This window comes from Gekko japonicus, unplaced genomic scaffold (assembly GCF_001447785.1).
Source record: "Gekko japonicus isolate JY-2015 unplaced genomic scaffold, Gekko_japonicus_V1.1 scaffold992, whole genome shotgun sequence".
NCBI classification, from domain to species: Eukaryota; Metazoa; Chordata; class Lepidosauria; order Squamata; family Gekkonidae; genus Gekko; species Gekko japonicus.
Window position 1 is genome coordinate 25742 of NW_015173704.1, and position 70223 is coordinate 95964.

General features: G+C 49.2%; 3 protein-coding genes across 3 annotated transcripts in view; all 3 read left to right on the forward strand.

Annotated features, from left to right (window-relative positions):
• The window catches only part of CTSK (cathepsin K), a 15693-nt gene extending 12020 nt beyond the window's left edge, over window positions 1-3673 (forward strand). Inside the window, exons 7-8 of the mRNA XM_015423269.1 lie at window positions 1529-1634; window positions 3540-3673. Coding sequence (XP_015278755.1) covers window positions 1529-1634; window positions 3540-3639 — 206 coding nt within the window. The 3' untranslated portion in view covers window positions 3640-3673. The remainder of the gene's footprint in view (window positions 1-1528; window positions 1635-3539) is intronic.
• Window positions 3674-25273: 21600 nt separating this feature from the next.
• CTSS (cathepsin S) lies at window positions 25274-48111 on the forward strand. Its single transcript, XM_015423270.1, has 8 exons — window positions 25274-25410; window positions 28450-28596; window positions 30140-30262; window positions 31958-32116; window positions 33769-33993; window positions 40770-40935; window positions 44468-44570; window positions 47518-48111. The coding sequence occupies exons 2-8, from the start codon at window positions 28468-28470 to the stop codon at window positions 47615-47617; spliced, it is 1005 nt and encodes a 334-aa protein (XP_015278756.1). The 5' UTR covers window positions 25274-25410; window positions 28450-28467; the 3' UTR covers window positions 47618-48111.
• Window positions 48112-54583: 6472 nt separating this feature from the next.
• The window catches only part of HORMAD1 (HORMA domain containing 1), a 52464-nt gene continuing 36824 nt past the window's right edge, over window positions 54584-70223 (forward strand). The window contains exons 1-9 of the mRNA XM_015423264.1: window positions 54584-54616; window positions 56476-56620; window positions 57449-57512; window positions 57882-57918; window positions 58056-58076; window positions 58179-58205; window positions 63542-63609; window positions 66507-66658; window positions 69601-69845. Coding sequence (XP_015278750.1) covers window positions 54584-54616; window positions 56476-56620; window positions 57449-57512; window positions 57882-57918; window positions 58056-58076; window positions 58179-58205; window positions 63542-63609; window positions 66507-66658; window positions 69601-69845 — 792 coding nt within the window. The remainder of the gene's footprint in view (window positions 54617-56475; window positions 56621-57448; window positions 57513-57881; window positions 57919-58055; window positions 58077-58178; window positions 58206-63541; window positions 63610-66506; window positions 66659-69600; window positions 69846-70223) is intronic.

A 70223-nucleotide genomic window follows, 5' to 3' on the forward strand; every position in this document is an offset into this window, starting at 1 on the left:
TATTGGAATGTGTTTTGTAATTTGTTGTTGTTCAGTCGCACAGTCGAGTCAGACTCTTTGCGACCCAATGGACCAGATCTCGCCAGGCCCTCCTGTCTTCCGCCGTCCTCTGAAGTTGGCTCAATTTCATGTTCATTGCATCTATGACACTGTCCAACCATCTCATCCTTTGCCGTCCCCGTCTTCTTTGACCTTCAATCTTTCCCAGCATCAGGGTCTTCTCCAGTGAGTGCTCCCTTCTCATTTGGTGGCCAAAGTCTTTGAGCTTCAGTTTCATTATCTGGCCTTCCAGGGAACAGTCAGGGTTGATTTCTTTTAGGATTGACTGATTTGATCTCCTTGCAGTCCAAGGGACTCTCAAGAGTCTTCTCCAGCACCACAGTTCAAAAGAATCTATTCTTCGGCGCTCGGCCTTCCCTACAGTCCAACTCTCACAGCCATACATGACTACTGGGAATACCATTGCTTTGACCATGCGGACTTTTGTGGGCAGGGTGATGTCTCTACTTTTTGTCATGCTGTTTAGGTTTGCCATCGCTTTCCTCCCAAGGAGCAGGCGTCTTTTAATTTCATGGCTGCTGTCACAGTCTGCGGTGATCTGGGATCCCAGGAATGTGAAGTCTGTCACTACTTCCACGACTTCCCCTTCTATTTGCCAAGGAGTGATGGGGCCGGATGCCATGATCTTAGTTTTTTTGATGTTGAGCTTCAAGCCCACTTTTGCGCTCTCCTCTTTTACCCTGAGCAAGAGGCTCTTGAGGTCCTCTTCACTTTCTGCCATTAGAGTGGTATCGTCTGCATATCTGAGGTTGTTGATCTTTTCCCCGGCAATCTTAATTTGTACCGTAATGTAAATGCTTGGTAATAATGATTGAATAATGATATCACGGCTGTTTTTTTGTTCATTTGACGACCTATCCCGTGATCGCACGTTTGCATAAGCTTTACTTGATTGGCGCTGGGAACAAAGTCAGGAGAGAGTCCCAGGCGACAGAGATCACGGAAGGCAACCCTTGAAAAACCCATCTCCTTGCTCAGGAGCCCCGCGCTTCCTTCGGGTCTCCATTTGCCTGCTTGCGGTGGGAGACCTTCAGCCAATTGCCGCCTGCACCTGCTGACACTCGGCTAATCGGTGGGCAGAAATGGTGGCCCAAGGGAGGGGGGAATTGTCCTAGAGAGACAAAATTAAAAAGAATAAATATGGCCTCGTCTATTTACAGGAAGTTCGGACCGTAGAGTTCCTGCCAATTCCTAGAGCGACCTGGATGTGATTGCTAGAGTCACCCTCGTCACTTCCGGGTAGCTCTAGGCATTGCTAGGGACTCTGTGATCGAAACGTATTTCCCAGATCACTATGGTAAAATCCACAGAGATCTGGGGGATTCCTAGAGCAGCGCAAAGCATTGTGATGTCACCAACACCAGTTTTCAAAATCTGGCTTCATTTTGCTGCCGGGGATTTGCCAGGCAGGGGCTATCAGCCCTATGTTCCCAGGCACCTGGAGTGACAGACTCTCTTGCTTTCTCAGGTGTGTATTATGATGAGAACTGCAACGGCAGCAACGTCAACCATGCGGTCCTGGCTGTGGGCTATGGCACCCAGAAAGGCACCAAACATTGGATCATCAAAAACAGGTGACCTCTGGCATTTTCTAGCTTTATGTTTGTTTGTTTACATCATCCATCCATCCATCCATCCATCCATCCATCCATCCATCCATCCATCCATCCATCCATCCATCCATCCATCCATCCATCCATCCATCCATCCATCCATCCATCCATCCATCCATCCATCCATCCATCCATCCATCCATCCATCCATCCATCCATCCATCCATCCATCCATCCATCCATCCATCCATCCATCCATCCATCCATCCATCCATCCATCCATCCATCCATCCATCCATCCATCCATCCATCCATCCATCCATCCATCCATCCATCCATCCATCCATCCATCCATCCATCCATCCATCCATCCATCCATCCATCCATCCATCCATCCATCCATCCATCCATCCATCCATCCATCCATCCATCCATCCATCCATCCATCCATCCATCCATCCATCCATCCATCCATCCATCCATCCATCCATCCATCCATCCATCCATCCATCCATCCATCCATCCATCCATCCATCCATCCATCCATCCATCCATCCATCCATCCATCCATCCATCCATCCATCCATCCATCCATCCATCCATCCATCCATCCATCCATCCATCCATCCATCCATCCATCCATCCATCCATCCATCCATCCATCCATCCATCCATCCATCCATCCATCCATCCATCCATCCATCCATCCATCCATCCATCCATCCATCCATCCATCCATCCATCCATCCATCCATCCATCCATCCATCCATCCATCCATCCATCCATCCATCCATCCATCCATATCTATCTATCTATCTATCATCTATCTTCACCTCACCCATCTGAGCCCTGTGAATTACATTGTCCAGAGTTCCTTGGCTGTCAACAAGTCTGAAAGTGTTTCAAATATATAGTGTAGATGTGATTTGATATCTTTTGTTTATTAAAATAACAAACTTTTTTTGTAGAAAAAGCCCAGCAGGAACTCATTAGCATAATAGGACACACCCAACCACAGAAACTCATTAGCCTATTAGGCCACACCCCTGACAACACAGCTCATTAGCCTATTAGGCCGCACCCCCATGTTACTGGAAGTGTGGTCATCCAGACACACCCACCTTTTGCTTCTTATTCTGTTTACCTTGTTTGTTGTCAAAACCCAGGGCCTTTTTTTGGAGCAGGAACTCCTTTGCATGTTAGGCCACACACCCCTAATGTAGCCAATCCTAATGAGTTCCTGCTGTTGCGTGTGCCCTATTATGCTAATGAACTCCTGCTGGGCGTGGCCAACTTGGGAGCCAGCCGGAACTCCGTTCCTGTGCGTTCCTGCCCAAAAATAGCCCTGATAACAAATATATATAGACAACATCCGGGTGGGTAGCCATGCTGGCCTGAAGCAACAGAACAGACTTTTGAGCCCAGTGGGGCACCTTTAAGACCCACAAAGTTTAATTCTGGGTGTAAGCTTTCATGTGCAAACACGTCCCACCACCATGTATCTCTTTATCAGCCTGAGTAGTCCAGACTAGCCCAGTCTCAACAGATCTCAGAAGCTAAGATGGGTCGGCCTCAGTTATTACTTGAAGGGGAGACCACCAAGGAAGTCCCAGGGTTGCTACGCAGAGGCAGGCGACGGCAGACACCACCTCTGTTCATCTCTTCCCTTGACCTGGGTGGCCTTGGCTAATCCACTCTCATCAGATCTCGGAAGCTAAGCAGGGTCGGCCCTGGTTAGTCCTTAGATGGGAGACCACCAAGGAAGTCCAGGGTTGCCACGCAGAGGTAGGCAACGGCACAACTACCTCTGCTCATCTCTTGCCCTGAAAACCCTACGGGGTCACGGTTAAGTCAGCTGCAATCTGACGGAACGTTCCACCACTAACTAACGCCACCACTAACCTTTCTCGCGTTTCGCCCCACAGCTGGGGAGAGGACTGGGGCGACAAGGGTTATGTCCTGATGGCCCGGAACATGGACAACGCCTGCGGCATCGCCAACCTGGCCAGCTTCCCCAAGATGTGACCTGCCGCCTCCTCCTCCTGCCGCCGCCCCCCCCCCCCCCCCCCCCCCCCCCCTTCCCGAGCTGGCATCTTGGAGCTTCAGCGCAAGAATGAAGGACTTGAGCGGCAGCCGTTTTGCTTCCTGGGCCGGTCTGAGAACACCTATTAAAAAGGCGTTTTGTAATAAAAAAAAAAATCAACAGTGTTGTATTTCTCCTTTCCCTCTCCACCCCCCACCCCCCAAATTTGCAAAGACAGAGACATTTATAAAAATAAAAAGGCGTCTCCGCGTAAACGCCACCCGTCCCCCATGGTTGTCAGCTCTGGGCTGGGAAATACTTGCAGAGTTGGGGGGCGGAGCCTCAGAAGGGCGGGGTTTGGGGAAGAGAGGGACTTAGAGATGTAAAATTTCCGGAAATTTTGAAGCTCGGAAAAAAAACCTGGTTTTTTTCGGGGGGAAACGGAAATTTTCGGAAAAATTGAAAAAAATGCTACATTAACATTTCTTTTGTCTTTTCTAGATTGAAAGTCATTTTGTTACTTTAAGAACATAACATATGACTACGGACATTTTTACTTGGCATGAAATTATCACAACTAGCATATTAAAAATATAGTGCATCTAAACAATCATTACAAACAGAATACCCGCCCACATGCAAAAACAAAACTGAAACCTTTTTCTTTTCTTGTGACAACAGCACCTCCTAAAGGAAGAAATGCATCTTGTTCTTGCATTGGAGGGTTCAGTTTGTAACCTAGGACTTGCTTGTCCTCAGTGCACAGAAATTAGATCAATCTGATACCATATCTATCTATCTATCTATCTATCTATCTATCTATCTATCTATCTATCTATCTATCTATCTATCTATCTCTATCTATCTATCTATCTATCTATCTATCTATCTATCTATCTATTAGAAATGATTTGGAAAATATTTGAACACCTTGTCTTAAAATATTTTATTCATCATGTTAAAATAAAACGTTCCATATTCATATATTTTTTTTTCCAATTTTTCCAATTTTTTGGGGGAAAAAACACAAAGCTTCAGGGGAAAAAAACGGTTTTTTTCCCAAATTTTTCCGGGTTTTTTCCGGGCCTTCACATCTCTAGAGGGACTTCAACAGGATTGAATGCCACAGAGTCCACCTTCCAAAGCAGCCATTTTCTCCAAAGGGACTGATTTCTGTCACCTGGGAGTCAGTTGTAATCCCAGGAAATCTCCATCAGGGTCAGTATTGCCTACTCAGACCGGCAGCCGATCTCCAGGGTCTCAGGCAGAGGCCTTTCCCATCACCTCCTGCCTGGTCCTTTGGACTGGAGATGCCGGGGATTGAACCTGGGACCTCCTGCATGCTGAGCAGATGCTCTTCCACTGAGCCACAGCCCCTCTTTACAGCTCTCCAGGGTCTCAGGCGGAGGTCTTTCCCATCACCTGCTGCCTGGTCCTTTTACCTGGAGATGCCGGGGATTGAACCTGGGACCTCCTGTGTGCCAAGCAGAGGCTCTTCCACTGAGCCACAGCCCCTCTTTACAGCTCTCCAGGGTCTCAGGCGGAGGTCTTTCCCATCCCCTCCTGCCTGGTCCTTTTACCTGGAGATGCCGGGGATTCAACCTGGGACCTCCTGCATGCCGAGCAGAGGCTCTTCCACTGAGCCACAGCTCCTCTTTACAGCTCTCCAGGGTCTCAGGCGGAGGTCTTTCCCATCGCTTCCTGCCTGGTCCTTTTAACTGGAGATGCCGGGGATTGAACCTGGGACCTCCTGTGTGCCAAGCAGAGGCTCTTCCACTGAGCCACAGCCCCTCTTTACAGCTCTCCAGGGACTCAGACAGAGGTCTTTCCCATCACCTCCTGCCTGGTCCTTTTAACTGGAGATGCCGGGGATGGAACCTAGGACCTCCTGCATGCCAAGCAGAGGCTCTTCCACTGAGCCACAGCCCCTACTGCCAATCTGATCAGGGATACCAAAGGAAATTCCCCACCCAGATTATGGGAAATAACAAAAACCCGTCCATGAGTTCTTTCATGAGTGAAAGGGAACAATCCTCGCAAATAATAAAGAAGGCCAATGCTATGCTGGGGATTTATTAGGAAGGGTATTGTAAACAGATCAGCCAATATCGTAATGCCCCTGTATAAATGAATGGTGCGACCTCATCTGGAATACTGTGCACAGTTCTGGTCACCACACCTTAAAAAGGATATTCTAGCTTGGAAAAACTGCAGAAAAGGGCAACTCAAATGATAAAAGGGTTGGAACACTTTCCCTATGAAGAAAGGTTAAGGCGCTTGGGGCTCTTTAGCTTGGAGAAACGACGACTGAGGGGTGACACGATTGAGGTTTATAAGATTATGCATGGGGTAGAGCAGGTCGAGAAAGAGGTACTTTTCTCCCTTCCTCACAATACAAGAACTCGTGGGCACTCCATGAAATTGCTGAGCGGTCGGGTTAGAACGGATAAAAGAAAGTCCTTCTTCACCCAAAGAGTGATTAATGCATGGAATTCACTGCCACAGGAGGTGGTGGCGGCTACAAGCATGGACAGCTTCAAGAGGTGTTTAGATAAACATATGGAGCAGAGGTCCATCAGGGGCTCTTAGCCACATAGTACAGATAGGAACTCTTCATCTGGGGCAAGGGATGCTCTGTCTTCATGGTGCTTGGGGCGGGGGCAACAGTGGGAGGGCTTCTAGTGTCCTGGCCCCACTGGTGGACCTCCTGAGGGCCCCTGGTATTTTTGGCCACTGTGCGACACAGAGTGTTGGACTGGATGGCCCATTGGCTTGATCCAACATGGGCTTCTCTTATGTTCTTATGTTAAGAGCTGAGGTCCCTCAGGGGCTGTTAGCCACAAGGTATAGAGAGGAACTCTCGGTCTGGGGCAAGTGATGCTCTGTCTTCTTGGTGCTGGGGGGGGGCAACAGTGGGAGGGCTTCTGGTGTCCTGGCCCCACTGCTGGACCTCCTGAGGGCATCTGGTGTTTTTGGCCACTGTGTGACAGACAGAGTGTTGGACTGGATGGGCCGTTGGCCTGATCCAACATTGGCTTCTCTTACGTTCTTATGTCTGGGGCAAGGGGTGCTCTGTCTTCTTGGTGCTTGGGGGGGCAAGAGTGGGAGGGCTTCTTGTGTCCTGGCCCCACTGCTGGACCTCCTGAGGGCACCTGGTCTTTTTGGCCACTGTGTGACAGAGAGTGTTGGACTGGATGGGCCGTTGGCCTGATCCAACCTTGGCTTCCCTTATGTTCTTAGCAAGGATTGGGAGTGGTGGGGAATGGAATTTGTGGTCTCAGTTGCACAGATGAAGAAATAAAATGCCAGGGTTTCCAGCTCCAACTTGGGAAATACCTGGAGACTGGGGGGTGGAGCCTGAAGTGGGCGTGGTTTGGGGAGGGGAGGGGCCACCTTCCAGAGCGGCCATTTTCTCTAGAGGAACTGATCTCTGTCGCCAGGAGTTCTCTAGCTAACCACCCTGAGGCTAGCAGCCTTAATGCGTGCCCACATTTTAGTTCTCAGGATTTATTCTGAGGGCAGAATTCCCGGCTGCCGGATTTCGACTGCTGGCGGGGAAACGCTGCCTGGATGGCCCAGCAATTTCTTGTCTGTTTAAAATAATACAAACCACCAGGGCTGTTTTTGGGTTCCGGCTGGCTTCCCAGTTGGCCATGCCCAGCAGGAACTCATTAGCATAATAGGCCACACCCAACAGCAGAAACTCGTTAGGATTGGCTACATTAGGGGTGTGTGGCCTAACATGCAAAGGAGTTCCTGCTACAAAAAAGGCCCTGGTTTGGCAACAAACAAGGTAAACAGACTAATAAGCCAAAGGTGGGTGTGGCTGGATGAGCACACTTCTGGTAACATGGGGGTGCGGCCTAATATGCTAATGAGCTGTGATGTCAGGGATGTGGCCTAATATGCTAATGAGTTCCTGCTGTTGGTGTGGCCTATTATGGTAATGAGTTCCTGCTGGGCTTTTTCTACAAAAAGAGCCCTGCAAACCACCCTTGCAATTGGCAAGCGGTATCAAAGGAGGCACAAATGAAACACGGGTGTGCCAAATGATGGAAGGGCAGCGTTGCCCTGGATTGTGGAACTTTGAGAAAGAAGGAACAGTGAGCGCTGGGTGATTATTCGGTGCCCCCGCCCCAGGTGCTGAGTGTTACATCTGGCAGCTGCTGCAACTGCGGGGGAAGATGGAGGGTTAGGAGAGGGGATTTCAGTGCCGCTTAGGAAGCCCACCAAAACCACTTCTGCAAAGTTTTGCAGATTTATGTGGGTAGCCGTGTTGGTCTGAAGCAGCAGGACAAAGTTTGATCCCAGTGGCACCTTTAAGGCCAGCAGAATTTAATCCTGGGTCGAAGCTTTCATGGGCAGGCACACTTCTCCAGATACATGCATGCACAGGAAAGCTTATACCCAGATTTAAACTTTGTTGGTCTTAAACGTGCCACTGGACTCAAACTCCGTTCTGCAAATTCTTACGGTAGCTGCAAAACTCTGTCGGGAACTGTTGCCGAAGAAAAGCACCAAAAATCATGTCCAAAGCAGCTGAATTCTTCATCCTACGATCGCGGGAGATGGCAAAGGCAGGGTCACAAAAAAGTTACCGTCTCTAAGCCTCTTGGAGGGCCAGTTTGGCGTAGTGGTTAAGTGTGCGGACTCTAATCTGGGAGAACCGGGTTTGATTCCCCACTCCTCCACTTGCACCTGCTGGTGTGACCTTGGGTCGGTCACAAGTTCTCTCAAGGGCAGTTCTCGAGAGAGCTCTCTCAGCCACACCTACTTCACAGGGTCTCTGTTGTGGGGAGAGGAAGGGAAGGAGATTGTAAACTGCTCTGCGAGCCAGTTTGGTGTAGTGGTTAAGTGCGCGGACTCTAATCTGGGAGAACCGGGTTTGATTCCCCACTCCTCCACTTGCACCTGGCTGGTGTTACCTTGGGTCAGTCACAAGCTCTGGCACAGCTGTCCTTGAAAAAGAGCCGTTTCTGTCAGAGCTCTCTCAGCCCCACCCACCTCACAGGGTGTCTGTTGTGGGGAGGGGAAGGGAAAGGAGTTTGTGAGCCCCTCTGAGACTCCAAGTGAAGGGTGGGGTATAAATCCAATCTCTTCTTCTTCTTCTTCTTCTTCTTCTTCTTCTTCTTCTTCTTCTTCTTCTTCTTCTTCTTCTTCTTCTTCTTCTTCTTCTTCTTCTTCTTCTTCTTCTTCTTCTGTATTTCTCATAGATGCACAGCTCGCCCCGTGTGCCGCTCACCCCACAAACATGCACAGCTCAGTGTTTCCTTCCTGGCAGACATTCTGCCCACTTTCTCAGTAGCTAGCTTAGGGGCTGCTTCGAACCCGTTCGCTCTAGTTTGCTCACCCGGGTGTTGTCTCTTCAAGTTCCCCTTTTTCACCTACGTGACCTCACCATCATCCGGCCTTAATGCAGACTTCAGCAGACTTAACAGGCCTGAAGTTGGGCTGAGACACATTTTCTTTCACTCTGTGTACTGGGACACAACCGTTGCGGTGTTAGAATCAGAAGGACCTCCAGGGTCATCTAGTCCAACCTCCTGCACAAGGCAGGGAATTCACAAATGCCTCCCCCTCCACACCCGCTGTGACCCCTGCACCATGCCCAGAAGATGAAAAAAAAACCCCAGGGTCCCCAGCCAAACTGGCCTGGAGAAAATTTGTTTCCTGACCCCAAAGTGGGGACCGTTGTTCCCTCTAAGCTGTGGAGTCCTGTGAGCGAAAATTCTACTTTGTGAGCTACTGGCATTGAAGTTGTGAGCGAGCGATTTGGCTGCTGTATAAATTAGTTTGCTCTGGAGCCCGCCTTCCTGAGCGGAGACTAAAATGTGTGAGCCGGAGGCTAAAAACCTGTGAGCTAGCTCACGCTCACTCAGCTTAGATGGAACACTGGTGGCGATCAGCATTTCCCTGGGCGTGTGAGAAAGGGCCACGAGAACTAAGCGCTGAGGCAACCCTTCCTGCCCTCCCCTCTTGTGAACTGCCTGAGTTCACAGAATCCGCATTGTAGTCAGAGGGCTGTCCAGCCTCTGCTTTTAAAACCTCCAAAGGAGGAGAGCCCACCACCTCCGGAGGAAGCCTGTCCCACCGACTGTCAGGAAGTTCTTCCTCATGTTTAGTCGGAAATCCTTCTGATTTAATTTCAACCTGTCGATTCTGGTCCAACCTAGTGTTGAGAGAACGGACAGCGTACCTTGCGATCGTCAGAACCTGAGATGGGCCTGCTGCCCCAGACCGAGGCCCAGTGAATCTAAACATCCAGTTCCCGGCTGTGGGCAGCCCACGTGCTTCCAGGAAACCCACAAACGTGGCAGGGTCAGGCTTGGCCCCACAGAAGGTGGCGATCTTTCCGGGCTAGGTCCAGTGAATGCTTTGATGGGAGACCTCAGGGTTAACAGCAGAATGAATTAAAGCAGCATACATTTCTTGGGTTTTTCATTTGGTTTGGGTCCCTTGCATGTGGAGCTCGGAGCCGCGGTGGCTCAAAGGTTAAGACGCTGAACTGCAGACCGGAAGGTCCGTAGTTCGGCAGTTCGAGACCCGAGTGCCGCATGATGGAGTGAGCTCCCGTCTCTGGTCCCAGCTCCTGCCAACCTATTTTTTTTATTATTATTTATTTGAGATTTATATCCCACCCTTCCAAGCGGCTCAGGGCGCCTAACGAAAGCTCAGGGCGGCTAACAAGCCTAGCAGTCTGAAAGCAAGAAATTGCAAGTAGATGAATAGGTACCGCTTTGAAGAGGAGAAGAAGAGATTGGATTCATACCCCGCCCTTCACTACCCAAAGGTGTCTCAGAGCGGCTTACAAACTCCTTTCCCTTCCCCTCCCCACAACAGACACACCCTGTGAGGTAGGTGGGGCTGAGAGAGCTCTCTCGAGGACTGCTCTTGACAGAACAGCTCTGTCAGAGCTATGGCTTGCGCAAGGTCATCCAGCCAGGTGCAAGTGGCGGAGTGCGGAATCAAACTCGGTTCTCCCAGAATAAAGTCCATGCACTTAACCACTACACCAGGTAACAGTGTTCCATGCGCCTTGGTGTTTACCGTATATACTCGAGTATAAGCCGACTTTTTCAGCACATTTTTTGTGCTGAAAAAGCACCCCCTCGGCTTATACTCGAGTGAGAAAAAAAATGACCCCAGAAAATGCCGCCGCTCCGCAGCCAGATATCAGCCTGTAGTCACTGCAGCCCGCCCGCCTAAACTGATCTAGTCACTGCAGCCCGCCCGCCTAAACTGGTTGCTAGATCGCCTCCCGACTGGCGTCTAGCAACCAGTGACGTAAGAGAGAGGAGAGCGGAGACTGACGTGCCAATAATAACAGCGGAGTTAAAAGACCTCCTCCGCTCAGCAGAACACTAGAAGCCGCCGCTGCCCGCCCCGCCTCCACTGGTTGCTAGATCGCCTGCTGATTGGCGTCTAGCAACCAGTGACGTCAGAGAGAGGAGACCGAGGCAGACGTCCTCCTCCGCGCCTTTTCCGTGCCGTACTGGGCAAGAACTTGCCCACATCTGTGTGCTAGTTCGTGGGGTGCATCGCATACAGTTACCAGTAGCTGCTGCATTTCGCATTTCCCACCCTAGGCTTATACTCGAGTCAATACTTTTTCCCAGTTTTTTGTGGTAAAATTAGGAGTCTCGGCTTATACTTGGGTCGGCTTATACTCGAGTGTATACGGTAGTCATGCCGTCACATGACCACGGAGAAGTCTTCGGACAGCGCTGGCTCTTCGGCTTGGAAACGGAGATGAGCACCGCCCCCTAGAGTCGATTCGACTGTTTTTTGAGCAAGGGAAACCTTTACCTTTACTATGTGGTGCTCACAGGTAGTTTGCTTCTGTACATGGAGGCTCTAGTAGTTAGCACTGCTAATAGCAGGAGATAAATCCCCACAAATATGTCCAGCCCCTTTGTTAACAAACTAACTTCACCACAGGGAAATTTACAATCTGATTATACGCCATGCTGTGACCCACCACTTTCTTTTCTCTGTCCTGGACTGACTGCCGATCAGCATGGGGGGTGCAGCCACAAAATGGCTGCCACGGGGAGGTCCGTGTGCCGTGGTGGCAGCTGCTGCCAAGGCAACGTTTTTATAAACGTGCACAGCCTATCAAATCTCCCAATGGCCAATCCTTTCCCTTCCCCCTCCCCACAACAGACACCCTGTGAGGTCAGTGGGGCTGAGAGAGCTCTGAGAGAACTGCCCGTGAGAGAACAGCTCTGAAAGAGCTTCTAGTGTCCTGCCCCCACTGATGGACCTCCTGATGGCCCCTGGTATTTCTGGCCACTGTGTGACACAGAGTGTTGGACTGGATGGGCCTTTGGCCTGATCCAACATTGGCGTCTCTTATGTTCTCTTATGTTCTTATGATCTTATGACTGACCCAAGGTCACACCAGCAGCTGCAAGGGGAGGAGTGGGGGAATCAAACCCGGTTCTCCCAGATTAGAGCCCACGCTCCTAACCACTACACCAAACTGGCTCTCTCAGTACCTTCCCTGGTGCCAGCCAAGTGTTTTTAGAAAGTGGATGAGACCAGGTGGTGCTTCTTTCCCAGCAAACCACCTCTGTACATAAAAACAGAAGAGAAGCCCATGTTGGATCCGGCCAGTGGCCCATCCAGTCCAACACTCTGTGTCACACAGTGGCCAGAAATACCAGGTGCCCTCACTGGTGGGGCCAGAACTCCAGAAGCCCTCCCACTCTTGCCCCCCCAAGCACCAAGACAAAGCATTCCTTGCCCCAGACATAGGAATGAAAGAGAAGTCAATGTTGGATCAGGCCAATGGCCCATCCAGTCCTACACTCTGTGTCACACGGTGGCCGAAACCCAGGGGCCATCAGGAGGTCCAGCAGTGGGGCCGGGATACTAGAAGCCCTCCCACTGTTGTCCCCCCCAAGAGCCAAGAAGACAGAGCATCACTGCCCCAGACATAAGAACATAAGAGAAGCCAATGTTGGATCAGGCCGATGGCCCATCCAGTCCAGCACTCTGTGTCACACAGTGGCCAAAAATACCAGGTGCCATCAGGAGGTCCAGCAGTGGGGCCAGAACTCCAGAAGCCCTCCCACTCTTGCCCCCCCCAAGCACCAAGAAGACAGAGCATCCCTTGCCCCATCTCTCCTTATATATAATTGAATAGTGGGTGCCAAAGTTCTAATTCTAAAATGCACTCCCTTAGTGTATGGCTGATGGCACTGCTCCTCAGCATATATCGCCACCAATCAGAAGGCAAAGCCCGGGTCCCGCCCACACCACAACTGCGGCGACAACCTGGTCTTTTGCATATGGAAGCTGATTGGACTTCAGTCCATTCCACACCTCAAACCCCCCCCCCCCCTCCGCAAGGCAGTTGGAATGTCAGTTGCATATGGAACCTGCTGTATTCTGGTGGTGTGCAGGTCCCAGGTTCATGTTTTAAAAGCAGACTGACACTGTTTGCCCAAAGCCAGAGCACTCTCCCAGAGCCTCTTTCTAGATCCCAGTGTATTTATTTCCGCAACGGGCATTATTTCTAGTAATAACATAACAAAGAAGCCAATGTTGGATCAGGCCAATCGCCCATCCAGGCCAACACTCTGTGTCACACAGTGGCCAGAAATACCAGGTGCCATCAAGAGGTCCAGCAGTGGGGCCAGGACACAAGAAGCCCTCCCACTGTTGCCCCCCACCCCCAAGCATTGAGAATACAAAGCATCACTTGCCCCAGACCGGGAGTTCCTATCTATATCTTGTGGCTAATAGCCACTGATGGACTTCTGCTCCATATGCTTATCTAATTCCCTCTTAAAGACATCCATGATTGTAGCCACCGCCACCTCCTGTGGCAGTGAATTCCACATGTTAATCACCCTTTGGGTGAAGAAGGACTTCCTTTTATCCGTTCTAACCCGACCGCTCAGCAATTTCATGGAGTGCCCACGAGTTTTTGTCTTGTGAGAAAGGGAGAAAGGGTCGTCTTTCTCCACCTGCTCTATCCACCACATAATCTTAGACACCTCGATCACGTCACCCCCTCAGTCGTCTTTTCTCCAAGCTAAAGAGCCCCAAGCGCCTTAACCTTTCCTCATAGGGAAAGTGTTCCAACCCTTTTATCATCCTAGTTGCCCTTTTCTGCACTTTTTCCAAAGCTATAATATCCTTTTTGAGGTGTGGTGACCAGAACTGTCCACAGTATTCCAAGTGAGGCTGCACCATCGATTTATACAGGGGCATTATGATACAGGCTGATTTGTTTTCAGTGCCCTTCCTAAATATCCCCAGCATAGTGTTGGCCTTTTTTGCTGCAGTCGCACGCTGTCTTGACATTTTCAGTGACTTATCTACTACGACGACTCCAAGATCTCTCTCTTGCCTTGATGTGGATGGCCCGGGCCAACTCAATCTCGTCAGATCTGGGAAGCTCAGCAGGGTCAGCCCTGGTTATTACTCGGGTGGGAAACCACCAAGGAAGCCTGGGGTAGCTATGCAGAGGCAGGCAAGGGCAAACCACCACAATCCAGTCTTGGAAGCTAAGCAGGGCTGGTGCTGGGTAGTACTCATGTGTGAGACGGACCACCACGGAAGTCCAAGGTTGCTACGCAGAGGCAGGCAATGGGAAGCCACCTCTGAACGTTTGGGGTAGTGGTTAAGTGTGCGGACTCTAATCTGGGAGAACCGGGTTTGATTCCCCCACTCCTCCACTTGCACCTGGCTGGCGTGACCTTGGGTCAGTCACAAGCTCTGGCAGAGCTGTCCTTGAAAAAGAGCAGTTTGTGTCAGAGCTCTCTCAGCTCCACCCGCCTCACAGGGTGTCTGTTGTGGGGAGGGGGAGAGAAAGGTGTTTGTAAGCCGTTCTGAGACTCCCTTGGGTATTCTTCTTCTTCTTCTTCTTCTTCTTCTTCTTCTTCTTCTTCTTCTTCTTCTTCCTTCAATCTTCCCCAGCATCAGGGTCTTCTCCAGTGAGGGCTCCCTTCTCATTGGGTGGCCAAAGTATTTGAGCTTCAGCTTCAGTATCTGGCCTTCCATGGAACAGTCAGGGTTGATTTCCTTTGTTGTTGTTGTTGTTCAGTCGCACAGTCGAGTTCGACTCTTTGCGACCCCGTGGACCACATCACACCAGGCCCTCCTGTCCTCCGTTTTCCTCCGGAGTTGGCTCAATTTCATGTTCGTTGCATCGATGACACTGTCTAACCCTCTCATCCTTTGCCGTCCCCGTCTTCTCTGACCTTCAATCTTTCCCAGCATCAGGGTCTTCTTCTCCAGTGAGGGCTCCCTTCTCATTGGGTGGCCAAAGTATTTGAGCTTCAGTTTCAGTATCTGGCCTTCCAGGGAACAGTCAGGGTTGATTTCTTTTAGGATTGACTGATTTGATCTCCTTGCAGTCCAAGGGACTCTCAAGAGTCTTCTCCAGCACCACAGTTCAAAAGGTAATCTATTCTTCGGCGCTCGGCCTTCCTTATAGTCCAACTCTCGCAGCCATACATGACTACTGGGAAGACCATTGCTCTGACCATGCGGACTTTTGTTGGCAGGGTGAAAGCTCTACAGGGTCACCAAAGGCCAGCTACAACTAGATGGCACCTTCCCTCACCACCGCGTGGCCTTGTGACCGGCCTTCTCGTCTTTTCTCAGCATCCCTGTCAGCAATGCAATGTCCTGGATGTCGACGGCCTCGTCACGACTCGTAGGAGTCGGAAGCTCACGGCGAGGGCGCCCTTCGGTCTGCAGAGCCTCTCTCGGCTGAGTCGGAAGCTGCTTTTTGCAGCCCACGGAGATCTAGCCACGTGTCCTGTCCTCCCCCCCCCCGTCCCCTGGGGTTTGATGTTGCAACACTGGAGGGAAGGAATACGTGAGCAGGGGGAATGGTGGCCAGTTACTAAATTTGCTTCTCGTGTTAGTTCTTCTTTCGGGGGGTGTGGGGGGGAGGCGGGCAAGATGAAAAATCAGCTGAACGCGCTTTGCCCCGAATAAGACAAGCTGTTCGGACAAACAAGCTCATGTGGTGTGTCAGAGAGACACTTTTGCTGAGGCAGAAATCCTCACTTCCTTCCACCCACAATCCACAGTCACTGCAGTGCTTTCAATGTAAGCTTTGGGTTCTTCTTGGGACCGGAGACCCTGGGGTGCTGCTGCCAGTCTGACTAGACGAGACTGACCACGGTGGGCCCCATTGTCAGACTCAGCAGGCAGCTTCATGAATTCATGTGTAGAACATCCTGGGTCCAGTCCCTGGAATCCCCAGGTCAAAGGACCAGGGAGCAAGTGATAACCAAGACCCGAGCCAGTTTGGTGCAGGGGTTAAGATCACGTACTCTAGTCCGGGAGAACAGGGGTTTGATTCCCCACTCCTCCACATGCAGCCAGCTGGGTGGCCTTGGGCCAGGTGCAGTTCTCCCAGAGCTGTTCTCTCAAGGGCAGTTCTCTCAAAGCTCTCTCAGCCCCAACTACCTTACAGGGTGTCTGTTGTGGGGAGAGGAAGGGAAGGAGATTGTATGCTGCCCTGAGACTCCAGTGAAGGGCAGGGTATAAATCCAATCTCCAACATGCTGTGTCATACCAAGAAGACAGAACATCACTGCCCCAAACATAAAAACATAACAGAAGCCATGTTGGATCAGGCCAGTGGCCCCTCCAGTCCAACACTCTGTGTCACACAGTGGTCAAAACCAAGAGGCCATCAGGAGGTCCAGCAGTGGGGCCAGGACACCAGAAGCCCTCCCACTGTTGACCCCCCCCCCCCAAGCACCAAGAAGACAGAGCATCCCTTGCCTCAGACCAAGAGTTCCTATCTATACCTTGTGGCTAGGAGCCACACACAGAACTCTGCTCCATATGTTCATCCAATCCCCACTTGAAGCTGTCTGTGTCTGCAGTCTCCGCCACTTCCTGCAGCAGTGAATTCCACATGTTAATGACTCTTTGAGTGAAGAGGTCTTTCACATCACCTACTGCCAGGTCTTTTAACTGGGGATGCCAGGGATTGAACCTGGGACCTTCTGCATGCCAAGCAGAGGCTCTTCCACTGAGCTCTTTACAGCTCTCCAGGGTCTCGGGCAGAGGTCTTTCCCATCACCTCCTGCCTGGTCCTTTTTAACTGGTGGTGCCGGGGATTGAACCTGGGGCCTTCTGCATGCCAAGCAGAGGCTTTTGCCACTGAGCCATGCCCCTTCTTTACAGCTCTCCAGGGTCTCAGGTGGAGGTCTTTCCCATCTCCTACTGCCTGGCCCTTTTTAACTGGAGATGCCGGGGAATGAACCTGCGACCTTCTGCCTGCCAGGCAGAGGCTCTTCCACTGAGCCACGGCCCCTCTTTACAGCTCTCCAGGGTCTCAGGCAGAGGTCTTTCCCATCACCTACTACCTGGACCTTTTTAACTGGTGGTGTTGGGGATTGAACCTGGGACCCTTTGCATGCCAAGCAGAGGCTCTTCCACTGAGCCACGGCTCCTCTTGACAGCTCTCTAGGGTCTCAGACAGAGGTCTTTCCCTTCACCTCCTGCCTGGCCCTTTTTAACTGGAGATGCCGGGGATTGAACCTGGGACCTTCTGCATGCCGAGCCACAGGCCCTCTTTACAGCTCTCCATGCTCTCAAGCTGAGGGCTTTCCCATCACCTCCTGATATTTGAAAAAAAATCCACAGGTCCTAATGCAGTCTGTGTGCAAAGAGTGGGGCATGCTTCTTCTTGCTTCTTTGCAGATTTTTTTTTTTATTAATGTTCAGACCTTTTTCTTTTTCTTTTGGAAAGAGAGGTGCCAGAACCCTCAAGAGGGAAACGAAGTTTTCATTCGGTATACTGAAAACTCATGAACTTTTCAACATTTTAAAAATAATTTTCTTGAAGAAGTTCCGGAACTCTGTTCTGCCATATTCCCCCAGGGGAAAAACCCCTGAAAATGTTTAATTAAATATTTCCCGCCCACTTTTCCGAAAAATTTGATCAATGCAGCTTGCTAAATAAACAAGCTACGAATCATAATATAAATCTCAAAAGCGATAAAAGGAAAACCAAAGACCATCGTGCTCAGCTGCAGAGCGGCTGTCGGCTAGAACAACGCGGCTAATCGGAACAGAACCAGCATCAGGGGTCATTTCCTGCAGGAGGGCACAGGAGCAGAGCTCCGGCAGTAAAGAGCCCAGGGGGCGGGCACATGCAACAAGCCCCACCCCCTGCTCCCAGCAGCCCTCAGTCAGAGCAAGAAGCAGCCAGGTAAGTTGCAGAGCTCCCCCCGCCCCAAAACTGTCCACTGGCACCTTTAAGACCAAGTTTCATTCAGGTACAAGCTCTCCCTCCTCTGTGAGGACAGATCTGCTTGTTTCCCCCCCCCCCAATAGCTAGCAATCCAAAACAGTCCAGTGGAGCCTGAGCGGTGGGTGTTGCCTTCTGACACACTCACGGTGATGTCAGTGGGCGTGGCATATGCACATAAGTTATGCTAAATGAGTTATGCTAATGAGCTCCAGCACCTCTTTTTCTATGAAATGACCCCTGTCCGGCATGACTGAGAAGTCACACGAAAGTTTCAAAAGGAGGGCTTTCTGCAGTGTCTAAATACCAGTAATGAAAGGACAGGGCAGACATCTCTTGGAGGGAATTCCAGATTTGCTTCGGGCATATATGAAATAGTTCTATGCCTCATTATCCCAAGCTCAAAACAGCTAACAAAGAGCATTAAAAAAGCAGATTATAAAACCATCCACTTTAAAAAAAAAAACACCACTTTAAACTTGACTCATCTAGAAGGCAGTAAGAGTACCAAAAACTCTGATGAGTACAGAAATTGGACAGGCAAAACGAAATACTGTTTGGATTCACTGCCGGAGGACAGAGTGGTGGCCACAGGAATAAACAGCTTTAAAGGGGGATTAAATAGATTCATGGAAGATAACTAGGGTTGCTGAAAAGTATGCAGATGGGGAGTGATTTTCAGCTAAGCATACCTTTATTTAGTTCAGAACAAAGACAACTGATCGGCTCGCAGGCCGGTTTATATTCATTCAGAAAACCCGCCACCAAGCTCACCTAAACACACCCCCTACTCCCGATAGGCTATTTACAGTAACCGAGAGACCCATTGGCCTCCCGGCCGGGGACCTAGCCCTTTCATTGGGCCGGCTAGGATCCTACGGACCCATTGTGTTTAGACTCGAAGCTAGCAAGGAATTGTGCCTGGTCAGCCCGGGCAAGTCCGGGCATGTCAGGCTGAATACATTACAGTTGCCAAGTCCCCCCGGGGGGCCGGGGAAACCCCCGCTCGAGAGGCCTGTTTCCCACCGGCTCGGATTGGGCCACCGGGGGGAACCCCGCCCCCAAAGTGCCAGACATACTTGGCATGATGACGCCACCTGGAGGTGACATCATTGCATTGGGCACGTTGCGGGGGGACGCTCTGTCATTCAAGGGGAAACTCTTTAGCTTGGAGAAACGATGGCTGAGGGGTGACAGTAGCACATGTGAAAGGGATCTAGGTGTTCTGGTTGATCACAAGCTAAACATGAGCCTGCAGTACAGTGCAACTGCGAAGAAAGCTAATGCAGTCTTAGGATGCATGAACAGAAAAGCCTTGTGTCCAGATCACGGGAGGTGGCCGTTCCGCTCTGTTCTGCTATGGTCAGACCTCACCTGGAGTCCTGTGTCCAGTTTTGGGCACCACATTTTAGGAAGGACATTGACAAGCTCGAGCGTGCCCAGAAGAGGGCAACCAGGATGGTGAGAGGGTTGGAATTCAAGCCTGAGGAGGAAAGGCTGAAAGAGTCGGGGCTGTTTATCCCGGGAAAGAGGAGGCTTAGAGGGGACACGCATGGAGTGAGGGGACACGATTGCAGTCTTCAAATATGTGAAGGGCTGTCATGTAGAAGATGGAGTGGATCTATTCTCTCTCGCTCCGGATTGCAAGACTAGATCTAATGGGTGGGAATTACAAGGGAGTCGTTACCGGCTAAATATCAGGAGAAGCTTCCTAACTGTCAGAGTGGTTGAGCAGTGGAACAGTCTGCCTCGGAGGTGGTGGAGGCTCCTTCACTGGATGTTTCCAAGCGGAGGCTGGACGACCATCTTTTGGGTATGTCGTAGGGCTGTCTTTCGGCTGTGCTCCTACAGAGTGCAGGGGGTTGGACTAGATGACCCGCAAGGTCCCTTCCAACACTAACATTCTATGATTCTATGATTCTATGATGTTCTTATGAAGGCCTCGGCCTCCCTGCTCTGTTGTTGGCCCTCCAGAGGAACTGGTTGGCCCCTGTGTGAGACAGGATGCTGGACTAGATGAACCCTCACTGGTCTGACCCAGCAGTCTTCGGTTCTTAACTCTTATGCCCTTCTAAAAAAGCTGGGGAAAGATGTAGCATTTTGTAGTCCTTCCAAAAGATGATTCCGGAGACCAGAGGCCAACAGTAAAAAAGCCTGCCCCTCTTATCCCGAACGAAACTTTTTAATGTTTAAAACCAACACATTGACTTGACTCCAGAAGCAAAGTGACAACTTGTGCAATTAGGGCAGAACGTGTTAATAACATTCAAATTCTGGAGACACAGAGTGCAAACTCCACAGTTCCTTTGAGATGAGAAATGACAAATGCTATAGAACAAAGTTTGAGTCCAATGACACCTTTAAGACCAACAATGTTTTACTCAAGGTGTGAGCTTTTGTGTGCAGGCACACTTCATCAGACAATAAAATGGGATTACAGATTATAGTTGTATATATAGGGGTGTCGTGTTAAATTAGCATGCAAAATAGCAGGGGTCATTTCGTAGAAAAAGAGGTGCAGGAGCTCATTAGCATAACTCATTAGCATAGCTTATTTGCATATGCCACAGCCCCTGACATCACCGGAAGTGTGTCAGAAGGCGACACCCACCGCTCAGGCTCCACTGGACTGTTTTGAATTGCTAGCTATTGGAGGGGGGGAATGTGCAGATCTGACCTCACAGAGGAGGGAGAGCTTCTACCTGAATAAAACTTGGTCTTAAAGGTGCCACTGATTGCTAGCTATGGGGGCGGGGGGAGACGCACAGATCTGCCCGCACAGAGGAGGAAGAATTTGTACTTGAAGGTGGGCCGGGGGGGGGGGGGGGCTGTGGACCTGGCTCCTCACTGCTGGAGCGCCGTTCCTGTGCGCTCCTGCAGGAAATGCCCCCCGCAAAATAGTAAAGATATTTTTTAACAGATCAAAAGAGTGACAAGCTTGGTTTCTGGTTATCATGTTTGGATTCAACTGGGGGGACGGGGGGGACGACCCAACCAGGATGTAGAAACCTGTGAACGGTTCTTAGTTCTAATAAGGAACCTCTATATTCAGAAGCATTATACCCCAGAGCTTTTCAACAATTACAATTGTCATTTGCATGTCCACAACCTGCGTGCATTGACCAAAGTTTTCAGAATAGCGGGCTGGAAATGTTCCTGTTGGCAGCAGGGGAGAGGACTGTATATTAGGAAACATTTTTTACAGTAAGAGTAACTGAACAGTGGAATGGGTGGTGAGCTCCCCCTCCCTGGCAGTCTTGAAGCAGCGGCTGGACAAACCCTTGTCAGGGATGCTCTAGGCCAGTGGTGGCGAACCTATGGCACGGGGGCCAGAGGTGGCACTCAGAGCCCTCTCTGTGGGCACGCGTGCCATCGCCCCAGCCAGGCCCAGACCGTCATTAAAGTGTCGAATTCTCCCTGCCAAATAATTTTAAGTAAATGAAAGAATTTGGGATTGCTTTCCTGACTTTGTTTGGATCATCTTAAGTTACATGTAGGAGTTGTTTTTTCTACAGTAAAACCTCAGTATTCAGGTTAAATGGCCGTGTTGGCAGTTTGCGATAAAGAAGTGGGTTTTGGGTCGCAGTTTGGGCACTCGGTCTCTAAAAGGTTCACCGTCACTGCTCTAGGCTGATCCTACATTGAGCCAGGGGGTTGGGCTAGATGTCCTTTATGGTACCCTTCCAACTCGATGATTCTGTGATTTCCACACAGGCTTTCTTGCCTTGTCCTCAGAACAGAGCTTCTGACATCGCTCAATTCTCTCAGGAGCAGTCCTCGAGAGAGCTCTCTCAGCCCCACCGACCTCACAGGGTGTCTGTTGCGAGGAGAGGAAGGGAAAGGAGATTGTAAGCTGCTCTGAGACCCCCTTGGGTAGTGAAGGGTGGGGTATAAATCCAATCTCCTCCTCCTCTCCTTCTCCACTCCTCCACATGCAGCTGCTGGATGACCTTGGGTAACCCATAGTTCCGTCAGGGCTGTTCTCTCAAGGACAGTTTCTGTCAAGAGCTCTCTCAGCCCCACCGACCTCACAGGGTGTTTGTTGTGGGGAGGGGAAGGGAAAGGAGTTTGTAAGCCGCTCTGAGACTCCCTCGGGTAGTGAAGGGCGGGGGATAAACCCAGTCTCCTCTTCTTATCTGTCCAGTTCTCTTTGCAGCTATGAATGCAACAGTATAAGCGACCAAATAAGCGCTGTGTGTACTTAGAGCGATAAGCAGAAAATTATCAGCCAGTGCCAGTAACAACTACGCATACATGTTTATCCATACATTATGGACTTCTGTCTTGAAATAACAGCGTTAACGGTCGTGCCGCAATATTGGTGGCGTTTCCTTGTTCTGTGACTTCTTCGCAGCACTGCTTTTGGATGCATTTAAGTTGCCTACGTCGGAATTAATTGTGTTTATGCAAAACTTGCTCCGAAACGCTCACATGTATGGATAAACGTGTCTGTGTCGTCGTTACTGGCGCTGACTGATTATTGTGTGCTTATCACTTTAAGTACACACAGCGCTCCTTTGGTTGCTGATAGCCTTGCACTGCGTTCCTGTCCTCGCTTTGTTATGAATGCAACGGAGGCGACGGAGCATCCGCAAAGCCCTTTCCTTCCCTCACCTTCCCCCCCCCCCCCCCCCCCCCCGCCCTGCGATTTGTATCCTCTCCCAGTGGAGGGCTTTTTCAATTCAGTACCTGACAGATTGGAGCTGCGGTGGCTCAAGTGGTGAAGACGCTAAACTGCAGGCTGTGGAAGGTCGGTAGTTCAGCCATTTGAGACCCGAGTGTGCCGCATGATGGAGTGAGCTCCCGTCTCTAGTTCCCGCTCCTGCCAACCTAGCAGTTCGAAAGCAAGGAATTGCAAGTAGATAAATAGGTACCGCTTCGGTGGGAAGGTAACAGCGTTCCGTGCGCCTTGGAGTTTAGTCATGCCGGCCACATGACCACGGAAACGTCTTCGGACAGCGCTGGCTCTTCGGCTTGGAAACGGAGATGAGCACCGCAACCATAGAGTCGGATTCGACTGGCTTTTGAGCAAGGGAACCTTTACCTTTACCTTTACCTGACAGATCGCTATAGTCCAACAACATTATAAATAACAATTGTAACTGTGGCAGAGCAGGCCCTGTTCCGTTCTGCAGGCCCGGTTCCACCCTGCCTTCCAAGGTTTCCCCAATGCCTGGAGAGGCTTTTCTCCCTCTCTCCGGTAACTCACCACCAGTGTTCCCTCTAAGCTGAGTTAGCGTGAGCCAGCTCACAGTTTTTTAGCCTCCGGCTCACACCTTTGTCTTGGCTCAAGAAGGAGGGCTCCAGAGCAAAGTAATTTATGCAGGAGCCAAACGGCTTGCTCCCAACTTTAATGCCGGTAGCTCACAAGGTAGAATTTTGGCTCACGGGACTCCACATCTTAGAGTCACCACCGTCACCTGACCATTGTAGGAATTGCTCGCTGGGAAGGTCTGGACCCCAGCTTCCTTTCCAAGATCTGAATCCTTGCCTTCTAGGGCAACTAGAATAATAAAAGGGCTGGGACACCTTTCCCTGCGAAGAAAGGTTAAAGGGCTCGGGGCTCTTTAGCTTGGATAAACGACGGCTGAGGGGTGACATGATCAAGGTTTATAAGATTATGAGTGGGATGGAGCAGGTCAAGAAAGAAGTACTTTTCTCCCTTTCTCACAATATAAGGACTTGTGGGCACTCCATGAAATTGCTGAGCAGTCGGGTTAGAACAGATAGAAGGAAATCCTTCTTCACCCAAGGAGTGATTCACACATGGAATTCACTGCCACAGGAAGTGGCGGCAGCTACAAGCATGGACGGCCTCCAGAGGGAATTGGATAAACAGAGGTCCATCAGTGGCTATTAGCCACAAGGCATAGACAGGAATTCGCAGTCTGGGGCAGGTGATGCTCTGTATTCCTGGTCCTTGGGGGGGCAACAGTGGGAAGGCTTCTAGTGTCCTGGCCCCTCTGCTGGACCTCCTGATAGCACCTGGTATTTTTGGCCACTGTGTGACACAGAGTGTTGGACTGGATGGGCCAGTTGGATGGATCCAACATTGTTTGGTGTAGTGGTTAAGTTCCCCCTTCTCCCTCCCCATGAAGCCTGCTGGGTGACCTTGGGCCAGTCACGGTTCTCTCTGAACTCTCTCAGCCTTGCCTACCTCACAAGGTGCCTGTTGTGGGGAGGGGAAGGGGAAGGCAATTGTAAGCCTCTCTGAGACTCCTTCGGGTAGAGAAAAACGGGATATAAAAACCAACTCTTCTCCTCTTCTTATGGTGACCCCAGAAACGGGCTTTCAAGGCAAAGGAGAAGCAGAGGTGGTTGGCCATTGCCAGAGCCTTCCTTGGTGGTCTCCCTTCCAAGTACTGACTCTGCTTAGCTTCCAACTTACGAGACCATAGCAAAGGGCTTTGAAGGCAAGGGAGAAACGGAGGTGGTTTGCCATTGCCGTCCTCTGCAGAGCCTTCCTTGGTGGTCTCCCTTCCAAGTACTGACTCTGCTTAGCTTCCAACTTACGAGACCATAGCAAAGGGCTTTGAAGGCAAGGGAGAAACGGAGGTGGTTTGCCATTGCCGTCCTCTGCAGAGCCTTCCTTGGTGGTCTCCCTTCCAAGTACTGACTCTGCTTAGCTTCCAACTTACGAGACCATAGCAAAGGGCTTTGAAGGCAAGGGAGAAACGGAGGTGGTTTGCCATTGCCGTCCTCTGCAGAGCCTTCCTTGGTGGTCTCCCTTCCAAGTACCGACCTTTCATGCTAATAATCTACCTTTTGCATGACATGAATTCTTCAACAGCACCAATGGTGGACTAGATGGATCTTCACTGTGATGTACTCTCAAACTTGTTTCAGCCCAGTTTATATATACTGGGCAGACATGCGTCCAGAGAAAGGCAAATCACGATACTAACCTAAAGCAACAGGTGGGAAAAGACAAGTAGCCAATGTTAACTGTTGGTTCTGAAAGGAAAGAAAACGGTACAAAAGAAAGGGCAGACCAGTGTTCCCTCTAAGCTGAGTCAGTGTGAGCTGGCGGACAGTTTTTTAGCCTCTGGCTCACACATTTTTGTCTCAGCTCAGGAAGGGTGGCTCCAGAGAAAACCAATTGATGCAGGAGCCCAGTCGCTCGGTCACACCTTTAATGCCAGGAGCTCACAAAGCAGAATTTTTGCTCACAAGACTCCGCAGCTTAGAGGGAGCATGGCTGCAGACCCAAGCGATGGTTTCTCGTGGGCCTCTTACGCCACCCCTAATGTTCAAAAGGGGAGGTGATCTCTTTGCAGCCTTATCGAATGCTCCATTTGGCTATGGACACACTGAAAGTGAAAACGACAGCCAGTTTCCTTGTTGTGAGCGGGCTCATGTGATACGACTGAGAAATTGAAACAATCCTCTCTGGTCAGTACAGCAGGCACGGTGCGCGAGGAGTTCAGTCGAGCGACGGCAAACGGCAAGGCAGGGGAGAAAGATCCCTTGGGAATTTGTGCTCTTGGGAGAGCTGGAATAGAAGAATCTCCCAGGCCTCACTTTCTGAGAGACGCTGAAGGTAGGTACGACCTAATCTTTTCGCCACGTTTCTCTCTTTTCAGGGCCCTGCCAAAGAGGAAGTGATTTCTTCTTTTGGCAACAGATGTCAGAGAACAATCGTGTCGCTTTTTTAATCTGAATAATCAAGGAAATCACAACATTCACTGAAAATAAGAGAGAGGCAATCTCAAACTCTGCCGTTTTGGTGTAGTGTCGTGGTTAAGTGCGCGGATTCTAATCTGGGAGACCCGGGTTTGATTCCCCACTCCTCCACTTGCACCTGCTGGATGACTTTGGGCAAGCCGTAGTTCTGATAAGAGCTGTCCTTGAAAAAAGAGCAGTTCCTGTCAGAACTCTCTCTCAGCCCCACCTGCCTCACCGGGTGTCTGTTGTGGGGAGGGGAAGGGAGAGGAGTTTGTAAGCCGCTCTGAGACACCTTCGGGTGGTGAAGAGTGGGGTATAAATCCAATCTCTTCTTCTCTTCTTCTTCTTCTGCTTGTATAAAATCAAAGCGTTACAGCCCACCCTTCACTATCGGAAGGAGTCTCAGAGCAGCTTACCGTCTCCTTTCCCTTCCCCTCCCCACAATAGATAGACACCCTGTGAGCAATGCTCCCTCTAAGCTGTAGAGTCTTGTGAGCAAAAATTCTACTTTGTGAGCTACTGGCATTAAAGTCGTGAGCGAGCAATTTGGCTGCTGCATAAATTAGTTTGCTCTGAAGCCCTCCTTCCTGAGCTAAGACAAAAATGTGTGAGCTGGAGGCTAAAAACATGTGAGCTAGCTCACACTAACTAAGCTTAGAGGGAACACTGCCTGTGAGGTAGGTGGGGCTGAGAGAGCCAGTTTGCGGTGGTTGAGTGCGCGGACTCTAATCTGGGAGAACCGGGTTTGATTCCCCACTCCTCCACTTGCAGCTGCTGGATGACCTTGGGCAAGCCTAACCAATGCTCCCTCTAAGCTGTGGAGTCCTGTGAGCAAAAATTCTACTTTGTGAGCTACTGGCATTAAAGTTGTGAGTGAGCAATATGGCTACTGCATGAATTAGTTTGCTCTGGAGCCATCCTTCCTAAGCTAAGACAAAAAAAATGTGTGAACCGGAGGTTAAAAAACTGTGAGCTAGCTCACACTAACTCAGTTTAGAGGGAACATTGGTCCTAACAGTCTCCAAAGGATAGTCTTTAAAAAACACACCTGTAAATAAACCCCCCCCAAAAAAAGCAGGAAAGAGAGGTTTGTTGGTCTTTCTGTCTGCTGTTGCTGCTTTTATATTTACCACTGAACAAGACAGGACCACACAATTGCCAAAGGAATAACAGAAAGAAAGATCAGATTTAAGAAAAGTCCGCTCACAAGAAGAGAAGAAGAGATTGGATTTATACCCCGCCCTTCACTACCTGAAGGAGTCTCAGAGCGGCTGACAAACTCCTTCCCCTTCCCCTCCCCACAACAGACACCCGGTGAGGCAGGTGGGGCTGAGAGAGCCAGTTTGGTGTCGTGGTGAAGTGTGCGGACTCTAATCTGGGAGAACCGGGTTTGATTCCCCACTCCTCCACTTGCAGCTGCTGGATGACCTTGGGCAAGCCATAGTTCTGGCACAGCTGTTCTTGAAAAAGAGCAGTTTCTGTCAAGAGCTCTCTTTACAGGTGTGTAACCACGACACCGAACCGGAAGGCACCGGAAACGGAATTCCAGACCCTCTCTGACAGAATCCTTTTTAAAATCTTTAAGAGTTCACGAGTTTTCAGTGTACGGATTGAGAGTTCCGGACCTGTTTTCAAAATAAAAGCCCTGAGCAAAGCTGTATGTTTGAACGTTTGAAACTCACTCCTGTTGCAGAAGAAATGTTCCTACATATGTAACTAAACCTTGGCCTTTGAAGGAAGTGAACAAAAACAAAAATCCCCGCTTGCTGCCCACGGTTTTTCTTCGTAGCTGAGTAAGCAATACCATGAAAGCATTTCCTTCTTTCACAAACGCTGAATGCTGTGCCTTAGCATGTGAAAGAATAACTCCAGGATGGCGGCACAGACAATACAGTTTGGACCTGGGTTCATATCAGTCAAGGGCGTTGGCGGTTTCGAGAAAGTAACCGTATCTCAGATTTCAGTGTCTCCTGTTTATAATAAACGATCCTCCAGGGCGTGCACAAGCAGGGTACTTTAATAATAACGGAGTCATATCAGCGCAGGACATGTTTTGCATTCCAGGGGTCATTTTGTAGAAAAAGAGGTGCAGGACCTCATTAGCATAACTTATTTGCATAGGCCACACCCCCTGCCATCACCGGAAGTGTGTCAGAAGGCAACACCCACCGCTCAGGCTCCACTGGACTGTTTTGGATTGCTAGCTGTTGGGGGGGGGGACGTGCAGATCTGTCCTCGCAGAGGAGGGAGAGCTTGTACCTGAATAAAACTTGGTCTTGAAGGTGCCACTGGACTGTTTTGGATTGCTAGCTATTGAGAGGGGGGGATGTGCAAATCTGTCCTCGCAGAGGAGGGAGAGCTTGTACCTGAACAGATACTACACTTGATCTTAGCCAAAAGGCCGAGAAGCTTGTACCTGAATAAAACTTGGTCTTAAAGGTGCCACTGGACTGTTTTGGATTGCTAGCTATTGAGGGGGGGGGGAACGTGCAGATCTGTCCTCGCAGAGGAGGGAGAGCTTGTACCTGAATAAAACTTGGTCTTAAAGGTGCCACTGGACTGTTTTGGATTGCTAGCTATTGAGGGGGGGGAACGTGCAGATCTGTCCTCACAGAGGAGGGAGAGCTTGTACCTGAATAAAACTTGGTCTTAAAGGTGCCACTGGACTGGTTTGGACTGAGGGGCTGGGGGGGGGCTCTGCAGCTTACCTGGCTGCTTCTTGCTCTGACTGAGGGCTGCTAGGAGCAGGGGGCGGGGTTTGTTGCATGTGCCCGCCGCCTGGGCTCTTTGCTGCCGGAGCTCCGCTCCTGTGCGCTCCGTCAGGAAATGACCCCGAGTTAATGTAAATGTTGTGCATCCCAAGTGTAATATCCTAGACTCCCTGTAGCCTGTGCTCTCTCTCTCTCCTCTAAAGGAAGCGCGTCTCCGCAAGATGGAATTGGGGCTTTGGGTCGTCCTGGCATATGCTGCGTTGGCATCGGCGAGCTGGCAGAAGGACACCATGCTGGACCACCACTGGGAGCTTTGGAAGAAAAAACACAGCAAGGAATACCGGAACGAGGTGAGGGCGCCGCAGGCCGTAGTCCTCGGGCTTCGGAGAAGTTTTTTCTCCATCACCCCAAAGACTAGAACAAATTCTCCCAGAGAGGTTTTGCCCACAAACCGGAGTGTCGCCCCCCACGTGCCTACGTCACTTCTAGTTCACTTGAGAGCAAGTAGTGGTTAAGTGTGCGAACTCTAATCTGGGAGAACCGGGGTTGATTCCCCACTCCTCCACTTGCACCTGCTGGATGACCTTGGGCAAGCCGTAGTTCTGTCAGAGCTGCTTCTTGAAAAAAAGAGCAGTTTCTGTCAGAGCTCTCTCAGCCCCACCTGCCTCATCGGGTGTCTGTTGTGGGGAGGGGAAGGGAAAGGAGTTTGTAAGCCACTCTGAGACACCTTTGGGTAGTGAAGGGCGGGGTATAAATCCAATCTCTTCTCTTCTTCTTCTTCGGGTAGTGAAGGGCAGGCTATCAATTCAATCTCTTCTTCTTCTTCTTCTCTAATCTGGGAGAGCCGGGTTTGATTCCCCACTCCTCCACTTGCACCTGCTGGATGACCTTGGGCAAGCCACAGTTCTGACAAGAGCTCTCAAGGGAAGTTCTCGAGAGAGCTCTCTCGGCCCCGCCTACCTCACAGGGTGTCTGTTGTGGGGAGGGGAAGGGAAAGGAGTTTGTAAGCCGCTCTGAGACTTCTTTGGGTAGTGAAGGGCGGGGTGTAAATCCAATCTCCTCCTCCTCCTCCTCCTCCTTCTTCTGTTGTGTTTATTTCCGGCTTCTTCCCTCCCTCCTCCCAATCAGTTCACCCTCATCCAATGGACCTGGCAACCAATGTTCCCTCTAAGCTGACTTAGTGTGAGCTAGCTCACAGTTTTTTAGCCTCCGGCTCACAAATCTGTGTCTTAGCTCCGGAAGGAGGGCTCCAGAGCAAACTCATTTGTGCAGCAGCCAAATCATTCGCTCACAACTCTAATGCCAGTAGCTCACAAAGTAGAATTTTTGCTCACAAGACTCCACAGCTTAGAGGGAGTATTAGCAGCCAGGTTGTGTAAGAAGTGCAGAGTATAGATGGAACACCTTATCTGGGGCATCGATGCTCTGTCTTCTTGGTGCTTGGGGGGGCAAGAGTGGGAGGGCTTCTGGAGTTCTGGCCCTGCTGGTGGACCTCCTGAGGGCACCCGGTATTTTTGGCCACTGTGTGACAGACAGAGTGTTGGACTGGAGGGGCCACTGGCCTGATCCAACATGGCTTCTCTTGTGTTCTTATGTCTGGGGCAGTGATGCTCTGTCTTCTTGGTGCTTGGGGGGGGGCTTCCGTGGGAGGGCTTCTGGAGCTCTGGCCCCACTGGTGGACCTCCTGATGGCACCTGGTATTTTTGGCCACTGTGTGACACAGAGTGTTGGACTGGATGGGCCACTGGCCTGATCCAACATGGCTTCTCTTATGTTCTTATGACCAAAAAAAAGTTCAAGATTTCTGGAGGATTAAGACTGAAACATAAATGGTTTCCATAACATTTTCTTCTGGTTTATGTGGTAAACGGGGGCTTCTGCTTTGATTTCTAGAAAGAGGAAGATAATCGCCGGATGACTTGGGAGAAGAACTTGAAATTCATCACGCTGCATAATCTCGAACACTCTCTGGGGCTGCATTCCTACGACCTGGGCATGAACCATCTTGGTGATATGGTTAGTAAAGACCAGGGCTTCTTTTGTAGAAAAAGCCCAGCAGGAACTCATTAGCATAACAGGCCACACCCAACAGCAGAAACTCATTAGCATTTTAGGCCACACCCCTTACAGCACAGCTCATTAGCTTATTAGGCCACACCCCCATGCATTCCCTTGGCTGCGGGGAGCCCGGGCAAGCCAGCCCTTAGAGGGGAGGGGAGACAGTTTAAACTGCCTTCCCTTGGCTTGCCCTTGGACAGGCCGGGGAAGGCACTGGAGGCATTTAAATGTCTCCCCAATCCTTCCAGGGCCCCCCTGGCCCGCCCATCTCAGAGTTGCCAGGGTGGTCGCTCTCCAGGCCTTCCCTCTGTAGCCAGGCACGCAGAGGTTTTGGCGTGGCCAACTCTGAAGCCAGCCGGAACTCCGTTCCTGTGCGTTCCTGCCCAAAAAGACTTATTATGTAGAGGGCCCCCAAAAGTACTCTTCTACAGGTTGGGAAATACCTGGAGATTTTGAAGAAGAAGAAGAGAAGAGAGAAGAGATTGGATTTATACCCCACCCTTCACTACCCAGAGGAGTCTCAGAGCGGCTTACAAACTCCTTTCCCTTCCCCTCCCCACAACAGACAGAAACTGCCCTTTTTCAAGGACAGCTCTGACAGAGCTACGGCTTGCCCAAGGTCATCCAGCAGGTGCAAGGGGAGGAGTGGGGAACCAAACCCGGTCCTCCCAGATTAGAGTCTGCGCACTTAACCACTACACCAAAGTTAAGTCTTCCTCCCTCTCCCCATCTCTTTGCCCTCTTTCTTTCCCTCCTTTCCGTCTCACCCCTGCTCTTTCTTTTCCTTCTTTCCTTTATCTCCTTTTCCCCTTCTCTCCCTCCTTTCGTTCTCTCCTTTTCGTCTTTCCCTCCTTTCTTCCCTTCTCTTTCTTTCTTTCCCTCCTTCTTTCCTTCTCTTTCTTTCCCTCTTTCCTTCTCTCTACTCTCTCTCTTTCCTTCCCTCTTCCCTCTTTCCTCCTTCTGCGGCCCAACTCTAGTGAGAAGGGGTTTAAACTTTAAACCATTTCTCTCTTCGCTCCCCCCCACCCCCGCAGGCTGGCTGGGGAAGGGAAGGGGAGGTTTTTGAAGATGCCTCCCCCCCTTTTGCTTCCCCTTCTGACATCACGTCCGGTGATGTCAGGGGGTGTGGCATATGCTAATAGCCTAGTAGCTCATTAGCATACCATATGCTAATGAGTTCCTCCAGCTCTTTTTCCATGAAATGACCCCTGAGTTTAAGAGTGATCTAAGTGAACGGTGTCTTTCAGCCCAATTTATATTCAGGGCTTTTGTGTGCGTGTTTTTAAAATATGTGCATTTGTGTGTGCATGTGAGTGTGTGTGTGCAACTGGGAGTCATGGCGACCTCTGGGGACTGACCCCCACTGGGGGCCTGGAGGATATTCAGAGAGGTGGCTGAATGAAGCCTGCCCCTGCCTCCAGCCTCTGGTATTCCAAGGAGGTCTCCCATCCAAGTTCCTGCCAGAGTCGACCCTGTTTAGTTTCCGAGATCTGACGAGATCGGGCTTGTCTGGGCTATCCAGGTGAGGGCATATTCGGGGTTATTGAAGGGATAAAAGGGAGGAGAAACCATGATTATCCCGAGCTCCTTGGGTGAAAACTGGAATAAAAATCAACAATAATTTTTTAAAAAAATCTGTGCTCCTTTATGTAGACCAGCGAGGAAGTGGCTACTAAGCTCACAGGGCTGAGAACTGATCCCGGATACTCATGGAAACAGAACTCTACATCTTTCGTGTCAAAATCAGCGGTAGGAGTCCCTGATTCCATAGACTGGAGGGACAAAGGATGCGTCACAGAGGTGAAGTTACAGGTAAGAGAGTCTGTCTTGTTTCTTGTCGAAGGCTTTCACAACCGGAGTTCATTAGCTGTTATAGATTTCCCAGGTTGTCTGGCCGTGGTCTTGGCATTGTAGGACCTGACGTTTCGCCAGCAGCTGTGACTGGCATCCTCAGAGGTATAACACCGAAAGATGGAGTACCCTCTGTGTCACAGTGAGAAGAAAAAATGGTAGGCAGGTCATTTATATCTACTCAGGAAGGTGGGGTAGGGCTGAGTCATTCTCTTGTAGGAGTTCCCCAGGCTGTGACCATGCTAATGGAGGAGCTTTCCTGAGGAGGTTCTTTTGCATATGGATTGTTTCCTGAGGAGGTTTCCTGAGGAGGGTCTTTTGCATGTGGATTGGCTGTTGAAATTCTAATCTTATCTGTAGTGCTACTGTCAGACGTAGAGCCTTTTGTGTTTTTCAGGGCAGGAAACCGTCCCCTATTTATTTTTAAACTCTCTTCTTCCCTGTTGAAATTGTGTTTATGTTTATGAATTTCAATGGCTTCCCTGCGTAATCTGACATGGTGATTGGAAGTGTTGTCCAGCCTTTCAGTGTCTTTGAACAAAATGCTGTGTCCTGTTTGAGTCAGGCTGTGCTTGTTTTCTTTTAGCCTTTTGATACTGTCCGTGGGGTTTTCTTGGCAAAAATACTGGAGTGGGTTGCCATTTCCTTCTCCAGGGGAGACTGAACAACAAAAAAATGCTTGTTTTCTCACAAAGATATGGCGGCGTTCGACGCGGTCGATTATGATCTTTTGACCCACCGCCTCACCGATGTAGGCGTTCGCGGGGTTCTCCTTCAGTGGCTCACAGAGGGTGGCGCTCAGAGAGAAGGTGTCCTTGAAATACCTCTTTGAGTGCAGGGTCCCTCAGGGGGCACTTCTGTCCCCGATGTTATTTAACATCTGTATGCGCCCCCTTGCCCAGCTGGCACGGAGACTCAGGCTTGAGTGTCACCGATATGTCGATGACGCCCAGTTGTTTCTGCTTTTGGATGGTTAAAAAAGAGCAGGTTGAAACGGAATCTGACAAAGACAGAGGTTCTGTGGCTGGAGGGGAGGGGCTTCAGGGCTCGGGTTTAGCTTACCGGCCCTTGACGGGGCGCCACTGACACCGGTGCACTGACCCGTAGCTAACATGGGGCCCACGGCCCCCTAGTGTTTCTTCTGGCCCCCCTCTCCTGGGCTGCCCCCAAAATGCTCCAACTTACCACCTACACTGTAAAAAGCTAAAGGTAAAGGCTTCACTTGCTCGAAAGCCAGTCGAATCTGACTCTAGGGTTGCGGTGCTCATCTCCGTTTCAAAGCTGAAGAGCCAGCACTGTCCAAAGACGTTTCCGTGGTCATGTGGCCGGCATGACTAAACACCAAGGCGCACGGAACGCTGTTCCCTTCCCACCGAAGCGGTACCTATTTATCTCCTTGCAATTCCTTGCTTTCAAACTGCTAGGTTGGCAGGAGCTGGAACTAGAGACGGGAGCTCACTCCGTCATGCGGCACACTCGGGTCTCGAACTGCTGAATGACCGACTTTCTACAGCCTGCCGTTCAGCGTCTTAACCACTTGAGCCACCTGTAATAAATGCTAAGTAATAAATAAACTTCCGGCTTTGCTGTGTCTGATAGCCTCTCTCTTTTAGGGTGCCTGCGGTTCCTGTTGGGCCTTCAGTGCCGTCGGGGCTCTGGAATGCCAGTGGAAACTCAAAACCGGACAGCTGATCTCCCTGAGTCCACAGAACCTTGTGGACTGCTCCAGTATGTACGGGAACCACGGATGTAACGGAGGCTTCATGACCTACGCTTTCCAATATATCATTGATAATAAAGGTATCGACTCAGAAGCATCCTACCCGTACACAGGCCAGGTTTGTATCATTTTATATAGCTTAAGAACATAAAAGAGAGGCCATGTTGGATCAGGCCAATAGACCATGCAGTCCAACACTCATTGTGTCACACAGTGGCCCAAACCCGGGGGCCACCAGGAGGTCCACCAGTGGGGCCACAACTCCAGAAGCCCTCCCCCTCTTGCCCCCCCCAGCCCCAAGAAGACAGAGCATCCCATGCCCCAGACAGAGGAACATAAGAGAAGCGAGGTTTGATCAGGCCAATGGCCCATCCAGTCCAACACTCTGTGTCACACAGTGGCCCAAACCCGGGGGCCACCAGGAGGTCCACCAGTGGGGCCACAACTCCAGAAGCCCTCCCCCTCTTGCCCCCCCCAGCCCCAAGAAGACAGAGCATCCCATGCCCCAGACAGAGGAACATAAGAGAAGCGAGGTTTGATCAGGCCAATGGCCCACCCAGTCCAACACTGTGTCATACAGTGGCAGAAACCCAGGGGCTACCAGGAGGTCCACCAGCAGGGCCAGAACTCCAGAAGCCCTCCCACTGTGTGTCCCCCCAAGCACCAAGAATACAAAGTGTCACTGCCCCAGACATAAGGACATAAGAGAAGCCATGTTGGATCAAGCCAATGGCCCACCCAGTCCAAAACTCTTGTGTCACATAGTTGCCCAAACCCAGGGGCCATCAGGAAGTCCACCAGCAGGGCTAGAACCCCAGACGCCCTTCCATTCTTGCACCCCCCCAAGCACCGAGTAGACAGAGCATCACTGCCCCAGATAGAGTGTTCCATCTGTAGCTTGTGGCTAATAGCCACTGATGGACCTCTGCTCTTAAGGACACAAGAGAAGCCAGTGTTGGACCAGGCCAATGGCCCACGCAGTCCAACACTGTGTCACACAGTGGCCAAAACCCAGGGGCCATCAGAAGGTCCACCAGCGGGGCCAGAACTCCAGAAGCCCTCCCACTGTTGCCCCCCAAGCACCCAGAAGACAGAGTATCACTGCCCCAGACATAGTCTTCCCTCTGTACCCTGTGGCTCATAGCCACTGATGGATCTCCTCTTGGCCTTGTGACCCACCTGTGAGTGAGTTGCTTTTACTGATCAAATCAAAGAGTAATTAGCACATGGAATTCACTGCCGCAGGAAGTGGTGGCAGCTACAAGCACCGACAGCTTCAAGAGGGGGTTGGATAAACATATGGAGCCCTCCCGTTGCTGTCTCAGCTCACTCTGTTTGCTATCTTATGCTTGACCTTGTAGATGCTCCAGCTGCAGTTTACTCGGCTGGGAAAGGTAACAGCTTTTTTCCTTTGCCCGCTTGCTGTGCCCGTGCGCACAAGATGTATCCATTGGCTCATGCTTCTAGGGGGGGGGGGGGATGAACTACCGACCTTCCACAGCCTGCAGTTCAGCGTCTTAACCACTTGATCCACCGCAGCTCCTCACCTGCACTGTACTTCCATTTAATTAGCTGGCAGGCCCCCTGAGGTCCCCTCCGCCAAAATTCCCTAGCTACAGGGCTGCCGGCGCCGTCCGTCAAGAGCCTGGGTGTAATCTTGGATACCTCCCTTAATATGCAGGCCCGGGTCACACATACCACCAGGCTGGCATTTCCCCCTCTATGCCAAGCCCGGCAGCTGGCCCCTTTCCTGTCGCGCTCAGACCCGGACACAGTAATCCACGCGACGGTCACCTCCAGGGCTAGACTACTGTAACTCGCTCCATGATGGCCTGCCCTTGAAGACTGACCCAGAAGCTCCAACTGATCCAAAATGCACTGGCACGTGTCCTAACAACAGGGCAGAGAGGCTGAGGCCTTCCCTTGATGTTGCCTCCTGGCTCTGGGATTCAGAGGCTTAGAGCCTCTGAAATATGGAGGTTCCCCTCAGTCACCACAGCTAAGTAACCATTGATAGACTTACCCTCCATGAATCTGTCTAATCCTCTTTTAAAGCTGTTTATTCCTGTGGCCATCACAACATCCTCTGGCTGCAAATTCCACACTTTAATCACTTTCTGTGTAAAGTAGTATTTCCTTTTGTCCATCTTGAACCTACTACCCATCAGCTTCGTTGGATGCCCCCAGTTCTAGTCTTCTGGGAGAGGGAGAAGAAGTTCTCTTTGTCAACTCTCTCCACCGCACCTGTCATTTTATAAATCTCTCTCGTGTCCCCTCTTAGTTGTCTCTTTTCTAAACGGAAAAGTCCCAGACTCGTCAGCCTTTCCTCCTAGGGAAGCGGCTCCAACCCCTTCATCATCTTGGTTGCCCACCGCTGTACTTTTTCCAGCTTTGCAATGTCCTTTCGGAGATACACAAGACAAGAACTCGTGGGGCACTCCATGAAATTGCTGAGCAGTCAGGTTAGAACACATAAAAGGAAGTACCTCTTCACCCAAAGAGTGATTCACGCGTGGAATTCACTGCCACAGGAAGTGGTGGCGGCTACAAGCATGGACGGCTTCAAGGGGGAATTAGATAAGCATATGGAGCAGAGGTCCATCAGTGGCTATGAGCCACAAGGCAGAGATAGGGGCTCTGAGGCAAGGGATGCTCTGTCTTCTTGGTGCTGGGGGGGAGCAACAGTGGGAGGGCTTCTGGTGTCCTGGCCCCGCTGCTGGACCTCCTGGTAGCACCTGGTGTTTTTGGCCACTGTGTGACAGAGTGTTGGACTAGATGGGCCATTGGCCTGATCCAACATGGGCTTCTCTTACGTTCTTATGTTAAGAGTAGAGGTCCATCAGTGGCTATTAGCCACAAGGTATAGATAAGAACTCTCAGGCTGGGGCAAGGGATGCTCTGTATTCTTGGTGCTTGTGGGGCGGGGGCAACAGTGGGAGGGCTTCTAGTGTCCTGGCCCCACTGCTGGACCTCCTGATGGCCCCTGGTATGTGTGTGTGACACAGAATGTTGGACTGGATGGGCCGTTGGACTGATCCAACGTTGGCTTCCCTTACATTCTTATGTCTGGGGCAAGGGATGCTCTGTATTCTTGGTGCTTGGGGGGGGGGGACAGTGGGAGGGCTTCTAGTGTCCTGGCCCCACTGCTGGACCTCCTGATGGCACCTGGTATTTCTGGCCACTGTGTGACACAGAGTGTTGGACTAGATGGGCCATTGGCCTAATCCAACACTGGCTTCTCTTATGTTCTTATGTATTCATACGGTGACCAGAACTGTACACTGTATTCCAAACAAGGGTGTATATTTATAGGTAGCAATACTTTAAGAAGAAAATTAGGTTTCAGGTTTTTGTCTCGCTGCTTTTACGGATGATCATAGAACCCAAATCGCACAGATCTAGAAATCTCACCTAATCTTCTGAGACTTCCATGCACAGAAAATCTGATCTGCCTATCACGGTAGTAGATATTTCTGGAAAAATATCAACCTTATCCTTTTCTAAATCTGTTCTATCGTGATCATACGATTATTATCGAGAGAAGTGATTGGTTCTTCACTATGATAGAATCAACACAAGTGCAAAGGAGCCAATCAGCGAGTTACCATCTGACACAGCGAGATAAGGCCGATCTCAACTCTTAACCTCTATTAAAAAGCAATTAGTTTAACTTTTGTGTAACCGTTCCAATTAACTGTCAAAGATTAAAGTTACCTGAGGCAAGAGGTCGCTGGCAGTTGAAGAGAGCTTGAACTCGTGGTGAACATGCAAAATCAGCAGGGGAAAAGTGGGTGAAATCACAATTATCGCCAGAGGGTAAATAAGGAAAAGAGGCTCCGTGGCAGGTCTGTGTTTGCTGTGGCAAAAACAGGCAGAACGTCCATGAGATACAGGTTGTTGCTCGGTAATGCTACGTTTATAAATATTAAAAATGCAAAATATAATAGGATAATAATTATTATTATCGTATGGCATTGTGTATAGAATACGTGTGTGGAGATCCTAAGATTGTCCGGCAGCCACAAGTTCTAGCTCTTAACGTTGTGCTAGTGGCGAGCTAGACTTGCTTTGACAAGCTGAGAGAGCTCTGAAAGAACTGTGACTTAAAATAGTATGAGAAGAAGAAGAGAGGAGATCGGATTTATACCCTGCCATTCACTACCCGAAGGAGTCTCAGAGTGGCTTACAATCACCTTTCTCTTCCTGTCCCCACAACAGACACCCTGTGAGGTAGGTGGGGCTGAGAGAGCTCTCTCGAGGACTGCTCCTGACCCAAGGTCACACCAGCAGATGCATGTGGAGGAGTGGGGAATCAAACCCAGTTCTCCCAGATTAGAGTCCGCGCTCCTGACCACTATACCAAACTGGCTCTCTGAGGTTGGTCCCCATGTCGGTCTGAAGCAGCAGAACGAAGTTTGAGTCCCGTCGCCCCTTTAAGACCAAGAGTTCAATCAGACGGCTCTTTAGATCTGCACGAGGCACGATCGCCTCACGGATCTAAAGGTAATGTCCAGACACAAACATCTGGGAAATGTCCCTCTTCCGTGGGCATCCTGTTTTGCCGCGCTCCGGAGCCGTACTTAAAAGATAGCACTCTAAATCTGGGGGTTTGGGTTACCTGAGGGACAACTGAGGACTTTCACCTGTCTGATCGTTCCATCAGCGCGCAATCCTAGCGTCGGGGTGGTCTGATGTCAGACCATCCCGAGCGGGCGCCATATAAAAAAATCTCTACACATGTGCAAGGACGCGCTGTGACGCTATGCGCATGCGCAAAAAGTTTTTTTAGAAAAACCCACCGTGCATGCCTCCTTCAGCGGACGCCGTCTAGACAATCCACAACGGAGGCAGCGCGCGGTAAGGCGATTCCCGCGGGGGATGTCTGGTCGTGCTACGATGGATTAAAAAGATTGGGATAAAATTCAAGCTGGCATAATGGCGGGATTAGCTGCCCGTCTGAACGCACTCCAACAAAGTTTTATTCTGGGTATAGTATGGCGTTAGGTAAAGGTAAAGGTTCCCTTGCTCGAAAGCCAGTCGAATCCGACTCTAGGGTTGCGGTGCTCATCTCCGTTTCAAAGCCAAAGAGCCAGCACTGTCCGAAGACGTTTCCGTGGTCATGTGGCCGGCACTAAAATGACAGGAATAAAACTCAGGATTTTTGCATAGCGCAAGCAGGTGTTCCACCACTGAGCCACAGCCTCTTCGCTAAGTTTTCGGTTTGTTTCAGTTCCTGAAATTTCAGTGTCTCAACAACCTGCTTCGCTCAAGCCAGGGCCTCAGAAACAATTTGAAAACGTAGCTAAAATAATTAAGTAGGAAGAAGATGGAAATGTGGTTCTATGACAAAAAGGTCTACCATAACATAAAATGTGATGTTTTATTTATTAGAGAATGATATTATTCCTCCAGACCCTGCGTATGAAGAGATATTGTATGCACAGTGTATTGCAAGACAACTTTTATTACCTTTTTTATCGCCTTTTGTTCACCTGTAAATATTTATACCTCGCTGAAGTTTCCAAAATAAAATTGCATCACATTATCTTTAAACGCTTCATCCCCTTAAGATGGAACTCTGTTGCAAATATTATAGAACAGTGAGAGAGGGGGAAGATTTTCTTTGGAACATTTCAGTTTAAAAGAAGCAAGGAAAGCTAAACATTTTTAGTCTTAAAAATTCTTTAAAAACAAAGAGCTTTACTTTTGTTCAGATGTGCTGGTGCCAAAAAGCACATTTCAAAAATCATCACCATCCCGCTTTCTGCTTCCGGAAGCCAAAAATATGAAACATAAAACAAAATCTGGGTCTCCCGCATACCAGACAGGCGACTTAACCACTACACCAATTAGTGTTGATCAGGGCTCTTTTTGTAGAAAAAGCCCAGCAGGAACGCATTAGCATAATAGACCACACCCAACAGCAGAAACTCATTAGCATATTAGGCCACGCCCTGACAACACAGCTCATTAGCATATTAGGCCGCACCCCCCGTGTTGTAAATAGTTACAAGAATGGGCACAGTGATGAGACAAATGAAAAATGGAAAGGAACTGTGACAATTTAGCGCTTAATAATATATTCATAAATCATAATGTACAATAACAGAAATATAAATAGAAATAGTGAATGTAGTAGACGGTGGTCTCCGGAATGATGTGCCGTTTCGAAGATGATCTTCTTCTGAACAAGGAGGTGTACATAAACTGTCCTTCAACAATTCATTTCTTTTGGTGACGTATTGACAATATACTGTTGATTCACTTCATCATAAAGCTATGCTTACAGCTATGTTCTTCAATGGGCTATGGTTGCTGAACATTATGATTTATGAATATATTATTAAGCGCTAAATTGTCACAGTTCCTTTCCATTTTTCATTCGCACCCCCATGTTACCAGAAGTGTCGTCATCCAGCCACACCCACCTTTTGCTTCTTATTCTGTTTACCGTGTTTGTTGTCAACACCCAGGGCTTTTTTTGTAGCAGGGACTCCTTTGCATGTTAGGCCACACACCCCTAACGTAGCCAATCCTAATGAGTTCCTGCTGTTGGGTGTGGCCTATCATGCTAATGAGTTCCTGCTGGGTGTGGCCAACGTGGGAGCCAGCCGGAACTCCGTTCCTGTGCGTTCCTGCCCAAAAACAACCCTGGTGTTGATCTGAATAATGTTATAATTTTGAGGGAAAACACTAGAGAGAACCCGTTCTGTCTCACTGTTGCTAAGCCGGAACTGGAGAACGCTGCAGCTTGTCGAGCCGAAAGTCAGCTTTGATATTTAGTAATCAAGTTTTTTTAAAATTATCAAAAAATAATCAAAAAAGACAAAAAGGTCTAGCATTCTGGAGAGCGCTAAGATGTCTCTTGCTTTGTCTGATCTCTGCCCCCTCCAGGTGGGACCCTGCCGCTATGACCCGAGTGCGCGGGCGGCCACTTGCTCTAGATACGTTCTGCTGCCAGAGTTTGATGAAGCCGCCCTGAAGGCTGCCGTGGGCACGGTCGGCCCTGTGTCCGTCGCTGTAGACGCGACGAAAGAAACGTTCTTTCTGTACAAGTCAGGTGAGTCCTCCTAACGTCCTTTCCGACATCACGTTTTGCACTAGGAAACGAGGAAAGAACCCTCCCACGTCCCAGCGAGGTCACCCGTTTTTTACAGGATAAAGTGTGACGAAATTCCGTTATCCTGTGAGGGAGCCAGTTTGGTGTCGTGGTTAGGAGTGCGGACTCTAATCTGGGAGAACCGGGTTTGATTCCCCACTCTTCCACATGCAGCTGCTGGTGTGACCTTGGGCCACTTACAAGTTCTGTCAAGGTCGGTCCTCGAAAGAGCTCTCTCAGCCCCACCTGCCTCACAGGGTGTCTGTTGTGGGGAGGGGAAGGGAAAGGAGATTGTAAGCCGCTTGGAGACTCCTTTGGATAGTGAAGGGTGGGGTATAAATCCAATCTCCTCCTCCTCCTCTTCTTCTTTTTACTTTATACCCCACGTTTCTCCGCTGTGGGGATTCATAGCAGCTTACATTGAGAGCTTTTTTCCTGGGGAAACATGCCAGAGTGAAGTTCCGGAACCCTCTTCGGCAGAATTCTTTTAAAAACGTTTAACAGTTCATGGGTTTTCAGTATACAGATTGAAAACTTCATTTCCCTCTTGAGAGTCCCGGCACCTCTTTTTCCAAAAAAAGGCCCTGCTTATCTCCTTCTCCTCTTTTGCATTTTATCCTCACAACAACCCTGTGAGGCAAGTGAGGCTGAGAGAGCGTGACTGGCCCAAGGTCACCCGGTGAGCTTCCATGGCATGGGTAGGAATTCGAACCTGGGTTTCCCAGACGCTAGTCCGACACTCTTAACTCCTACACCACACTGGCTCTCTCACTCTTTATCACTGCATGGTTTCTGAACAGGGTCGCCAGCAACCTGGAGGAAAGGACGTCTTGCCTCTTTTAACAGAGGCTTGATGTGCAGAAATGGGAAGTTGACGCTTTTCACAGCATGGAGGTAAATAGCGCATGTAACCCCTTGAGTCCCAAGGGCCAGGCTCAAAGGCTAGGGCAATGTTCAGAAACTCAAAACGCAAATCCAACTTGTTTAAATACAACAGGAAGCGACTGCGGGAACCTTTCCCTAAGATATCAGTCCTGGTTCACGAACCGGTGTCCCCGAGCAAAGTCCTACTCACGATTGCCCTAGGAGCAGTTCCCCTTTTTCCCTGGTAAGACAAAGTGCGGCAGCTCTGTACGAGGGTGCTGGTTTCAGTGCAGTCAATAAAGAATTCAACTGTCATTGGTTCTTGCTTTCCCCACTACTGCAGCTCTTCCCGAAAGGATTGTTATATTCTTCCCAGGTAGCAATTTCAGCTGTCTTTTATGTCCTTTCTGGATCCGAAGCCTGTAAGACAAGAGACTGCTGCATTGCAACTGATAATGAAGCTCAAGACAATGCATCCACCTGGACCGAATCAAGACCTAGGTTTCCTGTCTCACTGCCAACACTGATTTCTCTACTACCGCTCTGCATATCACAACTAATCCAATCACATCTGCTATTGTCATTTGCCTGCTAATGTAATTTGGCATCTGAAATCGCTCCACTTTCCAATATATGGGACAGATGGACTCACATTCCAGCTGTATCTAAAGAAGTGAGCAGTGACTCACAAAAGCTCATCCCCTGCCACAAATTTTTGTTAATCTTTAAGGTGCTACTGGACTCTTGCTCTTTTGCAGTAAGACAAACTTTGGCCTTCAAAGAGCACTCTCAATCCATCTGCCCTTGTCCTTTCAGCTAGCCCAGCCTCCCTTTATACCACCTCTCATTGTCATGGTGGCTCTTCCAAAAGCATGCCCCATGAGCCTTTGCTAAATATGCAAATTAACACAAGCATCTGTACACATCAGCTATCTGCTAGTCCAGTCTGGCATCAGGTCTATCTAAGTATCTGTGGTCTACTAATCAGACCTAGGCCCCAGCCCCTTTTCCCCCAGTACAGGTTTAAACATACTGCTCTCGACCTCTAGGTGGCGCCCAGAGATCTCCTGGAAATACAACTGCTCTCCAGACAGAGAGAATTGTTAAAAATCTGCAGGGCCGATCAACTCTCCAATGGGCAGTAGCGACCCCTGACCTTGAAGCCAGAAAACTGTCTAAAGGTTAACATACCCTACTGAAGAGAGGGTTCCAAATGCAGAAGGTGTTGAACTGCAGTAAAAGGGGAGGTGCATACATAACACGGGTCATTTCGTAGAAAAAGAGGTGCAGGAGCTCATTAGCACAACTCATTAGCATAACTTATTTGCATATGCCACACCCCCTGACATCACCGGAAGTGTGTCAGAAGGCGACACCCACCACTCAGGCTCCACTAGACTCTTTTGGATTGCTAGCTATTGGGGGGGGGGGGACGTGCAGATCTGTCCTCGCAGAGGAGGGAGAGCTTGTACCGGAATAAAACTTGGTCTTAATGGTGCCACTGGACTGTTTTGGACCGGGGGGCCGGGGGAAGCTCTGCAACTTACCTGGCTGCTTCTTGCTCTGACTGAGGGCTGCTGGGAGCAGGGGGCGGGGCTTGCTGCATGTGCCCGCCCCCTGGGCTCTTGACTGCCGGAGCTCCGCTTCTGCAGGAAATGACCCCTGCATAACAATAAACTTTGTAATCTGCTGTAAAACTGTCCCTTATAGAAGCAACCTCCTGAGCTGATCCATTATGCTGCCGTTCTGATCTCTTTGTACAAAGGCCCCCTTTAACATTGCTGTTTTGCACTTCCTGGAAAACGATCGAAGAGTGGTAAAGATCACGACACAGGTTTTCTTACGCCCCTGCAATACACCTGCCTGCCAGCACATGAGACTTTTAAAAAAAGATCTTTTAAAAACTACAAACAGCTTCTAAAGTCACGGAACAAAGTTTGAGTCCAGTAGCACCTTTAAGACAAACAGAGTTTAATTCTGGGTATAAGCTTTAGTGCGCAGAATCAGAGACTCATAGAGCTGCAAGGGACCTCCGGGGTCATCTAATCCAACCCCCTGCACAATGCAGGAAATCCACAAATACCTTCCCTCCCCCGCACACAACCTCCAGTGACCACCGTTCCATGCCCAGAAGATGACCAAAAAAACCCTCCAGGCCCTCCTGCCCAACTGGCCTGGAGAAAAACTGCTTCCTGCCCCCAAAGTGGCGATCAGCATTTCCCTGGGCATGTAAGAAAGAATTAAACGTCGTTGGTCTTAAAGGTACTGTGGGACTCAAACCTTGTTCGGTTGCTTCCGACGGACACAGCGACCCACCTGACGCTTTTCAAGCCAGCCCATTCTGCAGAACTGCATTAACATGACTCTGTTTTGTGAGGCCAGTTGCCAAAATTAGCATCCGTGGACAGAGTTTCTCCTTCCTGTTTTTGTTCTCAGCAGCCCGGTGTGTGTGTGTGTGTGTGTGTGTGTGTAGGTTAGGCTGGGAGGGAGTGGTCCAAGATGTCCCTGTAAAGTGCATCACCACAACCGGGATTCGAATCCTGGGCTTCACGATCAAAGCCCAGTCTCACACTGGCTCCTACAGGCGCCAGGCCCTTTGGAAAGTGACTGTGGATCTTTTTCAATTTAGGAGTATACGATGACCCCAGCTGCTCCCAAGAAGTGAATCATGGCGTTCTTGTGACAGGATATGGCAGTCTGGACAGCAAAGACTATTGGCTTGTGAAGAACAGGTAAGAATGTCCTGCCAGGCGGAAATCGGCTCAGTCAGGAGAAGAGGAGGTTTGAGGGGGGACAGGATGGCTCTCTTGAAGTATCGGAAGGGCTGTCCCTTAGAGGAGGGCAGGGAGCTATTCCTGTGGGCAGCAGAGGAGAGGACTCGCAATAATGGATTTAAAAAGGGCAGGAAGGTACCGGGTGGATCTCAGGAAAAACTTTCTGACAGTAAGAGTTCTTCAACAGTGGAATCAGCTGCCCGGGGAGGTTGTGAGCTCCCCCTCCCTGGCAGTCTTCGAGCAGCAGCTGGACAAACCCGTTGTCAGGGATGCTCTAGGCCAGTGATGGCGAACCTTTTAGAGACCGAGTGCCCAAACTGCAACCCAAAACCCACTTCTTTATCGCAAAGTGCCAAGACAGCAATTTAACCTGAATACTGAGGTTTTACTTTAGAAAAAACAACTCACACATTAACTTAAGACGATCCAAACAAAGTAAGGAAAGCAGCCCCAAATGCTTTCATTTACTTTAAATTATTTGGCAGAGAATTCGACACTTTAATGATGGTCTGGGCCTGGCTGGGGCGATGGCACACGTGCCCACAGAGAGGGCTCTGAGGGCCACCTCTGGCACCCATGCCATAGGTTTGCCACCACTGCTCTAGGCTGATCCTGCACTGAGCAAGAGGTTGGACTAGATGGCCCGTAGGACCAGTGTTCCCTCTAAGCTGAGTTAGTGTGAGCCAGCTCACAGGTTTTTTAGCCTCCGGCTCACACATTTTTGTCTCAGCTCAGGAAGGAGGGCTCGAGAGCAAACCAATTTGTGCAGCAGCCAAATCGCTCGCTCACAACTGCAATGCCAGTCGCTCACAAAGTAGAATTTTTGCTCACAAGACTCCACAGCTTAGAGGGAGCGTTGCGTAGGACTCCTTCCAGCTTTGTGTGATTCTATGATTCTATAACCAGTCAGCCAATATATCAGTTTCCATCCAGTCTGAGAAACTCTGAGCAAACACAGGTTATTTCACTCTATAATTTTAAACTCTATTCAGAGGACAGCAATCAGGGAAATTGTAAAGAGCTGTTACTGTCTTCCAAAGCATCCGTTTTCTCCAGGAGAGCTGATCCCTGTAGTCTAGAGATGAGATATCTGAAGAAGTGTGCATGCACACAAAAGCGTATACCCAAAATTAAACTTTGTTCGTCTTGGTACCACTGGAGTCAAACTTTGTCCTATTCCTTCAGACTGACACAGCTACCCACCTGAGCTAATTGTTCAAGTTCAAGTTTATTAATACAGTCAAGCGACCAGCCAATTTAGAACATTCCCAAGAAGAAGAATAATATAAATACACAAGAGGGGGACTCGCGATATTCGCGGGGGGGGGGGGGAGGAAAAGGCCCCGCCCCCCCCCCCCCCCCCCCCCCCCGTGGCCAGAGAGAGGTGGGGGCCTCTCCGCCTTCACCTACCGGAGGGGGCCACGCTTTGCCCTGCTCCATCCCAGTCTTGACCTTGTCGAAATCGGCTCCCCCCCAGTTGCGGATGTGGCGCCGGCTGCCTTCCCGCCGGTCTGACTCTGCGAAGGGGCCGCTGCGCCGGGGGTCGTCCAAGAAGTTGCGCACGGGGTTCTTCTCCTGCACTCCATCCTGGAGGGAAGCCCAAAGCCAGAGGAGGGACAGTGGGGTGAAGAGACTCCCCCCTCCCCCCACCCCCAATCCGAGGGGGGCCAACCAGGGCCGGCCAGGTAGCCCGAGGGGGGAGCCTGGGGAGGGGGCAAACCAATGGTGTTCCCATGGGCAGGACACCCTCCCCCCCCCCCCCTTCCCCCTTCCGGGCCCCGGACCCCCCAGCACCCCTGGGGACTGCCCCAAGAGTGCACAAACCTCCCCCTCCCCCCCAAGTGCCCCCGGAGCGCGGATTTAGCGATCCGCACTCTGGGGGCAACTTGACTATTAGATATATAGATAATAAATACCTACATAAAATTCAAATGGATGTATAAAAGAACATTAAAACAAATACAGGAGCAACACAGTATATCTAGGGTACAAGCGTCCTCTTTTTAAGAGCCAGGAAGCAAAATTTTGCAAAGGCTAAAGATGTCCTCTCTTTCCAGTCTTCCAGCAGAAAAGTTAAAATCCTTAATTCCGCAAATTTCAGCTGGACATCCAAGAGTTTAAATTTGGACAACAACAGGAAAATTAGCAGCTGTCTCTCCATAGCATAAAAGTTAAAATGCAGCAGAATATGTGAGACCGACTCTATTTCAAGATTTGTACAAGGGCAACATCTTTGGGAAATAGGCCAACGCAAAAACCTTCCTTGTAACAAATTAGAGGGTAGGGCATCAAAACGTGCTCTGGAGAAAGCCCATCTATAACCATCGTATATGATGTTAGAAAGATATGGAGCAGGAGCAAATCCTGTCCAGGATTTTAAAACTCTATATCTTGAGGGTAAGAGGGCTTCTTCTGTCTGAGCCTCTATATCTATTAGGCATCGGGTCAGTATAGATTTAGCTTTAGTCAATCCTAGCTCCAAAAGACTTGCAGCTAATTGTATTAGTCTGTCACACATTTTTATTCTTCATGTCCATCAGTGGCTCTTAGCCACAAGGTATAGACAGGACCTCTCGGTCTGGGGCAAGTGATGCACTGTATTCTGGGTGCTTGGGGGGTGGGCAACAGTGGGAGGGCTTCTAGTGTCCTGGCCCCACTGGTGGACCTCGTGGTATTTCTGGCCACTGTGTGACACAGCGTGTTGGACTGGATGGGCCATTGGCCTGATCCAACATTGGCTTCTCTTATGTTCTTATGTGTGTTGTATTTGCTATGTACTTGTGGGCTATACATACGTGAGATAAGTGTTTACTGAACATCTATAGACACCAGAAGTAAGAATTCTTTCCTGGTATTGAATATTGATATTAATTATTCTCCTGATGTTTTTATTTTATCCCAACAGCTGGGGACCACATTTCGGTGACCAAGGATATATCCGGATTGCACGGAATCATGGGAATCGGTGCGGCATTGCCACATACGGCTGCTATCCCGTTGTTTAGAGAAGCGTGTCTTTTCTGCAGGCGCCCCCCCCCCCAAGAGAAGTCTGAAGAAAGGGCCTGTTAGGCAACTAATCTTAGGCTTCTTTTAATCAAACTGCTGTGTTTAAGAAGAGGGATTGGTCTCCAGGGCCAGATCTTCCTGTCAGCTCCACCGGGTAGATCTGAGACCGGCAACCAAAATGATGGTTTATCTTGGTTTAGCTCAGTTACCTGCTAGCTCTCCCAGGGGTGTTGTGGGGCCGGATCGGATAATAATGTCTGTCGTACCGCTCTGAACGAGAGTCGTTTTCTGTCATCGCTAAGTATGCTCACTCTTTCGACCTCAAAGTGTCTCATATTAAAAGGTGTTTTCGGTGGGAAAAAAACCCAATTGTGCCCCGTTTACGGAACTTTCAAACGGATCCGCACAAACAGGCATGTACGGTCTGCTAGCCGGCAAAATGCGTACGGAACAGCAGCAGCAATGTGGAATTTTCAAGAATTTGCAGGCAATGTTCCCTCTAAGCTGTGGAGTCTTGTGAGCAAAAATTCTACTTTGTGAGCTACTGGCATTAAAGTTGTGAGCAAGCACTTTGGCTACGGCATAAATTCGTTTGCTCTGTAGCCATCCTTCCTGAGCTAAGACAAAAATGTGTGAGCCAGAGGCTAAAAAGCTGTGAACTGGCTCACACTAACTCAGCTTAGAGGGAACATTGTTTGCAGGTACTGCCAAGTGTGGAAGGATTAAAAAAAATATTTATGGGGTTTGCCTTCTTATCCTTTCCTTTAATCCAGAGTTTTCCAACCAGGAATCCATGGGAACCTTACAATCACCCACCTGAGGGACTTCAGTTTTTTCCTTGTTTTGCCTCTGAATTTTGTAATTGTTAAATAAATTACTTGTTATATCAGCAGTGGCTGAACAGAGCCTGTCTCAAACAGGACACAGTATTTTGTTCCAAGACACTGAAAGACTGGACAACACTTCCAATCACCATGTCAGATTACGCAGGGAAGCCATTGAAATTCATAAACATAAACACAATTTCAACAGGAAAGAAGAGAGTTTAAAAATAAATAGGGTGTGGTTTTCTGTCCTGAAAAACACAAAGGGCTCTACATCTGACAATAGCACTACAGATAAGATTAGAATTTCAACAGCCAATCCACATACAAAAGAACCTCCTCAGGAAACAGGAAACAATCCCATATAAAAAAGAACCTCCTCAGGAAAGCTCCTCCATTACCATGTTTCACAGCCTGGGGAACTCCTACAAGAGAACGACTCAGCCCTACCGACCTTCCTGAGTAGATATAAATTACCTGCCTACCATTTTCTTCTTACCGTGACACAGAGAGTCCTCCATCTTTCTGTGTTACACCTCTGAGGATGCCAGTCACAGCTGCTGGCGAAACGACATGTTCTACAATGGCAAGACCAGGGCCAGACAACCCAGAAAACCACTTTTTACAGCTTTTTTTCTTTGGGGGGGGCACAGGGAGAGGGAGTGTTGAGGCTTCACTGCCACAGGAAGTGGCGGCAGCTACAAGCACAGATAGCTTCAAGAGGGGATTGGATAAATATATGGAGCAGAGGTCCATCAGTGACTATTAGCCACAAGGTATAGATGGGACAATCTGTCTGGAGTAGTGATGCTCTGTCTTCTTGGTGCTTGGGGAGCAACAGTGGGGAGCAACAGTGTTATCTACTACAACTCCAAGATCTCTCTCTTGATCAGTCTCTGCCAGTCCAGACCCCATCAATGCGTATTTATAGTTAGGATTTTTGGCTCCAATGTGCATCACCTTGCACTTGGCCACATTGAACCCCATTTGCCATGTTGACGCCCACTTGCCCATCTTTGACAGATCCCTTTGGAGTGCCTCACAATCCTCACTGGTTTTCACCACCCTGAACAACGTCGTATCATCCGCAAATTTAGCCACTTCACTGCTTACTCCTAACTCCAAATCATTAATGAACAAGTTAAAAAGCAGTGGACCAAGTACTGATCCCTGCGGTACCCCACTGCTTACCTCCCTCCACTGAGAAAATTGCCCATTTATACTCACTCTCTGTTTTCTTTGAATTAGCCATGATTTTTGAGCTTACTTAGGAGCCTTTGATGAGGAACTTTATCAAAAGCTTTCTGGAAGTCAAGGTAAACAATATCTACTGGATCCCCCTTGTCCACATGTTTGTTAACCCCCTCAAAGAACATTAACAGGTTAGTGAGACAAGATCTTCCCTTACAGAACCCATGCTGAGTCTGCCTCAATTATGTTCTAATAAAGAATAATAATGCTCCTGCAGAGTGGTCTTGCAGAGTTGGACTAGATGACCTGCAAGGTCCCTTCCAACTCTAACATTCTATGAGGAAAACAATAAAAAAATTAGTACGGTATTTCACACAAAAGATGGTGAACAAATAAACCGTCGCTGTCCTCAACCAAAGGCCTGGCATCTCTGCCTTACAGGCCCTGCGGAATTGCATAAGGTCCCACAGGGCCCTGGCGGTATTTGGCCAAGAGTTCCACCAGGTTGGAGCTCCGACCGAAAAGGCCCTGGGCCTGATCGAGGACAGCCGGATAGTGGGACGACGTATGGAAGAAGAAAGCTCATACACAGAAAGCATTGGGTTTTTTTTGGGGGGGGGGGTGTCCATGCAAGGCTCTTAAGAAACAAGTTCTAGTCTGTGAAAGCTTTTGCCAGAATCAAATTGGGCCTAAGTCATCCCTGAATGTGGATAGGGTTGCCAACCCCCCCGGTTTACCAGGGGTCCCCTGTTTTTTTGGGGGGGGGTTCTACCCGCCCCCAACACCCACAGCCACCCCTCTCCCTTCTCTCTTGAGAGAGAGGTGTGGCTGCCTTTAAGTTCATGGAGCTCGCTTTTCCTCCCAAGCCCGATCTCCGCTTGAGATCAGGCTTGCAGGGAAATGCCAGCTCCGTGCACTTAAAAGGGAAACGCCGGCTCTTTGCTCTTAAAGGAGAAACGTCGACTCCAACTTAGAAGGCTTTAAAAGGGGAGTGGACAAATCCATGGAGGAGGGGGCTATTTGTGGCTACCAGTGTTCCCTCTAAGCTGAGTTAGTGTGAGCTAGCTCACAGTTTTTTAGCCTCCGGCTCACACACTTTTGTCTTAGCTCAGGAAGGAAGGATCCAGAGCAAACTGATTTATGCAGCAGCCAAATCGCTTTCTCACAACTTTAATGCCAGCAGCTCACAAAGTAGAATTTTTGCTCACAAGACTCTCCACAGCTTAGAACATAAGAGACGCCAATGTTGGATCAGGCCAAAGGCCCATCCAGTCCAACACTCTGTATCAAACAGTGGCCAAAAATACCAGGTGCCATCAGGAGGTCCACCAGTGGGGCCAGGACATTAGAAGCCCTCCCACTGTTGACCCCCCCCAAGCACCAAGAACACAGAGCATCCCTTGCCCCAGAGTCCCTATCTATACCTTGTGGCTAATAGCTACTGATGGACCTCTGCTCCATATGCTTATGTAATTCCCTCTTGAAGCCGTCCATGCTTGTAGCCGCCACCACTTCCTGTGGCAGTGAATTCCATGTGTGAATCACTCTTTGGGTGAAGAAGTACTTCCTTTTATCCGTTCTAACCCGACCGCTCAGCAATTTCATGGAGTGCCCACGAGTGCTTGTATTGTGAGAAAGGGAGAAAAGTACCTTTTTCTTTACCTGCTCTTTCCCATGCATAATCTTATAAACCTCGATCATGTCACCCCTCAGTCGTCGTTTCTCCAAGCTAAAGAGCCCCAAGCGCTTTAACGTTTCCTCATAGGGAAAGTGTTCCAACCCTTTTATCATTCGAGTTGCCCTTTTCTGCACTTTTTCCCAAAGCTATAATATCCTTTTTAAGGTGTGGTGACCAGAACTGCACACAGTATTCCAAATGAGGTCGCACCATTGATTTATATAGGGGCATTATGATATTGGCTGATCTGTTTTCAATACCCTTCCTAATAATCCCCAGCATAGCATTGGCCTTTTTTATTGCAGTCACACACTGTCTCGACATTTTCAGACAACCAATGCTCCCTCTAAGCTGTGGAGTCCTGTGAGCAAAAATCCTGCTTCGTGAGCGACTGGCATGAAAGTTGTGAGCGAGCGATTTGGCTGCTGCATGAATTAGTTTGCTCTGTGCATAAATCAATTTGCTCTGGAGCCCTCCTTCCTGAGCTGAGAGAAAAATGTGCGAACCGGGGGCTAAAAACCTGTGAGCTAGCTCACACTAACTCAGCTTAGAGGGAACTCTGATTCCATGTCACCCCTCAGTTGTTTCTCCCCTTGGCGAATTCCATTCCTGTCAGGCATGGAGCCTCTAACAGGGAATAGCCAACAACACCCCACAAGCGACACCCCTCAGAAGAGGAGTGTTAAAAGAATACTGCTTTTTGGCCATTCCCAGTAGAAAGAAAAGCAAACGGGTGTCCTTTTTTCCACACGTAACCGCTGCAGATGGGGCGGTGGAGAAAAAAGGCGGGGGGAAAGAGCGGCCTCTGAGGAGGGAGGAAAAAGGCGGGAAAAGTGTGAGGCGAAAAGCGACGTCCGCTGAGGGGGAAGGCTGGGTTGGGAAGCCATGCAGGGAGGCCCCTGAGGGAGAAGAGTAAAGAGCGTGGGCTGAAAGGGCGACGAGCTCTGTGTTTTTTGGACAACGTGGCTCACGGCGGCACTACGGCCATTGTCGGTAGTGTTCCCTCTAAGCCGAGTTAGCGTGAGCCAGCTCAGGGAGGAGGGCTCTATAGCAAACTGATTTAGGCAGCAGGAGCCAAATCGCTCCCTCACGACTTTCATGCCGGTAGCTCAACAAAGTAGGATTTTTGCTCGCAGGACTCCACAGCTTAGAGGGAGCATTAGTAGGGTTCCCTCTAAGCCAAGTTAATGTGAGCCCGCTCACGGTTTTTGAGCCTCTAGCTCACACATTTTTTGTCTCCGCTCAGGGAGGAGGGCCCCAGAGCAAACTGATTTAGACAACAGGAGCCAAATTGCTCCCTCACGACTTTCATGCCAGTCGCTCAACAAAGTGGGATTTTTGCTCGCAGGACTCCACAGCTTAGAGGGAGCATTAGTAGGGTTCCCTCTAAGCCAAGTTAATGTGAGCCAGCTCACAGTTTTTGAGCCTCCGGCTCACACATTTTTTGTCTCTGCTCAGGGAGGAGGGCCCCAGAGCAAACTGATTTAGGCAGCGGCAGCTAAATCGCTCCCTCACGACTTTCATGCTGGTAGCTCAACAAAGTAGGATTTTTGCTCGCAGGACTCCACAGCTTAGAGGGAGCATTCGTAGGGTTCCCTCTAAGCCAAGTTAATGTGAGCCCGCTCACGGTTTTTGAGCCTCCGGCTCACACATTTTTTGTCTCCGCTCGGGGAGGAGGGCCCCAGAGCAAACTGATTTAGGCAGCGGCAGCCAAATCGCTCCCTCACGACTTTCATGCCAGTAGCTCAACAAAGTGGGATTTTTGCTCGCAGGACTCCACAGCTTAGAGGGAGCATCGGTCGTCAGCGGTGTTCCCTCTCAGCTGAGTGTGAGCGCACGGTTTCTTAGCCTCTAGCTCACACATTTTTTGTCTTAGCTCAGGCAGGAGGGCTCCAGAGCAAACTAATTCACACAGCAGCCAAATCGCTTGCTCACAACTTTAATGCCGGTAGCTCACAAAGTAGGATTTTTGCTCACAGGACTCCACAGCTTAGAGGGAGCATTGGTTGTGTCAGTAGTTCCGGAAAAGGCGTCCCTGTGGGGAGACAGTGTCTCTGTTTGACCCCCTTTCTTTCTCCTTTCTTCCACAAGGGCCAGAATCAGAATCTGTTAAGTCTCTAAGGGGCTAGTCCTTAAGGTGCCACAAGTATCCTGTTTATTTCCCCCCCCCCCTCTTCCAAGCAATGCTCCCTCTAAGCTATGGAGCCGTCTGAGCAAAAATTCCACTTTGTGAGCTACTGGCATTAAAGTTGGGAGCGAGTGATTTGGCTGCTGCATACATTAGTTTGCTCTGGAGCCCTCCTTCCTGAGCTGAGACAAAAATGTGTGAGCCAGAGGCTAAGAAACTGTGAGCCGGCTCACACTAACTCAGCTCAGAGGGAACACTGCTTCCAAGTTATTTGCCCGAACTGCTGCCAGGCTGGCTTCAGTCTTTCCTCGTCACAGCAAATGCCAAATTTATCTCTGGTTTCCTTCCATAAGGTTGCCAATTCAGGGTTGGGAAATACCTGGAGATTTGGGAGCAGTGTCTGGGGACTCGTAGGGATGCCAGCCTCCAGGTGGGGCCTGGAGATCTCCCAGAATAGCAACTGATCTGCAAAGATCAGTTCCCCTGGAGAAAATGGAGGCTTTGGAGGGTAGGCCGCATGGCATTGTGCCCCACTGAGGTCCCCGTCCTTTCTCGGCTCCATCCCCAAATCTCCAGGAGTTTCCCAACCTGGAGCTGGTAACCCTACCCCCCTACCCCGCTGGTGGCCAGGGGGGACCTATCAACCCTCCTAGTTCTATACTCTATGGTATACCACAGAGTCCGACCTCTAAATCTGCCATTCTCTGTAGGGGAGCTAAGCTCTGTGTTTGCAAGATAAGTGTAACTCTGGGAGCTCTCCAGGCCTTACCTGGAGGCTGGCAACCCCATCCGTTAATTGCATGGCCAGTTTTTTCATATGGGCCCGACTAGTGACTGTACTTTTAACTGCGCCTTAATGCACGAAACGATGCTCATCTACACGCATGAAAATCTTCCCTTATAGATTTCTTATACGTTGAGACAATGTTTTATGGGACGTGGGTTGCTTGCTTCCCAAAATGCGGATCAATGCTTGCAATATCTATTGATCTATAAAATCTCTATAATCAGATCTGGATTTTTTTTTTAAAAAAATAATAATTTCCACGCAGGAAGGAATTTGTCTCCAGAGCTGGATATGTACTAATGCAACTGTTTTCGTTCACAGTTCACAGAAACAACACGTTAGGAAATAAGCGACGATATGGCAACGGCCCAGAAGCAACGGAATTCCTTGGTAGGTGCCCATGCCTCGGGGTTATTTATTCTAGCTCTTGGGTTTTTGTGGGATTTTATGGCCATTCTCTGGAGCTGCGGTGGCTCAAGTGGTTAAGACATTGAACTGCAGGCTGTGGAAGGTCTAGTTCAGCAGTTCGAGACCCGAGTGCGCCGCATGACGGAGTGAGCTCCCATCTCTAGTTCCAGCTCCTGCCAACCTAGCAGTTCGAAAGGAAGAAATTGCAAGTAGATAAATAGGTACCACTTTGGTGGGAAGGTAACAGCATTCCGTGTGCCTTGGTGTTTAGTCATGCCGGCCACATGACTATGGAAACGTCTTCGGACAGCGCTGGCTCTTCGGCTTGGAAACAGAGATGGGCACCGCAACCCTAGAGTCGGATTCAACTGGCTTTCAAGCAAGGGAACCTTTACCTTTACCTTTTATGGCCATTCTATTTATTATATTCATATCCCGGTTTTCAGACCATTGTCTCCCAAAGCGGCACTCATCCATCAAGAGAGACAGGCTTGCAAACTAAAAAAGACAAAGAGAAATGGCAGGGGAAGGAGCTAAATTTGTCAGGCTTTCTCCCAGATGAGGGCCGGGCTGGTTCCCCTTCAGCACTGCTGTCCTTGCGTGGGTGGAAGCGGTGCCATGATCGTGTAGCCCTTGGCCCTCTGGCTGGCGACAGTGCCCGGGGGTCCTTTGCCCTTGGTTTTGTGTAGTGGTTCAGTGCGCAGACTCTAATCTGGGAGAACCGGGTTTGATTCCCCACTCCTCCACTTGCAGCTGCCGGATGACCTTGGGCAAGCCACAGTTCTCTCAGAGCTGTTCTCTCAAGGACAGTTCTGGAAAGAACTCTCTCAGCCCCACCTACCTCACAGGGTGTTGTGGGGAGGGGAAGAGAAAGGAGACTGTAAGCTGCTCTGAGACTCTGAGTGAAGGGCGGGGTATAATACCAATCCCTCCTCCTCCTCCTCCTCCTCCTCCTCCTCCTCCTCTTCTTCTTCTTGGTTTGACACCTGAGCACAGAGCCGGCTCAAGATATTTTTTTACCCGAAGCAAGGGATGCCCATTACCTTCTGCTACAAGAATGTAAGAACAGCCATGCTGGATTAGACCGACGGGCCACGTGGCCCAGCATCCTGTTTCACTCAGTGGCCGCTGATCAGACGCTGAGAGAAGGCTCACGAGCAGGGCATAGAGGCCGAAGCCTCCCCAATTGTTGCTCCCCATGACTGCTTCTGAACATGGAGGTTCCATTTAGTGATCGAGGCTACCCCCAATCGTGTTCCCTCTATGCCGAGTTAGTATGAGCTAGCCCACAGCTTTTTTAGCCTCCGGCTCACACATTTTTGTCTTAGCCCAGGAAGGAGGACTGCCCTTGAGAGAACAGCTCTGACAGAACTATGGCTTGCCCAAGGTCATCCAGCAGGTGCAAGTGGAGGAGTGGGGAATCAAACCCGTTTCTCCCAGATTAGAGTCTGCGCACTTAACCACGACACCAAACTGGCTCCTTTTCTGAAATTGCCGTTCTCAAACAGAAAAAGAAGTTGAACCACCCCACTTGCAAAGCTGTGAGACATAGATTAGAATTTGGACATGCCACTCCTTGTTTACTAATCTTTTGACGTTTAATTCCATCCTATTTTTCCATTGTCTCAGGTTCCATGAGGACTAGAATAATTTATTTTAAATTAAAGCCAGTGATGCCAAAATTATGTGTATATTGTAATGCACCAGAAGTTTGCAGTACAGTTGTAAGTCAGTCTTCCTGAATAGCCATCGAACAGTCCAGAAACTCAGAACCAGCACCTGTCTGATTTCAGAAATTGCCTATTCTCCTGGAATATGAATTATTTCTTTTTTCATTTTAGAGTGCAGTGATATTCCCTAACAAGATATCCACGGAGCAGCAATCGCTAGTATTAGTGAAGAGACTGCTGGCAATATCCGTATCCTGCATTACTTATCTAAGAGGGATCTTTCCAGAATATGCATATGGAACAAGATATCTAGATGGTAATGGTTGTTTCTTTTGGAATGAGTGATGAACACATAGAATTAACTGCCACAGGAGGTGGGGGGCGGCTACAAGCATGGACAGCTTCAAGAGGGAATTAGACAAACATATGGAGCAGAGGTCCATCAGTGGCTATTAGCCACAAGGTAGGAGCCGCGGTGGCTCAAGTAGCAAAGACGCTGAACTGCAGGCTAGAAGGTCGGTAGTTCGGCAGTTCGAGACCCAAGTGCCGCATGATGGAATGAGCTCCCGTCTCTGGTTCCAGCTCCTGCCAACCTAACAGTTTGAAAGCAATAATTCAGAGCAAGAGGTGTCAGATATCAGACAGTGTTAAATAAACAAAATATTGCAGGAGTGCTAATGTTCTAAGCATGTTTTTATTTTAAGTTTTAAAAAAACACCCTTTGTGTTTGTGTCCTTTATAAAGTTTATATCTCCGCTACCTGGCATTACATTTTATGACACACAGGACCCGGCCCAACAAGGTCTCATTTATGTCAGACCTGGCCCTCATAACTAATGAGCTCGACACCCTTGGTCTAGATGCTAAGACAACGCCACCACCATTTATTAGTATTATGTTTGCTAGCACTTTTCTGCACATGGGTTGTTTTAACTTGATTACTGTTTTAATGTATCTCGCAGTTTTAATATATTTATATATATTCTGTAAGCCGCCCTAAGCCTGCCTGGCAGGGAGGACGGGGTACCAAGTAAATAAAATAAATAAATAAATAAAACACAAGAAATACATTGCCATTAACAATTTTATCCTATGTAGTAGATTTGATTCCCACACCTTAGTTATTTTGCTTGTATCTTTTAAGATCTCTGTGTGAAAATACTGAAGGAAGACAAAAACTGTCCAAGCGCTGGTCAGCTAGTGAAATGGTATGTACACTGTAATCTTTTGATGGTGGATAGGGGCCCTTAAATGTTTGCGGTGGACTTATGTATAGATCAATGTGGCGAGAGAAACTCATGCTCAGTGGTCTGAGAACCACGCTCAGCGGTCACAATCACACGTATCCTGAAATAAAAAGCAATTCATACTTGTTTATTATGTCAATGTGAAGGCAATTGCCAAGTCCATAAAAAGCAATAATAATAATAATAATAATAATAATAATAATAATAATAATAATGTTTCATGATTAAGAACCTGATGGAAAATTGTTCAATGGATGTTGGTGAATGTTGCGGTTCTAAAAATAAGTACAGAAATCTGCATGAGGCAGCAATAGTGTTTTCTTTTTACAGGATGTTAGGATGCTACGATGCACTGCAGAAAAGATATGTAAGTTGGATATTATATTTTTTCTACAATGACTGAGCCACTGTGAACATAGACTGAGCCGGGGGTATACTTGTTGAAGGCACTGAGCAATACCTCTAATTTCTAATTATGTTTTTAATTCTCTTTATTTTAATCAGCTCAGGTTGGTCGTCTTAGCGGTAAGTTTTAAAAATATGTCAACATGTCAAAATAAATCAGTATTGACTCTGCTGTATTTTACGATGAGTCATCCTAATCATATTATTTATCTTAACACACAGGTCTACACCAATCAGGAGGACCCTCAGGTACGTTTAAGATAATGTTGCATTAATAGATTTTTAATTGCATATGCTTCATATTGGATTGAAACTCACTGAGCCAGTTTGTTGTAGTGGTTAAGTGCGCGGACTCTAATCTGGGAGAACCGGGTTTGATTCCCCACGCCTCCACTTGCACCTGGCTGGATGGCCTTGGGCAATCTGTAGCTCTGATAAGAGCTGTTCTGGAAAAAGAGCAGTTTCAGTCAAGAGCTCTCTCAGCCCCACCTACCTCCAAGGGTGTCTATTGTGGGGAGGGGAAGGGAAAGGAGTTTGTAAGCTGCTCTGAGACACCTTTGGGTAGTGAAGGGCGGGGTATAAATCCAATCTCTTCTCTTCTTCTTCTTTATGAAGACGTGCATAAAAACATACGAAGAGCCCTGCTGGATTGGACCACTGGTCCATGTAGTCCAGCATACTGTCTCACACAGTGGCTAATTCGTTACTATGGAGGTCCAACAACAGGGCATGGAGGCCTGATGTTGTCTCCTGGCACAGGTGTTCAGAGGATGACTGCCTCTGAACGTGGAGGTTCCATTTAGTCCTTGTGGCTAGTAGCCACGGGTAGATCTTTCTTTGTCTAAGCTGCCTACTCCCCTTTTAAAGCTGTCTATGCCTGTGGCCGTCACTACATCTTCTGGCAGTGAATCACACCATTTAATTACTGATTGAGTAAAGAAGTATTTTCTTTTGCCTGTCCTGAATCTATCATCCATCAGTGTGGTGTAGTGGTTAGGAGCACGGACTCTAATCTGGGAGAACCGGGTTTGATTTCCCCACTCCTCCACGTACAGCTGCTGGTGTGACCTTGGGTCAGTCACAAGTTCTCTCAGAGCTGTTCTCTCAAGGGCAGTTCTCCAAAGAGCTCTCTCAGCACCACCCTCCTCTCCGGGTGTCTGTTGTGGGGCGGGGAAGGGAAAGGAGATTGTAAACCGCTCTGAGACTCCTTCGGGTAGTGAAGGGCCGGGTATAAATGAAATTCTCTTCTTCTTCCTTACTGGATGCCCTTCAGTTATAGTATTTTGGGAGAGGGAGAAAAGGTTCTCTCTGTCCCCTCTTTCTCCCTTGTGCATAATTTTACAAACCTCTGTCATGTCCCCCCCCCCAAGTCATCTCTTTTCTAAACTGAGAAGTCCCAGACTCTTCAGCCTTTCCTCATAGGGAACATGCCCCAACCCTCTAATCATCTTAGTTGCCCTCTTCTGTACTTTTCCCCAGCTCTGTGATGTCCTTTTGGAGATATGGTGACCAGGACTGTTCACATTTTGCCAGATGAGGCCACATCATAGATCTATGTCTCATTATAACATCAGATGTCCTGTTTTCAGTCCCATTCCTCATAATCCGTAAAACAGAGTTTGCCTTTTTCACTGCAGCAGCACACTGGATTGACACATTTGTTTAACTATCCATGATGTCCCCAAAGTCTGTTGTTTCAACAAGTTCAAGCCCCATCAGTACATACTTGAAGTTGGGATTTTTTTGTCCCATTGTGCATCACCTTACACTTACCTACAGTGTACTTCTGTTATGTATTGGGACTGAAACATTGCGGGACTGTGCTGCCTGACACAGGGTGAGCTTGGAGTCGAATAACAGTAGACCAACTGGATTCTGGCAGGAACCAATCAAGGTGTAGGACAGTGCTGTCAGAGACAGGGTGAGCTTGGAGCCAAATAACAATAGACCAACAGGATTCTGGCAGGAACCAATCAAGGTGTAGAACTGTGTGGCCAGAGACAGGGTGAGCTTGGAGCCGAATAACAGTAGACCAACTGGATTCTGACAGGAACCAATCAAGGTGTAGAACTGTGTGGCCAGAGACAGGGTGAGCTTGGAGCCGAATAACAGTAGACCGATAGGATTCTGGCAGGAACCGATCAAGGTTTAGGACTGTGCTGCCTGAGACAGGGTGAGCTTGGAGCCGAATAACAATAGACCGATAGGATTCTGGCAGGAACCAATCAAGGTGTAGGACGGTGCTGCCAGAGACAGGGTGAGCTTGGAGCCAAATAACAATAGACCAACAGGATTCTGGCAGGAACTAATCAAGGTGTAGAACTGTGTGGCCAGAGACAGGGTGAGCTTGGAGCCGAATAACAGTAGACCGATAGGATTCTGGCAGGAACCGATCAAGGTGTAGGACTGTGCTGCCTGAGACAGGGTTAGCTTGGAGCCGAATAACAATAGACCAACAGGATTCTGGCAGGAACCAATCAAGGTGTAGGACGGTGCTGCCAGAGACAGGGTGAGCTTGGAGCCAAATAACAATAGACCAATAGGATTCTGGCAGGAACCAATCAAGGTGTAAAGTTTTGTAAATAGCCTATCGTTGGGAGTGGGGTGTGTTGGGGTGTGGCCATTGCAGACAATATAGCCATGCTGAGGCTCTGAGCTGAGGCAGTCTTGTTCTTGCTGAAATCACTGAATAAAGTAGAGCTGATCACTAGACTGGGAGTTTGTTCACCTATGGAACCCCCACTATTTAACAATGCCATTTACCACACTGTTGCCCACTCACCCAGCTTGTGGAGATCCTCCTGGAACGCTTCACAGTCAGCTTTTTTACCAGCCTCAATAATTTTATATCATCTGTAAACTTGACCACAGCACTGCTCACCACCACTTCAAGATCACTTCAAGTCCTTGTGGGACTCTACTACTTCCTTCCTTCCATTGCAAGAACCGTCCGTTAATTCTTACACTTTGCTTCCTGCCATTTAACAAATTTTTAATCCATAAAAGAACTCGCCCTCTTGTCCCATGACTGCTAAACTTACTCAGGAGTCTTTGGTGAGGTACCTTGTCAAAAGCCTTTTGAAAGTCCAGGTATGTAATGTCTACCAGGACACCATGGTTTACAATTTGGTGTAGTGGTTAAGTGCGCGGACTCTAATCTGGGAGAACTGGGCTTGATTCCCCACTCCTCCACATGCAGCTGCTGGATGACCTTGGGCAAGTCATAGATCTGTCAGAGCTGTTCTCTCAAGAACAGTTCTCCAGAGAGCTCACTCAGCCCCGCCTACCTCCCAGGGTGTCTGTTGTGGGGAGGGGAAGGGAAAGGAGTCTGTAAGCCGCTCTGAGACTCCAAGTGAAGGGCGGGGCATAAATCCAATCTCCACTCCTCTTCTGCATGCTTCTTCACTTTCTCAAAGAACTCTAAAAGGTTTGTGAGGCAAGACTTCCTTTTGCAGAAGCCATGCTGACTTTTCCCTCAGCAGGCTTTGTTCCTCTGTGTGCCTAACAATTCTATCTTTGATTACAGTTTCTACTAATTTGCCTGGGACAGGCATTAGGCTATCTGGCCTGTAATTTCCTGGTTCCCCTCTGGACCCCTTTTGCCAAAATAGACATAAATATGGATGCTTAAATCTTTGTCGTGGGCCATATATATTTGTGGGTAATGTACAAATAAGGAGGCTGTGGTGGCTCAAGTGATTAAGATGCTGAACTGCAGACCGGAAGGTTGGTAGTCCAGCAGTTCGAGACCCAGGTGCCGCAAGACTGAGTGAGCTCCCGTCTCTGGTCCCAGCTCCTGCCAACCTAGCAGTTCGAAAGCAAGAAATTGCAAGTAGATAAATAAGTACCACTTCAGTGGGAAGGTAACAGCATTCCGTGCTCCTCGGCGTCTAGTCATGCTGGCTACATGACCATGGAAACGTCTCTGGACAGTGCTGGCTCTTCGGCTTGGAAACGGAGATGCGCACCGCACCCCTAGAGTCGGATTCGACTGGCTGACTGCTGAACTGCAGACCGGAAGGTCAGTAGTTCAGCAGTTCGAGACCCGAGTGACACAAGACGGAGTGATCTCTCGTCTCTGGTCCCAGCTCCAGCCAACCTAGCAGTTTGAAAGCAAGAAATTGCAAGTAGATAAATAGGTACTGCTTCGGTGAGAAGGTAACAGTGTTCCGTGCGCCTTGGCATCTAGTCATGCCGGCCCCATGACCACGGAAACGTCTCTGGACAGTGCTGGCTCTTCGGCTTGGAAACGGAGATGCGCACCGCACCCCTAGAGTCGGATTCGACTGGCTGTCTGCTGAACTGCAGACCGGAAGGTCAGTAGTTCAGCAGTTTGAGACCTGAGTGACACAAGATGGAGTGATCTCCCGTCTCTGGTCCCAGCTCCTGCCAACCTAGCAATTCGAAAGCAAGAAATTGCAAGTAGATAAATAGGTACTTCTTCAGTGGGAAGGTAACACTGTTCCGTGTGCCTTGGCGTCTAGTCATGCCGGCCACGTGACCATGGAAATGTCTTCGGACGGTGCTGGCTCTTCGGCTTGGAAATTGAGATGAGCACCGCAACCCTAGAGTCGGATTCGACTGGCTTTCGAGCAAGGGAAACCTTTACCTAATGTACAAAAGTATTAAGCTGTATTCATATTTCCTTATTTTCCCCAAATACGGTATTGAATTTTTGCTCCCTCAGACCTTTTGACTCCATGGGAATACCATCACTTTGTTAATTGCTTGCAAAAAATAAATCTTAATACACAAGTCAGTATATTCCACTAACAGCTTGCCGTTCTGGTTTGGAATCAAGCGGCCCACAGTGTTTTCACCCAGACTTGCATTCATCCTCAACACATACAGTAATAACGTAACCCGCCACAAGGTGTCCCCATTTATCTGTATGATGTGATAATATTAAAGAGTATTAATTTTGTAGCCTCGAGTACCCATACCCAACAAATCAGAGCTCAACTCTGTGCTCCTGTATGCACGGGATTATTCCGTGCCGTTTATCAGAGGATCTGTTCTTGGCGTGGACGGGGGTGTGAGAGCAGAGTTCCCCCTGTCAGCTCACGCGGAGGCAACCATTAAAGCAAACGGCTAGCTTGAGGTGTAAATCTATGCTTGAGTGGACTGGAGCCAGTTTGGTGTTGTGGTTAAGTGCGCAGACTCTAATCTGGGAGAACCGGGCTTGATTCCCCCATTCCTCCACTTGCACCTGACTAGATGACCTTGGGCAAGCTGTAGTTCTGATAAGAGCTGTTCTTGAAAAAGAGCAGTTTCCTCCTCCTCCTCTTCTTCTTCTGAGAGCCAGTTTGGTGTAGTGGTTAAATCCACAGACTCTAATCTGGGAGAATCGGGTTTGATTCCCCCATTCCTCCACTTGCATCTGCTGGGTGACCTTGGACAAGCTATAGTTCTGTTAGAGCTGTTCTCTCAAGAGCAATCAGAAGAGCTCACTCAGCCCCACCTACCTCACAGTGTGTCTGTTGTGGGGAGGGGAAGGGGAAGGAGTTTGTAAGCTGCTATTTTGCGTTCTTTTGAAATTTCCTAACTTTCATATCAGTGACGTGACGACTGTGTTTTGTCTTTAGACCATTACAGAATGCTACCAGTTTAAGTTCAAATACACTGACAAAGGACCAGAGATGGATTTCGTAAGGTATTCTCCTCTCGTTTTTCTCCCTGCGCTCTGCAGTTTTAGAAGATATTTCTCTAGCTGCCTGTTCCAGTAAGAATGAAGTGAAAAAATGTGTTCTTGGCTTCTAGGAATGGAATGTTAACACGGCCGTATTCACCAAGGGAACATTACTAGTCTCCTTTTTTTGTGGCGATATCACACATGTCTGGCAACACTCTGAATCGGTCTCTAGCTGCATTTTAACAGGCATAATAGAAATAGTAGCGAAAATACTATCAGATATTTTTGTGGATATTTAAAAGTCCAAGAACAGCCCTCATAAAAACATATACGTATGGGTGGTGGTCACACACACATCAAAGAAAAAGAAATGCAAGAAAGCAAAGTGGCTTTCTGATAAGGCTTTACAAATAGCACAGGAAAGAAGGAAAGCGAAAGGCAAAGGCGAAAAGGAAAGATTTACCCAACTGAATGCAGATTTCCAGAGAACAGCAAGGAGAGATAAGGAGGCCTTCCTGAATGAACAGTGCAAAGTAATAGAGGAAAACAATAGAATGGGAAGGACTAGAGATCTCTTCAAGAAAACTGGAGACATCAAGGGAGCGTTCCATGCCAAGCTGGCCATGATAAAGGACAAAAACGGTAGGGACCTAACAGAAGCAGAAGAGATTAGGAAAAGATGGCAAGAATATACAGAAGAACTATACAAGAAAGACCTCGATGTCCTTGACAACCACGACGGTATAATCACTGACCTCGAGCCAGACATCCTGGAATGTGAAGTTAAATGGGCCTTAGAAAGCATCACTAACAACAAAGCTAGCGGAGGTGATGGTATCCCTGCTGAGCTATTCAAAGTCTTAAAAGATGATGCTGTTAAAGTGCTGCACTCAACAACAACACGCATGCAAGACAAAGCGGTGTGTGTGGGGGAAGCGAGGCTATTTGCTCTGTAGGAATTTAACCCGCAGTTGCGCGATCACACAGTCCTCGGAAGATGCAGGCACAGCCCACCATGTGTGTGATCAGACGCAACCACAGGTGAGTTGGGTTTTTTTTTTGCTGTATGTTTCTGGTGCGCTTCAACGAGGGATCGATGATTCGCATGTCCGCACTGAGGGCTCCCTATGCAGTGTGCGATGATGCGCATACCATGAACAACGACACAGAGTCGGGATGGCCTGATCATCCCGACACCACGGGAGCGCGCTGGAGCGATCACACAGGGGAAAGTCCGTCCATGGCCCGTAGCGACCCTTTGGCTACCGGACTTTCCCTAGTGTCTTTTTACTCCGCTTCTGCAGCGGAGCAAAATGAGTTGCGGACGGGTGCGGAGCGCTTCCCAGAGGTTTGCATCTGATCGCGCCCTTTAAATCCGCCCGGCATCAGTGCCTATGGCGTTCTTTTGAAATTGTGTGTGTGACCGTGACCATAGATTTTCTTTGCAAATGTTGGGGAAATTGTCCATTTAAATGCTTTTAAATACTATGGTGCTGGGGAAGACTCTCGAGAGCAAGAAGATCAAATCAGTCAATCCTAAAAGAAATCAACCCTGACTGTTCCCTGGAAGGCCAGATAATGAAACTGAAGCTCAAAGACTTTGGCCACCCAATGAGAAGGGAGCACTCCCTGGAGAAGAAGACCCTGATGCTGGGAAAGACTGAAGGTCAAAGAAGACGGGGGCGGCAAAGGATGAGATGGTTAGACAGTGTCATAGATGCAACGAACATGAAATTGAGCCAACTTCAGAGGACGGCGGAAGACCGGGAGGCCTGGCGTGATCTTGTCCATGGGGTCGCGAAGAGTCGGACTCAACTGTGCGACTGAACAACAAAAAATACCAAGGAAGCTCTTTCTTAGTGAATGCCAAGACTCTTTCCTTCATGCCCCGGGGATTTTTCTGATGACATAAGAGAGGGGTCATGGCTCAGTGGTAGAGCATCTGCATGGAGAAGATCCCAGGTTCAACCCTTGCCATCTCCAGTTAGAAGGGCCAGGTAGTACATGATATCAAAGCCTTCCCCTGAGAAGAACATCAGAAGAGCCCTGCTGGGTCAGACCAGTGAGGGTCCATGTAGTCCAGCATCCTGTCTCACACAGTGGCCAACCAGGTCCTCTGGAGGGCCAGCAACAGGGCAGGGAGGCCGAGGCCTTCCCCTGAGAAGAACATCAGAAGAGCCCTGCTGGGTCAGACCAGTGAGGGTCCATGTAGTCCAGCATCCTGTCTCACACAGTGGCCAACCAGGTCCTCTGGAGGGCCAGCAACAGGGCAGGGAGGCCGAGGCCTTCCCCTGAGAAGAACATCAGAAGAGCCCTGCTGGGTCAGACCAGTGAGGGTCCATGTAGTCCAGCATCCTGTCTCACACAGTGGCCAACCAGGTCCTCTGGAGGGCCAGCAACAGGGCAGGGAGGCCGAGGCCTTCCCCTGAGAAGAACATCAGAAGAGCCCTGCTGGGTCAGACCAGTGAGGGTCCATCTAATCCCGCATCCTGTCTAACACAAGAGTCCAACCAGTTCCTCTTGACATCCAACAGCTGAGCATAGAGACAGAGGCCTTCACAAGAACAGGCCTGCTAGATCAGACCCAGTGGTCCATTTAGTCCAGCCTCTTGTCTCACACAGTGGCCAACCAGGTCCTCTGGAGGTCCATTAACAGGACATAGAGGCCAAGGCCTTCCCCTGATGTCGCCTTCCGGCACTGGGATTCAGGTTGATTGCCACTAATTCACCTCCTTGCCAAAAAAACTTCCACTGCCGATTTCCACACATTAAATGATTTCCACACATTAAATCACCTTTAAAGGGGCAGAACATTTCCACTCCAGGTCGCTGGGGACCCTAGGTCCCATCTCTTTACAGGGGGTAACAGCTGTCGTTGCTGTGCATGACCATCAATGGGTGTTTTTTGGCTTTTCTAGTAAACATCAGGGTGGCAATTCCAGCATCACATGTGCGGATACAAAGAAAGCCAGCATCCTGCTGCTAAGGAAGATTTATGTTCTGATGCAAAATCTGGGCCCTCTGCCCGATGATGTCTGTATGACAATGAAACTCTTCTATTATGATGAAGGTATCATTTCAAATCTTAATTCTGTTTTATGTATTCAATTTGTATGACCCTTTTCTGGGAGCTGTGGTGACTCAAGTGGTTAAGACGCTGAACTGCAGGCTGTGAAAGGTCAGTAGTTCAGCAGTTCGAGACTCGGGTGCCGCATAACGGAGTGAACTCCCATCTCTAGTTCCTGCTCCTGCCAACCTAGCAGTTCGAAAGCAAGACATTGCAAGTAGATAAATAGGTACCACTTCGGTGGGAAGGGAACAGTGTTCCGTGCGCCTTGGTGTTTAGTCATGCTGGCCACATGACCATGGAAACATCTTCGGACAGCGCTGGCTCTTCGGCTTGGAAACGGAGATGAGCACCGCAACCCTAGAGTCAGACTCGACTGGCTTTCGAGCAAGGGAACCTTTACTTTCGGAGCTGTAGTGGCTCAAGTGGTTAAGACGCTGAACTGCAGGCTGTGGAAGGTCAGTAGTTCAGCAGTTCGAGACCCGGGTGCTGCACGACGGAGTGAGCTCCCGTCTCTAGTTCCAGCTCCTGCCAACCTAGCACTTCGAAAGCAAGAAATTGCAAGTAGATAAATAGGGACCACTTCGGTGGGAAGGGAACAGCGTTCCGTGCGCCTTGGTGTTTAGTCATGCCGGCCACATGACCATGGAAATATCTTCGGACAGTGCTGGCTCTTCGGCTTTGAAACGGAGATGAGCACCGCAACCCTAGAGTCGGATTCGACTGGATTTCGAGCAAGGGGACCTTTACCTTTACTTTCTTTCTGGACAGAGCAGGCTCAATGCATCTCTCAAGTCAAGAAAACCTAACTATAACATCGTCCTACAGTAACCATGCCACAGCCTGGATGTCCTGGGCTAGCCTGTTCTTGTAAGGTCTCAGAAGCTAAGCAGGGTCGGCCCTGGTTAGTACTTGGACCACCAAGGAAGTCTAGGGTCATGACACAGAGGCAGGCAAAGGCAAACCCACCTCTGTTCATCCACTGTTCATCTCGGATGGCCCAGGCTAACCTCCTCTCATCAGATCTCGGAAGCCAGTTCGGTGCAGTGTTTAAATGCGCGGACTCTAATCTGGGAGAACCGGGTTTGATTCCCCACTTCTCCACATGCAGCTGCTGGATGACCTTGGGCAAGCCATAGTTCTGTCAGAGCTGTCCTCGAAAAAGAGCAGTTTCTGTCAGAGCTCTCTCAGCCCCGCCTGCCACGCAGGGTGTCTGTTGTGGGGAGGGAAAGGGGAAGGAGTTTGTAAGCCGCTCTGAGACTCCGAGGGAAGGGTGGGGTATAAATTCAATCTCCTCCTCCTCCTTCTTTATCCAGTCTCAGCTATGATCACCCCCGTTACTTCTGCATCTTGATTCTAACTAGCCCTTCCTGGCAACTAACCTCCCCTTCCTATATGTAATGGTTGAGGAAATTCTATTTCACTGTGTCTGAAGAAGTGTGAAAGCTTGTATCTTGAATAAAACTTTAAGAACATAAAGAGAAACCAATGTTGGATCAGGCCAGTGGCCCATCCAGTCCAATACTCTGTCACACAGTGGCCAAAAATGCCAGGTGCCATCAGGAGGTCCAGCAGTGGGGCCAGGACGCTAGGAGCCCCTCCCACTGTTGCCCCCACCCAGGCACCAAGAATACAGAGAGCATTCCTTGCTCCAGAGTCCTTACCTATACCTTGTGGCTCATAGCCACTGATGGACTTCTGCTCCATATGTTTATCCAATTCCCCCTTGAAGCCGTCCATGTTTGTAGCCGCCGCCACCTCCTATGGCAGTGAATTCCATGTGTTAATCAGTCTTTGGGTGAAGAAGACCAAACTTTGTTGGTTTTAAAGGTGCCACTGGACTCAAACTTTGATCTATTCCCATGTCAAGCTTTACACCCAGTTCACAGTTTTATCCGGATTAAATTTCAGTTTATTATTCACCCTGATCCAGCCTTTCTTCGCCTCCAGACACCACTTAAGTACATTCACCGCCTCCCTGGAATCAGTGGGAAGGGAGAGAGCAGAGCTCTGTACTGCCTGCGTATTAATGGCAATTTCCTCTCTCCCGGCAATTTCACGGAGATGCTAAATAACACTGGGGACAAGAAGGAACTCAGGAGCTCCCCATAGGACAAAGGCAAAGGGAAGAACAAAAAGTCTGTTAGCATCATCTGAAACCTGTCCCCTGGCAAAGACCAGAGCCATTGCAAAACAGTACCTACAAGGCTCAGTCCCACCAGGCATCCCAAAAGGATTCCGTAGAGCAGGGGTGTCGAACTCATTTGTTATGAGGGCCGGATGTGACATAAATGAGACCTTGTTGGGCTGGGCCATGTGTGTCAAATAATGTAATGCCAGTTAGCAGACATATAAACTTTATAAAGGGCACAAACACAAAGGGTTTTTTTAAAAAATAAAAAACATGCTGAAAACATTAGGACTCTTTCAATATTTTGTTTATTTAACAGTGTCTGATAACTGACACCCCTTGCTCTGAATTATTGCATCAAAATGTCTGTGCTGTTGCCATCTTGAGTATGCTGTTCAGGTGTGTATCTGTAAGCTGCAAACCTACGATGACGCAGCAGCAGAACTGGAAGAAGAAGCAAAAGACAGCCAGTTCCACTTCAGACCTGATAGAAGCCCTCCAGGGGCCTCATCCGGCCCCTGGGCCGCATGTTTGACACCCCTGCCATAGCGTATGGAATCAAAAGGCACTGAGATTGAAGAAAGCGAGAAGGGATGTAATGGCCCTGTCAGAAGACCAGATCATCAGCTGGGACAATCAAGACATTTTTAGTGCCATGCCTTCGGTTGCCGCCTCTGGATTAGGATGTTTCTGGAGATTTGGGGGTTGAACCTAGAGGTCATTACTTTGTAGGGTCACCATAAGCTGACACACAAAGTGAAACAAAAGTTTCCTCCTCTGCAAAATACTTTTGAAAGCCGACTTTTCTTTGCAGTTACCCCGCCTGACTATCAGCCGCCTGGTTTCAAAGAAGGCGACTGCGAAGAGATGGTGTTCGAGGGAGAGCCTATATATCTAAACGTGGGCGAGGTCCCCACGCCTTTTCATATGCTGAAAGTTAAAATGACAACAGAGAGAGACCGGATGGAGCACGTGGACAGGGCCATACTGAAGCAAGGCGATGTTTCGACGCCCCCGAAGGCACAGCAACCTGACGAAGGGCAGAGCCAGGACATGGATGTAAGGATTTCGATATTGCATATGTTTTATTTTGATCTGTGACATCGTTATTACGAAATGTTTGGTGTAGTGGTTAAGTGTGCGGACTCTAATCTGGGAGAACCGGGTTGGATTCCCCACTCCTCCACTTGCACCTGCTGGTGTGACCTTGGGTCAGTCACAAGCTCTGGCACAGCTGTCCTGGAAAAAGAGCAGTTTGTGTCAGAGTTCTCTCAGCCCCACCTACCTCACAGGGTGTCTGTTGTGGGGAGGGGAAGGGAAAGGAGTTTGTAAGCCGCTCTGAGAATCCAAGTGAAGGGCGGGGTATAAATCCAATCTTCTTCTTCTTCTTATGAGCTGAAATTTGCAGAGACTGTTGTTTTCATTACAGATCTATCA

What these genes read in the sequence shown, in the direction of transcription:
- CTSS (XM_015423270.1), top strand. Translation starts at nt 28,468, where the DNA reads ATGGAATTGGGGCTTTGGGTCGTCCTGGCATATGCTGCGTTGGCATCG. An exon ending in GCAAGGAATACCGGAACGAG is followed by an intron (nt 28,597 to 30,139) that starts GTGAGGGCGCCG and finishes TTTGATTTCTAG; the next exon opens with AAAGAGGAAGATAATCGCCG. An exon ending in GTTCTTTCTGTACAAGTCAG is followed by an intron (nt 40,936 to 44,467) that starts GTGAGTCCTCCT and finishes TTTTCAATTTAG; the next exon opens with GAGTATACGATGACCCCAGC.